Below are 60,948 nucleotides of genomic sequence, written 5' to 3' on the forward strand. Positions count from 1 at the left end.
TTATGAGACTGCCTGGGTAACACAAGATGGAACAGAGTTCACCTACCATAAACTCTCTTAGAACCACAGGAGGCAAAGGTCTGTCAGTTTCTGGGCTGTTTAGGTGGCCTGGAAAGGCCCAGGGTGGCCTTGGACAGCCCGCACTTCAAAGGACGAGAAGAGGCTTCAGATCTTTTCTCGGTCTCGGTGTTTATTAATTGTTTATCTAAAAGATTTTCTCTTGGCCCGACAGAGGTCTGCACAGCAGCCAGCCATGAGCACACTGAGAGCCCCCGGGGCGGTCACCTATCTTTATACTCGAAATTACGTATACAATATTTATCATTTTTCCCCAATACCTTTTACCCTTATTAACCAGTGCACTTTTAGTAATAACCAATCCCAAAGTGCCAACATCACCACAAAAGATGGAGGCCAAGAAGAAGAAGAAGAAGAAGAAGGACAGGACACGCCCCAATTCCTCCATCTTACTTCTCTAGACCCCCCTGTACAGAAATCCTAAACCCTGTGTCTCACACTCTAACTAACTTATCCCTTCACCATTCACCCCAGTGAAATCCTCCCAGTCCTCATACAGGTGTAATCTCCTGTGTAGGATCAAAGTCCAGCCACCAGACACTTCTGGCAACATTCCAGGACTCCCGAGCCCCCCAAGGGTGGTCTCGGTCACTCTGCACATCAGTCCTGAGGCGCTGAGATCCCACAAAGGTCAAGCCCAAGCCCAGACTGTGGAAAAGGTGAGAATTTGGAGAGGACACAGCTGTCTGGGCATCAGCTGGGGTGGCTGAAGCAGGCAGTGGCCTTTGGGAGCAGAAGAGGAGATGCATCATCCCAGTGGTGCACCCTGTTGCTGTAGGAGCTAGTAAGGAATTACAATTTCCACCCTAGATTATATACAATGGGTGCGTCCACCCTTATCTGGCAAGGAGAAGATGTGTTCTTTCAAAAGTGATACATTCAATAGGCACCCAAGAAGACCTCTGTTTTTAATGTTTAAATTCTTTTTAAAAAGAAGTGTGATTCCTGATTTCATACATGGCTCTAAGAATTTAGAAGGTTTGGAGTTTTATTTCTTGTATTTCATATGCAAACAGGAGTTGGAACAGGCTTAAAATTTTCTGTTTGCTTAAGCCTAAGAGTCTTTTAAACCATGTCCCCTGACAGTGTTATTTCCACTGCCTTTAATAATTTTAATCAGGCTGATTATCCTATTCTTTAGATTTGAAGGGGAGGTAATTCTCAGTGATCTCTGAGTTTCAGTGCCACTAAGACTAAACAGTTATTAATATTAATCCAAACAAGCCCTAAAGCCCCTTCAAACTAAGCTTAAAACCACAGCAAATAGACAAATTAGCAGGAACATTGGAATTAAATGGCTATTTTGGTTAGAATGTCAAACTGAGAGGACAGGAAATAAATCTTCATAAATCCTTAAACGGGAAGTTAAAAGAGTTATGTAGGTAGTTACAAATCATATGAGCAAATTTTTGCCTGCAGCAGTAAAATCAAATTTCAGTTGGATATACATTTTAGTAGTGAAGCAAATTACTGTTTATGTCTAGATCACAATCTCAAGGCTAGCAAAGGCTTCCTCCCTACATTTCTGTTGCATGAACACTAATCTGTTTCCTTCTGCCTCCCCACAGAAATTATAGACTCCAAGTCAATCTTTGAGAGAAATGTCTAGCAGTTTGCTCACCCAGATGTACGTGTATGTGTGGGTATATATATATATATATATATATATATATATATATATATATATATATATATATATATATATATATATATATATATATATATCACAGCTTAATTTCTCTGAAACTTGTCACAAAATGGAACACAAAAATTTCAGTCTGAAGTTGGGCCTGTAGAAACTAAAGAGATTAACCTTGCTCCCCATGCAAGGCTTTTGCAGGAATTTGTAGGCTCAGGACAGCACCAAGACAGATAGCTTTATTTCCCTTCCCAAGAAAACGTATTGTCCTAAATATCAGGCCTTCAGCCTGGTGTTTGCCCTCAGCTGTGCTCTCTACAGTATCTCTGCTGGAGGCTCCTGAAGTGTGAAATATACCTTGGATTTGTACAAGAATTGTACCATCCAGGCAGTTTCCTAAAAACTGCTGAGCCAGAAGTTACTCTAAAATAGTACATGTGATCACAATAAATGCAGTCAAAGCAATAGAAAGGAATTTGTGAAGCCATCTCTGAATCTTCCCCTCTGGAATAGGTGATCAGAGCATACATTTTCTATTACTAGCACCTGGTAGAACCTCTAAAAATCCATAATCCACAATTCCCTTGGCAACCACATTCACACATCCACTTTCTCTGGGCTACCTGTGCCAGCGTCTCACCAACCCCACTGCAAAACAATTTGTTCCATATGTCCAATCTAAACCTACCCTCTTTCACTTTAAAACTATCAGACCTTGTTCTGTCACTTCAGGCCCTGATAAAAAGCCTGTCTTTCTTATGTGCCCACTGTGTTGGCTGAAGATCCTCTCAGCCTGTCCACTTTTGCCCTTGCCTGTGCACCCTTAGATTACTTTGAGGAAATTATTATTCCCCTCCTAGCTACAACTGTTCTCCTGCGTAGATGTGACTGCGTGTATCCCATCCCTCTCACGCACCACCCCAAAAGTCAAACTCTGATTCATATCCTTTCCCAGGGGCTACTTTAAAAATTCCTGGCCATGATTGCCATGGGAAGACTGTTTGCCTTCAGGCCATGAAAAAAAGTTTTGTTACCCTGTGTATTTTTACATGGTCTGCCTGCCTGACTTTCAGAAATAATAGCAATCATTCACTTTGGGGCTGCTTCACAGGAAAATAGTTCGGCAAAAGTAAGTGCCAAGTGGAAAACAGATGCTAAAATTGGTTGGCTGGTTCCCCAGCCACCTATGGCTCCGTTAGAAGGTGCACATAGCTGGTGTGGTCATCCTTGCAGCACTGGGGCTCTGTATCAGTCCAGCGTAGCCAGCTGCTTCCCTATTTTCTACACTTGTCAAATCAGAGTGCAAATTTGTCTTTCTCAGGGCTAAATAGACAGTGTCCTGAGTTACTGATGGCTGAGATCTCTTTCTCCAGTTTTCTGTAAAGGGATGAGTTGTAAAGATCCAAGCAAGATTGGCTCATTTTAAATGAGCCACTCTCCACACGTACACACTTCAACGGGCAACCATGAACTTTAGAGGGATTTTTGGGCAGGCCTGGAACATTATTACTGTATGAAAATTATTTCATAAAAGTGAAATCACACTTGAAAGTACTCACGTCCTCCTTCTCCAGCTCTCACTCCATTCAGTTGAGTTTTGCGCACAGCAGGAAGTGATTCAGAAAATAATGGTTTTCTGCGGTAACGCGATCTGGAAAAGCATCAACTAAATTGTACCACATCAGTCAGTGCTCACTTACAACCTCCCCAAAGCAGATGCAGGCAGAGGCAAAGCACTCTGCTCTGGAGGAGTTCCTGGTACAAGACTTCGCAGGAAAGCAGTAGCATTGATCCCATCATCTGAAGCCATCTACTTTGGACAATTTTAGTTTTACCCTCTTTATTTAGTGAGGGAGAAAAGACACTCAGCTGACCTCTGAGTAAGCCAGGGAGAGGCTCTTTCTTACCCCTGCAGGAAGGATAAAGCTTTGCAGCATGAGAAACACTGCTTTACTTATGTCCTTCTGCATAAATCAAAAGAAAAATGTTATGCAAATACATCCTACACTACCACAGATATAACCAAAATATAACTTACTATTGGAAGATATAATTTTAGGTCTTGTACTCAGCATATATTAGAACATACAGTTCTGCATATTTTCATCATTTTCTTGATTCACAGATGAACAGCAAACTTCAGAAATGTTATTTTTAGGGGGAAGAGACGCAGACAGACAATTTCACATTGATCTGTAGAAGACAAAAATACATTCATGGCTTTTTAAATAATTATCTAAGTATTATATCTGCTCTAAGTCCACAGTTAAGAGTTAAGGGACAGAACTGCAGTTACCAGTGACTTCCCAGTAACTGAGGTGACTTACACTGCTTATGCAGGGAGAAGAACTTAACATTTCTTTGTGTTTAGGTATAAGGAAGGAAGGATGCAGGCTCTGGCAGTTCTTTGTACTCATCTACTGCTAAGATCTAGCCCAACAGCCAGCAGCTGGGGCAGACAAGGTAAAAAATCTTCAAGAGTGCCACACATGCAAGCACTGGGTGCCCAGACTGGGATACCAGGAGAAAATTACTTTTTCAGCTCATACAGGTCTTTCGTCTGTCCTTGCTTCTCAAGCTACTCTTGGCTGCAATCATAAAGATTATGTCATTGTAGATTTTCATGGAGTTGTCTTTTTCCTCCCAGCCCATTTTTTCATTAGCCTTGTTCGTTATCTACCATCTGTCTCTTCTTTTTCCTCCTGATCTGACTGTTGTGGTTATTACTAGAAAACTTCTTCATTCCATAACAGGCATTTGAACAATTGTCTGCATTATTTACTTTGGGAATTCCAGTAGTCCAAAAATAAAAGGATCAGATTCTGATACTGGCTAAGCTTATGTAAGCCTGGAATAACTCCACTGATTTGAGGAGAATTTGCCTGGATTTACATTGGTATGAGTAAGATCGAAACCTGGCCCAGAGTTTCTATTTCTTCAGTCACATTAGAATTCAACAATCAGGCAACCCTGGATGCTAATAGTTTGACTAAAACTGCAGACGGGGTTTTTCGGAGAGGCTGGCACTTTATGGTCTTTTCCAGCTATGGAATATCAGCTGCCTCTCCCAGGACACTTCTGTTGTGTGAAGAAATTTAAACTTTCAACTTAAATTCCTATTCAAAAGTTAAAGCTGCTACTGAAGTGTTGCTATAATTTTTTAATCAGCAGCCTACTAGTGGTTTGGGCTCCAAATCTCGTGTGTAACAGCTATACACTGGCTGTAGGTTTTGCTGAACTTGCTCTTTGAGGATCACTTGCAAACACCCAAGGGGTGTTTATATCCCAAGGGACACAAACTGGCTTTGCTGTAAATAAGAATTGGGCATTTCACATGTAGCGTTTATTTTGCTGTTTATTGTCAGCAATTCTCTGCAGCACACTGAATTAATCTTCTGCATGCAGTTTCTGGCTTCTGCTATTGAGACTTTTGTCCTGTGTTGGCTTTGCTTGTCTCAGGGCGTGCTACCCTGGCAGTGGCACCAGGGGTGCATCACCAGCCTTGCCTTGTGGTTCTTCATCACACACAATTTCCCTGAGGGCAGCAGCAATTTTCCTGCAGTGCTGGCTGTGGACATCAAGGGCTCTCACACTGCGGGGTCACTATGCACAGCAGGCTCTAACACTGCACAATTGAATGCCACGGAAGCCACTGGAGCACCATCAGACTGTAGGTCAGCAGAGTTTGGGTAGCAGCTCATTCATCCCATTGCATTATGTAAGGCATGGTGGCTGCCCATCATTGTAGCACTGGGTGATAGCCCCTGTAAGAAAATTATTTTTCTCCCTGCTGGTTTATTCAAAGCACTTTGAAATCAGTGGAAAGCCAATGACATCCTGCAATTTTTATTTTAGCTGACTGGCACAGCCATCTTCAGAGTTTAAATCAAGAAACTTACTGTAGCTGAAACTATCTAAACCGAGATCCATCAACATGGTAATATCATTTTTAGCTTGCTGCCTGAGGGCACATAACTGACATTTTGTCTATATAAAGTATTGGCGTTCCTCATATGTCAGAGTTTAAACCACAGAAAGAATCTTCTGGCAGATTCTAACAGAAGTTCCCAGAGGCAGCTGAAACAGTCTATTATCTGTGCGTGCCTGTGTTGACTAAAAGTTACACACAGGCTGCACTCCACTGTCCAGCAAGCAAGACACAATGCCAGCCTTATCCCTGCAGCACTTCAGAGCAGGAGCATCAGGGCTGCTTTCCCACATCCATCACAGGAGCAGCTGCCCTCTGCCAAGCCCAGCAGGAGCTGCACAGGGAGCATACCCTCACCAGAGCTCTGGAAGTTCACCACACCGCTCCAGCCACTTGACAAAAGGAGCTAGGATTGTATGGAGATGGGAGAACACCGTGACAGGTCACCTACCAAATTATTTTAAAATGTTAGGGACTGGTAGAAAATCCATGAAGCAGCTTGTGCTGGAAGTACCAAGTATGCTCCTAACATCTTACACTTGTTTTTTTTTTTTTTATTTTCCATTCAAAGACAGCCTAAGACCTGGGAGGAGTGGAATTTTTCATCTATACTGGTTTCTTAGGGCTGCTTGAATGAGCTCTTTTTAGAGTTTGGAGCTTGTTTTTCAAATCCTCACCTTCATACTTGTAAAGTTAGGATGTAAATAATAAAAGCCATGCTCGGCTCTCACCAGAGAGAGCAGTGTTTATCCTTGCGCTAGTTTTTATAGGAAGAGCTTGAACGTCTGTTTGCACTAGTAAGTTCTGTGATTTTAATTATGAGAAAACTAGTCAATGTAATGGCTCGTTTTGGCTCTTCCATTTAGAACCCCATGAGATTAAAATGAGCAGAAAGTGTCTGTTTAATTAAGCCTTTCTCCCCAAGTCAAAACAGCAATGTTTTAGAACAAATGGATCTCTGTTATTAAGACCAGGGTTTCATTAAGGTTTTTTGTGTACAACATTTTAAGTCATACCAGAGCTCTAGCTACTGTTCTTCTGGCATTAAAAACAAACAACAAAACAGTCTTACAGTTACCCTGAATTTAATTTAGATACATAATAAATTGTATTTGTGTTTTCAGTGAGGTTTAATGCCAAGAAAGATTTGCCACCACTTAGTCCCTGGCTCATGGTTGCAATCAGTCCCTACAGATAAAGCAGTTAAGAATGTGGAAAGCTTAGCTGTATTCACTGGGAGGAGACTAATGCTTGTTTGTGCTTTGCTCCATTTCTTTAACATTCATCAGATTCATACCTCTTAGTAGATATCTTGTTTCAAGTTTTAGGCAAACTTGGCGCTGAGAAATTCCTGTTTTACCAGGCAGTTTTCCATATTCTGGTCAAACACCACAGAACAGTGCGATAACTTTTTCTGTAGGTGTACACCCTCACGTGCAATAAAATACTTAGTTGAGATGCACAGCATTTTTCCCATTGTTCAGAGCTGTGGCTCTGTTTTCTGCCTGTTCCAGTATTACATAGCTGCTGCCCTTCCTCCGCAAACATTAAGTTCATCTTGAGGGTAGGCTCAAGTGGTTGACCTATAACAAAGTAAACACACGTAGCTCAATCAGATGAGCTCAACGCATGCTTGTGTGAGGTTGCTTGACAGTCTGGGGTCTGTGAAACAAAATGTGTAGCTGCAGCAGTGCAAGCTGCTCCAGAGGAGAATAGTTTACATGAAGGCAAAGCAGAATTTAGATTAATATCCTCCGGGGTACATTGATGTTGCAACCTAGTCAGGGATCACTCACCTCGCAGAGCTTCATTTCACAGCCCCCAGGGTGGTGAAAACCACACTGTCTGCTCGCTTGAGCACTCCTTCCTTGCCCATCTTTAGGAACTATCCTGGGCTATTTCCTGCTCTAGACATGTTCTCAGCAGCACCAAGGCTGGGCACATAAGAGAGGGAAGAAATGAAAGTTCTGGAGGCTGTCCACAGCCCCACCCACAATAAAGGGGAGGTCATCTCCCAGGGTCTAGTAGGAAACACTCAAGTGTAGTTCCACTTTTCTCTCCAAAGCCACTGACTCACGAGCAAAAACACAAATATAAAAAACTGTAGTAGAATGGATCCACAAGTCACACTAACAGTTCTGTGGCAAGGCTGGAAGTCCCCTGCCCAACCGAGCTTGGCCCTGTGCTCCAGTGCCACCTCACACCCATTCCAGCTGTACCAACCATGTGCCCCTTCTCAGACATTCCCTTCTCCCCCTCCCAGACACCCCAGGTCTGGCTGTGCTCATGCCAAGGGGACTGAAACACCATGGTATTTGCAGCCATGGTAGTGTTCTCCCCACTCCTGTGTCCTCTCCTTTTTCCCTTTCTAACTGTATTCACCTGCAGCATCTGTGCCATGTTGCAAAACTCAGTATACATTTTGGTGCTTTTAGCATATGAAAGTAAAAATTAAAAATTCCTGCACACACAATGGGACAGTTTGAAGAGAAAATTCAAATTCCGCCTGCATTTAATAGAGAGCCAAATTTTCAAGCACCAGCTTCCTCTGCAATTCCTTGGGTAGGAAACCAAGCACACATGTCACTGTCTGCAAGGCAGCACCATGTCTAAGCACATCAAGCTTAGATGCAGATAAGAATTTACTCCAAGATAGTTGCAAATGAAAGTGGAAATCTCTCATGACAAAACTAATTCCATTTTTTTGTACGGCATAAGCGATCACATCAGGCTTAAAATTTGTTCACAGTAATTCAACATCCCATATACTGAGTGATGACTGTACTTCTGGTAAACTTCAAAAGGAAAAGGTCAGTAACTTGTATGGAATAATTATTCCCTGCATGCAGAAAACAGCTGTTTTCACCATCTAGAGTCAGTACATGTCACTGGTCCCTTGTCTGCAGAAGGGTTCCTTCTGCATATAGAGTTGATCAAAATGCAGATGTGAACACCATTCATATCTAAATGGAGCTTCTTTTTACTTTTCATTTCTCTTTTCCTTCAAGAATTTCTCATCACAATGTAAAATTACTACGATGTGATTGTTGGTGGTATAATATTTCAAACCCACCAGAAGTTAAGATTCCAGCTCAAAAGCGAATCTAAGTTAACGCATTTTTGAAACAGAGATTTTCTGGCAGGAAACCTTGGGGTAAACCACGGGCTAATGGCCACAGCCAACAATCAAGGACTCCAGCTTCTCTAGCACACTCCTCAGGGCTAGCATTCAAGGTCTGACTGAAACGCCTAAAAGAGAACAAATCCTCTCTTCAAACACACAAAACATATTGTTAAGTTAAATACATAAAATAGACAATATCCTAATAGCAGCTATATTGTCTATCTCATCTGCTTCCTATGTCTTTGTGTAGTAAGAGAAGCCTGGCCCAGGATGAGAACTCCAGGGCTCATCCTGCAAAGGGGCAGAGGGTCCTGCTCCCACAGCAGTGGGGCAGAGCAGCCTCTCTCGTGCCCTTCAGGTGCTGTTTATTCCTGCTCTCAACAGCAGCAGTGGCATGCCGACAGTGTTACCAAAACTGTTTTGACTTGCTGCAGAAGGAATAAACAAACTCACTGGATTGGGAACCACACCTCTCAGCAAAATCCATCCTGCAACTCCTGTGGCATTACCAGGCTCCTCTCTGCACTCCTCTGCATTTTAGAGGGAGGGGGGGAACACGGGCACACATGTGTGAGCATGTGCATTATTCTGGAATTTAGGTTCAGAGCATTCAGCAATTCACATTGTCACTGGAAACATAACTGTTGAATTTCTAACAGCTTGGAATCAACTGAGAGTTAAAGGTCAGTTTGTATCAGGTTTTCTCTTTAATGAGTAAAACTTAAGTGCTCAAAAATATGTCTCATCCAAATGAATGTATTAAATCCAGCAGGTTTATTTCAGAGCAGCTATGCTTTGAAAGCTGTAAGCATGATAGTTACTGTCCTATCATAAGGAAAACAAAACCCAAGTGCTGTCCTGAGGGGTTTTCAGGATTTTATCACCTACACATAAGTCAAACATTCTTTTAAAGGACTTGCCTTAAAAATAGAAAAGTTATTTTAATCAAACTCCTGGACTGCATTATCTTGTCACCTGTGCCCAGCAATAGAACTCTTTTTTCCTTTAATAGCCATTTTTTCTTAAAACATCCTGATCACAAACGACCTTTGGTTTTTTAATTGAAACACAATGGAAAAACTTAGTCCTGCTCCTCCTCAGGTCAGTGGGAAACCTGCCCCTCCTTGCAGCACAGAGCATCTCAGCCTGTGCATGCACAGGCTCTGCTCTGCAAGGCCACTCATTTCACCCCCCAAACAGAGTTCATGGACAAGGGGGGGCTCTCAGCCCCTCTGAGGACCAGGGCCAAGAGATGCTTTCCAAATGATCCACAATAGAACGGCTCGGCATGCAGCAGCCAGCTGACAGACGAGAGTCCTGTGGGAACGGAGCTCTAGGCTCTGATTTACAGAGTGAAAGGGCAGCAGTATCTCTGGCATCTTTGGGCAGAGACTTTCAGGGATGAGGTAGCAGCTGCCCAGTCTGCATAAATTTATGAACGGGTGAGACAAGCAGGCTACTATCTGCTGGCCCTTCGGAGAATGAAAGGTGTGACCAGATTGCACAGAGAGAAAGAGCTCAGGTTCACACCCTGAAGGGCTGCATAGAGTCTGTGGAAAGCAAACTACCTCAAAGGATATACTGAAACCAAATGTAAGCAAAGATGCACAGTAGTGTTCAGTAGTGGCTGGTGGAGCCCTGGAAGCATGTGCAAAACAAATTATGGCAATTTTTTTCTATGCAATAAACCAGCATGAAAGGCATTACAGTTTAAAGTGTCTATAAACAAACTGTTGTCGGGGAAAGGTGCACAGGCAAAATAGCTTTTTGTTAATCCACCTTAGATTCTAGAGAATATCTCAACTAAATCTAAAGATACTTTGTGTAAATAGCTATGAGAACCCTTTACTTTTGTTTTGGAGTTTATTTTACTTGCTTTGATATTTATGTTTTACCATGGCACTTTTGTACAAAAATTACTAATGAAATCACCTCAGGCAATAGCTAGGAGGTGCAACACTTACTTGACTTGCAAAAATTATCAGATACTGAATATAATTTAAAAATATCTAATCAAAGAATTTACAATTGTATTGTAAGGAAGACACTTCAGCCAGCTTAATTTATTACAAGATACACAGACAAGATAAATACGGAATCTAGTATTTCAAATGGCAAGGCTGCAGGAAAGACAGTGCTGATACTTCTGAAAAGGTTAAAGTTAGAGCTCATCCCAGGAAAAAACAATGACATTGGTTTTTCAGTGGTTTTCATTGGTTTTTCAATGATTTCATTGGTTTTCTCAACCATTTACTCTTGCCCCTGCAACTATGCTTCTCTGGCAAAGTTTCTTAAGAAACACAACCTAAGAGAGAAGATGGGCAGAAGAGTGAAGATTCCCAAGCAATTGCTGGAAGTGTAATCAAGAGTAGGTTTCCAGATCATCTAGTCACTGATACAGCATAGAGGAAGAATAAGAATTTTAAAACAAAGCAGCTTATGAATAACACCTAGTACCACACCAAAACACAAAATATTCCTCTGAAAAGCATGAAGAGATGTAAAAGCAGAAGCCCAAAAGACACACAATAACCTGAAGTGTGACTCCCAAAGGAGAACCTGAAGGCATCAAGGGGATAAAGGGGCTCAGGTGAGCAAGGATCCTTGAGCAAGTCAAGGGGCTTCAAGATTTTCCACACTCAGGGCAACAAAAAATTACATTCCAACCCAGAGGAAGTCCTAGACCACAGAGAAATAAATGTAACTCACAACAAACAAGAGCCAGCTCGTCTGAACACTGTCCCAGGGTCCTTGTGCTGTCAGTCTAAAATGAGTCATTAGAGACTTAACAATTTTCTACATTTCAGGGACTTAATTACAGTCTTATTCTCTATGCAGAAGTCTAGGATTAGGTGTCTTCCCAAATAAAATACCACAAATACAGCTGCTTACAAAACATACCATGTTTTACACTAGGGTTTAATATTACCATTAATGACCACAGATGACAGTAAAACTTGCCTATTAACCAAACTTTCAGATAATTTCTAGAAACTAATCAGCCATTTCAGACAGATCATTATCTTTGCAGTCACTCTCCCTCTTCACAGATTGCAAGTCACAGAAAAACTCTTGCATGGAGGACTGCTCAAATTGTGTGTGCCAAGTTAACTCTAAATCTTTCAGGAAAAGAGATATAGCTGTGATGAAGCCAAGGGGGTGAACTACTCCCATGTGTTTCTCATTTCCTAGTCAGCACAATCTGCAGTAGAAACACAGAGAGCAGACTGAAAAATGCAGAGTTTGTTTCAGCTTTGGTGCTTGTACAGACACTTATTGGGAGTGCAGCTGCTGAAAAATGAAGGCATTTCTCTTCCCTTTGCCTGTCAGACAGGTGATGACATCCCAAGGAACCTTACCTGAGAGATTGCACACTCACAACACCACTGTTAGCATTTGTCTTCTCTGGTGTCATCAGCTTTGCAATAATTTATTAAACTTGGTGATCATTAAATGCTTTCTGCTACGCTCAGGGCCTTTGCCCTTGCCTTTTCCCATGCACCTGTGCTGCCTTTCCCCTGGAGCCAGGGAGCAAGCCAAGATCCACGTTTCTCCTTAGGCTGTATCTTCTTCTGTGAGGAGCTGCCTGCAAATTTCTGCCAAGAAAACCTGGCAGAACTGAGACCAGAAGAAGCACAACTAAGTCCCTCGGGCCTCTGTACTGTGGGGAGCTATGGAGGAAGGAATATCTGTGTCTATATGCGTGTGCAGGGTAGGCACAGAGCAAGGGCTGGACAAGAGGAGCATTTATCCCAGGGCACTGCTCAGAGGCAAACCCTTAGGCCAGAACCCCCTCAGAAATTAGGACAGCAAGTCATTCCCAGCAGTGGAAGTTTTGGGGAGGGCGCGGCTCTCTGAGCCAGAGGGCACTGAGTCAAGTGTGTGTGTTTCTGCAGGGATGCAAGTTTACAGCAGCCAGCCCAGAATGCAGAACCCATGCTGTGTGTGAAAAACAAGCCCCTGAGGACTCTGCCAACGTCTGTCCAAGGATGGGGAAACAGGTCCTCTCTAGCCTGCCCTCACCCAAGCCTGCTCAGCAGAGATGCCTCCTTCATGAGGCATCTCAGGTCACGTCTGGTTTCCTCCAACACCAGTGACGACACACAAAGCTGGTGCTCATCTCTCAGGCAGGCCAGATTGCTCCCTGCAGAGGCTGTACCCTTCATGAAATACTGAAAAGGCATCTGGTTTCTCACTTGGGCATCTAAACTGCCTGACAAAAATTAGGCAGAGGGGGATTAACTCACAGTACCTCTCCTAACGTCTTTGAGTGGGAATTTACCAAAATAAAGCAACATCAAAAGAGTGAGAGGGTTCAAGAGGATCAGTGTTAAGCATCTGTGTGTATTTACCCTAATTCCATTCCTCTGGTCCCTATCTCTCACCAAAAAACCAAAAAAAACACTAACAAAAAAAAAAAAAAAAAAAAACACAAAAAACCTCACTGCAGAGGAAACTCATTAAGGTCTATAGGCACCTTGTTACAAAGTGGGGAATGTGCTAAGGACTATTGGAATTTCCATAAAGGCAACAGAGATGAAATTTTGTGTTCAGGAGATTCAGTACCAAACAGTTATTTGAGTTTGGGGCTTTTTTCTGTGCCTTTTTGTTTTGGAGGAGCATGTAAATGTCACGGATTTGGCTTAGCTCTTTAATTGAAAGGTGGGGGAGGGCAACAGTGAGAGTGTTGGGGTTTTGTTTTTGTTCAGATTAGTGCTTTGTCTTACACTGCCAGCACAGAGGTAAGTGCTGGAGCTGTGAGCAGAGAGGAGTGGCACCTGCACCTTCCATTCCCATGGTCCAAGGAGCAGCAACAGCCCTGCTGGCACCTGGGCACGAGCCCTCCCTGTCTCTGATGGAGGCATCATTGAAGAACAAAGGCTGGCAGAGGAGGGGACAGCAGGTTTCAAACACAGAAGGGATGTTATTAGGCACAGAAGTGAGAAGCAGTGGATGGAAGGGGCACTCAGAGTGGGTGGCAGGGGCTGCTTGCAGCACATGGACAGAGTGAAACAGGGAAAGCTGCAGGATGGGAAAGTGAGAGCTGCTGTGGCCGTCCCAACACAGTCGAGTGTCAAGGAGCATTGAAAGAGCAAAACATCACTGAAATTTTGACAAGGTACTGGGACCAGAATTGGGCTTGTGTCCTGGGTTGTCAGGAAAAGAGGGCTCCTTCACTTCAGGAGCAGATGGTTTGGTACCCTGGGATTGTTTCTGAATTAAGGATTCTGTTGATGTTTTGGGATGAACTGGCTTGATGTCAAAAACTACCTTGATCAACTCTTCCCCAGATTTTCCTCATATGTTATACCCTTCTGAAACAAGACTCCCGCTCCTATAGCAAAAGATGATTCTGATGTTTTTTCCTGAACAAACAAAGCAAGTGTTCATTTCCACTTTACAAATTCAAGTCTGGCTTTGAAAATTCCAAGAAAAGAAATTAATGGATCTGAATTAACAGCCTTTAACAGCCCCCACCATAATATCACACGTTCTCCCTGAGGAGACCTGCCAGTTTTTCCCCAGGTCCTTTCTAAAGGTCCTAGAAGAAAAATGCAAAGGGAAACATAATTAAGGAAAGCTGTGGGGAAATTACCCTTTTACCGATTTCCAGCAAAATTAATTCCTTGGGATGTGACCTAATAATTATATAATCTTTATTCCTGCACTAGAGTGAACACATTCCTATAAAAATAAAGGATTTATCTTTGTTTCCATTTCTCATTTCCATTCCCCCAGGCAAACCATAAGTTCTGGAAAGCCCGATACAGACTCTCAGGTGAGATTCTTTATGGAAAGAGTGATGTTGGGAGAGGATCTGAAAACAGGCAGATGGGAAGAAAGGGGTTGACCTGACCAAAGGCAATAATAATTTTGCACAGGAAATAGTTTGTGTGCAAACTGGAGCCATCTCTCATCCAGCAGCACCATGCTGACTCTGGAAGCAACCAATCACTCAGGAAATTGTCACAATGAAGTCAAGGAAGTACTGCTGGAGTAAGAAGAGCAGACAGAGCTCCCAATATTGATTTTGTATTAACTTTTATGGGAGAAGATACCTCGAAAACTTTGAGGGAAATTTACCAACAGTTATCCAAGAAGCCTTGTAGCATCCTACCATCCCAAGACAGACAATATAATTTTGGGGTTTCTTGCAAATTTTAATGTTTCTGCCAGTTTTTTGGACTGACCACATCTTTCTGGTAAAAATGGCTAATCATACTTGGGATTCTTTCGTACCTTCTCGCATTTTCCACCTTCCACCATGACTCACCTCTACATTTCTCTATTTCAGTTTGCTGTCTCTTCACTTCCCCTGCACAGAAGCAGTGAAAATCTAACTTCAAACTGAGACACACAGAGATTCAGGAACCAATTCTGCAAGAAGCTTCAACGCGTCTAAGTATGTGTGCTAGCCATCCTTGGCTCAAAGTCAACCCTTCACCTCAGTGCTGAGCTGAGATCCTGACCCTGACCTTCAGACTGACTTCTCTGAAGCTCACACACATCACTGCAGCTCTGACTCTCACTGACTGTGGGGAGCTCAGGGGTGTGGGCAAGATCATGCAGGTGCAGTTCCCCCACACCTTTCCTTGCCATGGGAGAGAGGTCTATGTCAAATTCATGCAGAGATTTCATGAAAAACAAGGCAAGAGTGCTCTTACTGAGGGATTGTAAAAGTAGCCTGGAATAAATAAAATGTGCCAGTTTGCATTTTCATCCCAGACTAGAGCCCCGAGAAATTTTAAGGACTTTTTTTGCTAGATGCTGAAGATTTTCATATGGGTAAGTTCACAGCTTCATAAATCATTGTTATGCTTATTTTGCCCGTGAGCTATTTTCTCTGAATTTGTAACAAGACGTAAAGTTTCTGCTCTGTTATAGTGTAATCATAATTGTATCTTTCTGAACACAGAGACCAAATAAATGCTTCTAGTTTCAGCAGTAGCAAAGTTTTCCCAATATAAGCCAGTATGTTGAAGCAATACAAGCTCATAACTAGCACACAATATAATCAGTTTATTTTAAAAATGAAACAAACACTACCATAACTCCACATTTGCAAGGAGAAGAAAAAGTATCCGTTAATTGTCACTACATGGTGATTCACATATAAGCAAGAAGCTGAAGATTTATAGCCCAGTTGTTCTCATAACCAACCCTAGTGACAACGTCTCTCTGCTCATCCAAACAGAAACATCTGCCTAGCCACCAGAGCTTGGGATAACCACTGCTATCTGACATTCCAGTGGTTTACAAGGACAATGCACTCACAGCTGTAAAACTGCTACAAGCAAACAGCTAAATACTCTGCTGGATGCACCACAGCCATTCAGACTACTCAGATGTTTCCTTCTATCCTTAGTAACAAGCTAACATGGATCTTGATCCAAAAGGATCAAGCTTCTGCTCCTTATCTCATAACATTTGATGGGGTTTGGTGTATGGGTTTTTGAGGTTTTTTTTTTTTTTGGTTTTTTTTTTTGACATCTTTACCTGGCAGAACTTACAAGCTAAGGAATACTTCTAAAAGACCTTCCTTGTGCCTTGTGCCAGCACCTGACAGCAGAGCTCAAATACAGAAATACAGAAAAAGCCCTTGGGAGAGAGAATCCAAAGAGTAAAGCTCACCACTTTTGCAAAGTGTCACTGCTGGTTCCACTTCTCCCCCTGCATGGCTTGCTCCTCTTGGCTGCTTTCAGCACAGATTAGTAACCTTCAACCCTGACAAATATGTTGCCCTCATGCTTTTATGATCTCATAATCTCTCAGAAGGTGCCACATTCTGAGATTAAATACACCAGAATCCCAGTGGCAGCATAATAGAGATGCAGCTGTGATTAATGCCAATTAAAACAGTAGCAGCATGTGACAGCTGTTACAATTACTGTTAATTAGCAAGTTTTAAACCCTCTCTTATCAGGCTCCACTTCAAAAGCATGCGACTACAATAGGTCATGAGTTCATGATTCCTTAGTCCTTTGAATGACTTTCTGCTAGAGAACTACTACATGAAAGGCTTTACCAGCAAAGCTTTGCATGATCTGTTGGTATTTCCCTGGAAAATGGCTCGTAAAGAATAAAGGAACTTCAGCTATGGGGCGAATTTGGGCACAGGAGACTGCCCAGATGAACTCTTAACCACAGTTTGCTTACAGTGTTGCCCACAGCATGTTAAATTCCACCTATAAATATACAAGTTAAACAATCCAAGTAGGTCTCTACAATAAAGTTGCACAAATATCAGTAGAAAGAGAAGGTTGCTCTTAAACCCTACTTGCCACATCTCACAGCAAGTTTAGAAACTGGGTATCTTCTCCCCTTCTCCCACCACAGCAAGAAGTGAGCCCCTGCTTAGGACTTGTTTCCATTGCACTGGGAGGTCTGCCTGAAGCACGTGCAGACACACTGGCTGCACCTATCCCAGGAAAATAAACATTGCAGGGACGCTGCCAGGCCCAAACATTGATGCTATCACCCTGGTAGAACAGTCACTGGCATGCTGGGACCAGGAAACATCATCCCACATAGGTGCAGGAGTCGGCAGGGGCCAGGAGGCACACCCTGCAGCCACCCCCTGTGGCAGGAGTGAGGAGGATGTGGGCAAAAGGCAGCAGTTAGCCTCCAGGCCAAAGAACAGACCTTGGCACTGCTCACAATAATTCCAATAAACACTGCAATTAGGGATGGCTTTAACTATATTGCTTGAGCAGGCTATCTGGGCTCCAGCACAAGGTGGGCACGTCTCAGGCCCCAACAAACCTGCTCTAGCCAGGCAGCTGCCACGTTTCCACTCCAGTTGTTACCTAAATCAGTGTCTCACCCCTCGCCCACCAGTTAAGTCATGATAATACACGTCCCATGGGATGCAGGAAAGGCAGGTCCAGTGTTGGATGTCAGTGCAGACCAGAACAGCCACCCATGTCCCCAGAACGATGAATCCACTACAAGCCTTAATCATCTTAAATAAAAAAGAAAGGGAATTAATCCTCAAAGCTCTTTCAGGCAATGGCCAGAGGCTGCAGGGATCTCCTGCAGGCCTAGGGATGGCCAAGGACATTGACATCGCACAGGAGCAGCAGCTGTGGCCCACGGCACAGCTGCTTCCCCAGCCTGCAGCCCTTGGAGCCTGTTCCTGGCCCTTTGATGACTTCCCAGGGCACTTGCTTCAACAACAGCACGGTCTCCTCTGTTACCAATACCAAAGAAACCACCTCTTACTGCCTGAGCAGTCATACCGTGACTAGGAAATCATGTTTCATACTTCAAAGGTAACTTAGAAATTACAGTATGGAGCGCTTGACATCTTAAGAGATCTATACATCATGTTGACACATATAAACAAAAAATGAGACCATACTGCATAATGTCAAGCAGCTTTTTAGCTTGTTTTAAAAGAGGCAACATTTACAATGTAAAGACACACTTTATTTAGGTCTGAATGGGTCATTTTTCTCTTCCTGTTTTTTTTTTTTTCCTGACAGCAGACATTCTTTTTTATTTCTTCACCAAAAAGAGTTTTATCTCAAGCAGCTCCAAAACTTTCATGATCTGTATAGAAAAAATAATAAATTCTGAAGTTTCTGTAGTTTTTGTTAGCTTTTAATAGAACTATGGAAATCTTTCAGCAGCTACTTTACTTTCCATCAAGAAAGAGTGCACAGGGCTCTCAGTAACACTTCTTACCAAGAGATTTGTGCCGGCAGCACAGGGAGAGGCAGGTACATTATTTTGTGATTAAGAACTAGCAGGTTTGCTCTCCATTTATTTCAACCATCCTATTAGTGCAGCGAAGACATCTGCCTAACATTTCCTTTCACTCTGGTTCACGTGAGCTAAATAACACACAAGCTAAAAAATGGGCTTTCAGCAGCTTTTAATAGCAAGGAAAAATAAACTCCTGCAGTATTATAGATGGACAATCTCTGTCTTGGCTTCATTACCTTCTGTTATTTAAAGAAAATTAGTGGCTTTGCACTGACAAAACCCATGCAAAAGAATAATGTGTTGAGCTCATTTTGTCCAGTATGTGCAGTAAAGTTTCAGTTAATGATCTTCCACTTAAAATATTAGGACTCTGCGTCACCACAAACAGCGTAACCAAGACGTTCATTTCAGCGTGCCAGAGTCCCCAACATTTAATGGAGGCACCGCGTTGTATCCATCCCTGTGCTCCGCTCAGGGTGGGAGCCAGGAAAAGCTTTCTGTGCACAGAGCAGTGGGTGCACGCTGCGCTTCCATCCAGCGCCCCTCTCACAACCGCACATCGATAATTTTGTGGCAGAGGTAGCACAACCTGAAACAGTATCACTGACCCAAACCAAGCACTGCTTCTTGAAAGGCCTTCTCCGTCTCCCGTCCCCTCTGGGGAGCACACACAGAAACAGAGAAACAGATGCATTTATCAGACTCCTGTGTCCTTATTGTACAGATACCATATACCCTTTTCAATCTGTTTCTTCTCAACAGATTGTTCTCTCATTGTCCCACTTGCTGCCTGCAAAGAGGCTGTACTTCAGGAACTTTTATTCCAGGCACCTATCACTAGATTGTCTGTACTTAAAAAAGTTAAGATTACTTTTAAGTGAACATTTACATTTATGTATAATGCTGTTTAATATTTCTAAAGCAGATCACTTTGGGGAGTATTTTACTCTCCTATACTAAGAAGAAATCTCTTTCATGCAAATTACTCTTTCTTCAAGTGGCACAGCTAGAAAAAAAATATCCTGAAGTTAAAACAAAATCTAATTCTTTCAGACATTATTTCTGAGTCACAAATCTGTTGCCTCTGCAGATATGGGAACATGGTCCCAAGAACGGCTGACCACTTCATCACAAATGCCTCATTTAATGGAAGATAGTTGTGAAATTTCCCCTCAGCAGGCAGATGACTGCAGTGATGGAAAAGCCATGCTGCACAAAGGCCCTCACAAGAAATTTTGTGTTTGTCTCTTTGTCTTGTCACCCAACAGAAATTTAGAAGATGCCTTCTTCAGAAATATTTGTCCTGGCAGCCCATCCAGACAACATTCAGCAGACCCCTCCAAATTTCCAATGAACATCTCAAAAACCTTCACTAGTCCCCTGGAGGTCACAGAGATTTGTTCTCATTCCCATTCTACCTGGTGAGTTGATTGTGACCCCTTCTACTGTGCTACAGCCCCTGGCCTGAGATCTCCTTCACCACTAAGAGCTTGGAGGGTTATGTGCATTTCAGACTGATGGAGAGCAAACAAGTGTTTGTTGGCATGCCCACGCTTGGCTCTGGAGCCCGCACGCACGGTCCTCACCCCATTCCCTGGACAGGAGAGCAGGGAGGGTGCAAGCGGCGCGGATGGGCTGTGCACGAAGCCTAGGGCATGCACCAGGAGCTGGTCTCACTTGCCTTCTGCATCCTCTCCCTGCAGGGCCTGGGACTTAGGCGGGGGACTGGGAAGAGCGAAAGTCGCGTTCAGCAGGCGAGGCGGCGATTGGGAGAGCCGGGGTAGGCAGCCCTCGGGGCCGCTGACGGTGGCAGGGTCCGGACGGGGCTCGGCGCCCCTCTCCCCCTTTCCCCGCCCTGCCGGACCCTCCCTCGCCCTGGGATGCCGCTCTGGCCGCCGTCGCTGCTTCAGGCAGCCATCCATGCCCGCGGGGTCCGGGACGGGCGGCGGCCACCGAAGGGACGGCCTGGGGGCCGCTGCCCTTCCCGGGAGAGAGAGCCGAGCGGGTGCGCACACGTGTGAACGCACAGCCGTACCCACACACATCCGCACACCCGGGCTGGAGGGCGTACGGAACAAACCCGCAGCCAGGTGTCAGCTTTGGGGGCGGCCCGGCACGGCCCGGCCATGCCCGGCGCGGGTGCCTCCGTCCCGCAGCTCCGGTGCTCGGGACCGACCTGGTCTCCTGCGGGTTTCGCTTCTCCATCCCACACCCGAGAGCCTTCCCCCCACAACAATTAAATATCCAGAAGCAAAGACTGTTTTAAAAGAGAAGCCGCGCGAGGCGGAGACAGCGGTCTCCGGACGGCCCGCACAAACCCTGCGCTGCCCAGCCGCCCGCCGCGCTAATTCCGCAGCACCGGAGACATGAGGATCTCATACCTCCGGACAACTGCGTGAGTCATAAATACACGGCGCACGGCTGAAAGTCGACACTGTTTACAGCGACTTTGCCGCGGCCTTCGGCGAGTCCGACCGGCACCGCCACCCCCCGCGCCGGGGCCGGGCTGCGCGGAGGTTCCGCATCCCGCGCCCCGCGCTGCGGCTTCCGCGGGGGACTCGCGGCGGTGGCGGCACCTGCGGCCGGCGAGGGGCGAGGAGGGGGCGGCCTCCCCGCCGCCGCCAGCCGTCGGTCGGTCCGTCAGTCCGTCCGTCCGAGCGCGGCGAGCGGCGCTGGGGAGGGACGCGGTGTTGGGTTACCCCGGCCCGGCCCCGCCGCCGCCGCGGGGCCAGCGGGTGCCGCGGGGCTGCGCCGGCGGCCGCGCAGCCCACGGTATGTCGGGCCGGTGACTTCAGCCGGGAGATATTTGGAGGCTCCGCGGGGTCCGGTGCGGGGGGCCAGCGTGTGTTTGGGTCTGAAAGCGAATCAGCGGAGGGCGCGTCACTGCCAAAGGGCCCTATAAATCCATCTGCGGCGCCGAGTCGCCCTGGCAAAGCCCCCACGTTCGGCTCCGCGCTCGCTCCGTCCGCGGGTGCGGCGCCCCCCGCGCCTCGCCCAGCCCCGCGCCCCCACCCAGCCCCGCCGGCGCCCGGGGAGCCCGGCGCGCCCAGGCCCAGCCGGAGCGGGCGCTCCCACACCGGCCCAGCTTCCCGCCGCGCTCCCGCTTGGATCTAAGCTTTCGCCGCGACGGGACCCCGCTCGGGAGGAGGAAGCCTCGCTGCTGCTGCTGCTGCTGCTACCGGCTCTACAAATCCCAGTGCCGGCCTCTGATTCTTACAGCAGGCTGAGGGGCGGGTGGTTCGATTTTTATTTTTTTTAATCATTTTCCCCTTCCTTCCTCCGCTGGGGTGGGGTTTTTCTTGGTATTCTTTTTTTTTTTTCTTTTTTTTTTTTTTCTTTTTCTCCCGCCGTGGTGTGCGCGTCCGAGCGGTGCGCGGCTCCCGGCAGTGCTGGACGAGCTGGCGTTACAGGAGCGCTGATGTCTTCATCTGACTCCCCGCAGTTGTTGATGGAGTGTCTTTCTCAGATTTCCAGGCAGGGTCCCAAGCGCAGCACCCAGCGCCAGCTCCCGCTGCCAGGCGGCGCTCCCCGCGGCTCGGGCCGCTCCCGCCGCTGCTGAGCGCGGCCGCGGGGCCGGGGCGGGCAGAGAGCCCGGGGCGCCGCTCCTGCCGCGGGCACAGCACCTGCGGCGGCGGCGGGGGAGCCGCCGGGACTGCGCTGCCGGCTGCCCGCTGCCTGCATCCAGACCCGCGACCTCGCACCCCCTCCTCCTCCGTGCGAGTCCCCCTTCCCCCTCCTCTGAGCAAAGAGGGTGCCGGCGGTCGCACCCCGAGCTGCCCACATGAACCGTCCGGCCGGCTGGTCGACTCCGCGGCGTTAATGTCCATCTCGGGTCCGACGAGACCAGCTCAGAGGTGAGGGCGAGGACGGGAGCGCGGGGCAGGGCGGGGCGGGCGGGCGCTGTCCCGGGGGCGCCCCGCAGCTCCCCGGACACGGCGAGGTGCGAAGGCAGCGGCCGGCGGGGAAGCGCGCACCGAGCGGCAGCCGCGCCCTGAGCCCGCGGCCGGACCGGCACCTCCGCGGGTCCTCCCGGCCGGGCTGCGCCTCCCGCGCCCGACACCGCCCTGGGCCGGCCGAACCGGGCCGGGGGCAGCTGCAACCCCCGGCGGCGGGCAGAGGGCAGCGAGTACGTGCCGTGGCAGACTTGGGGCAGGGCGGCTGGAGAACGAGGAGAAGAAAAGGAAAAGGCACAAGGGAAGGGAAGGGGAGAAGGGAAAAGAAAGAGGATCGGCGAAAATAAAAAGAAAGAAAGAGAGAATGAAAGAAAGACTAGGGGAGGAGAAGAATACAAGGAGTGGGAAATGGGAAGAGGAAAATTAAAGGGAGATGAAAACAAAGAGGAAAATGAAAGTGGAAGGAAAAAAAGGAAATCTTGAAGTAAGGGGTAAGGGAAATAGGAAGAGAAGAGGAAGACAATAGGGAGAGAGGAAAGAATGGGGAAAGGGAGGTGTATAAGGAAAAAAGGTGGCAAGTGAAGATGAAAGGAAAATGAGAGAAAAAATTAAGAGCAAAGGGAGGACTGGATAGTGGAAGGGAAAGGGTGGGGGGAAGAAGAAAGAGAATAAGGAAGGGGATGAGGGGAAGGGGAAGAGAGGGAAAGGGAAAGGAAGCTTTGCTTGTAGCACATCAAGTCTGCGCAGACCAGCACCCCAGATGGGCCCAGTTCTACCCGGGCCAGCCTGAGAACAAGTGCCCTGGTGCTGCCCAGGTGCTGGACAAGCACAAGGTGACCTGCCTGCCAGTGAGCACAGGGCCATGGTCACACTCCTGTCAGACAGACTTGTGGGGCCTGCATGCCTGCCTTCCCCAGTGCAGCTTTCTCAGGCATAAAGGGACTGGAGGCCATCCTGTGCCTCCCTCTCCCACACCACTCACTGACTGGGGAGAGCCCACCCCACTCCTCCGGCTGCGAGGAGCAGTTGTTGTTCCATCCAGGCCTGGCCTGAATGACCCAGTGTGATCTGGGCTGTAAGACTGCTCAACTTTGTCTCAGGGCTGGGGCAGGACTGGGGAACAGAGCAGCTGGGAGCTAACCCTGCCTCTCCTTTCTGCCAGGGGCCCGTGTTGGAAGGAGATCTAAGATGAAGTTATGGGATGTTGTGGCTGTCTGCGTGGTGCTGCTCAACACGGTCTCCACCTTGCCCCTGCCCACCGGTAAGACGCCTTCCAAGGGGTCCCCTTCAGTGGTGGAGGGACCTGAAGATGATCTCTCCCCCATCAGCCTGCTGCCTCCCTATGCTGTGCACAGTGACTGTAAGAAACATTCCCCTTTGTAGCAACTGCTGTCTGTCTTGCTAAACTCGCTTCCCTTTGCTCAGGCATCAGGGTGAGGAGAGGATCCTCCCATTTTGTGCCCCTGTTTCTCCACATGCAGTGTCATTGGCTTTGGTCTTGCTTGAGCAGCTCCAAGCTTAGTCACTCTCCAAAGCTGGGGGTTGACGATTGCAGTTGCAATGCCCCCTGCCCACTCCAGCCCTGCCTTCCTGGCAGTCTTAGGATCCCTCTGGTTGAGGAACGTGGGGAGGTGGGTGGTACAAGCCTGTTGTATGCAGAGGAGCCGAGAGGAGGATCTGGCTCACACCCCTTGCAGCACAGAAACTCCTTCTGCAGCGCCTCAGCCTCCTCTCCCCACTCAGACCTGCCAATGCGATTATTCTCTGCCTGTAGTGGGCGCAAGTCCCGATGGAGGTTTGGCTCCGTGATGGGAGGCACTGTACACATCCTGGAGTACTGCTGAGCTTCATTAAATCCTCCTTGGATTCTGATCTCGAAATTAGTGTGTCCACATGGAAATTTACGGAAGAGTAGCTGTGGCAGGGTTAGGAGCCTGATGCAGAGCAATCCACATGAGCTAGCTCACAGTAAGACAGTTTACAATCCAAATGACAGATAATAATGCCTTGCTAATAATAGGTCCTGTGTCTACAATAGCAGGTACAGGATTTTCACAGTGGTATGTGAGCGCTATGTTAACTCTGGTGGCTTTCTAAAGAGAGAGGTAATATGACTCAGTAAGAAGCAGTGAATACTCACATGAATAGTGGAGACGTTCGCTTAGCAAAGGCGCAGACGCAGTTTGAAGGTTGCTTCTTTTGCCCTTGCTCATCCCCCTCTCTGTTTAGCTTGTTACAGGATACAGACAGTATCCAGTAATTGGGATTCATTTCTATCTCCTTTTCTGGAGGCATGTCCTTTCCCTGCGCCTGCACAGCTCCAGTCACAGGCAGCCACACTCTGGTTTCTCTGGGAGCAGCCAGGCTAACACAGCGAGGAGGCACCGAGCATTTGCTGTGACTTCACTTTGACGCCTCCCAAACACCCGTCTCTTCCATACACACACATTTATGCCCTTGCCTGTTTAGTCTTCTCTCTTCCCTTCTCTTGCTAGTGTTTCCCCCCTGCTGGAATCTTGCCTGGGCTCCCGCCTCCGCGTGTCCCAGCCTGGGCTCCTGCTGCTCACAGACTGGCAACCCTGACATCCTTTCAGCCCCTCCACTCAGGGAGATTGGCCAGAAGTGTTTCCTCAGAGGGCTACAGCCTGCCAGGATCATGGGGCTGTCACACATGGTGATCTTCTTCTCCATGGAAAGCCGTGTGGTGGATAAGTGCTGTCCTGCAAAAGGCAGTGATCAGCTTTTCAGGCCACCATGCTGCTCCCCTCTGCACAAGCTGGCTGAGGTGCTGGTGCAAGAAGAGCATTAGGGGGAAAGCATCATGAGTCAGTTTGTGGCTCTTGCATACACTTCAGGGTGGGAGAGCATTAATGCTCCATCTTTCCAGAGTGATTGTATTTGTACAATGCCTGCTTTTATCTTGAAACTGCCCTCTGGGAATATGGTCCGTGGTAAACTGATTCCTCTACAGCAGCTCAAGGGGATAGGCAGAAGTTGTGGTTCTCTCAGTTCCTAGCATGCAAAACTTCTCATCATTGCATCTTCTTTTTTTCCTTTCCTGTGGATTGGATAAACAAGAAGCAGGAAGAAAGACAACCTGTGTTTTACCTGAGCTGTGGCAGTATCAATATTATCTCTTTTTCCAGGGTACAGACATGGGCTTAGCCATGCAGAGCTGGGTGGAAGATTATTGCCCAGGATAGTCATTTGAGAAAGGGCTGATAGTTTGGTCTCGATTTTTTAACTCTGTGTGTCACTAACAAATGGGCCTGACTGCAAGAGCAAAGGAAGCAGTACTGTTCTTCACATCAGAAATTGAGGGAAACCCAGGGCGTTCCTGTGATCTTTGTAGGGCTGCAGTTAACACGACAATCGAGTGTGAAGGTTAGAAATTAATCTCTATGCAGCCAAGTCAGATGAGTGAGGGAAGACCTGCAGAAAGGTGACTGCAAGAGAGCAGTGAAATACTCTGGTGCACTTTTATGCTCTTTGTTGATTTAAAAGTGTGCAGTGTCTGGCAAACAGTCTGCAAACAGGCTATGAGGCTGATCCTTCCCAGGCACATCGCTGCCTTCCTGCTGCAATAGCACTTTGCTCAGGTCACCCCCATCAGTGCCTTTGACATCTTTGTTCTCTCCGCTTACAATCTGGTGCATGGCTTCAGCACAGCCATGCATTTGCTTCAGCACAGCAAAGACATAGAACTAAGCACACAAGAGCAATCAGTGTCTACACCATGTACATTTCCCTTTCCACTTGAAGGCTTCTCTTGCCATGAGGGCACAATGTGCCACAAGCACAGAGGTGTGCTTGCAGCTCCCATGTATTCCCATCTCTGTGGGTGCTGTTGGTCAGCTGCTTTGCTAAGGGCTTTGGCAGGGGACAGCTCACAAAGTGGTGGGAGCACCATCGTCCCTGTGTTGCCTTACATGCACAGGGCAGCGTGTGGGCTCTGGGTGCTGTGTGCGTTCAGAGAGGTGCATTGCTGTCCCCTAAAGCAATCCCTTTGTAGCCATTTGCTCCAAGGTCCATTACTCTTACTCCAGAGTAGTTGTGTCTCCCACACACCACCTGCATCAGGGCTTAGCAGGATTGTGAGATCAAGTCCAGCCCTAAGGGCAGGCCAAACAGCTTGCTGGGGAGCACATCTGTTTCCCGGGCCCTTGACACCTTTTTGTGTTCTTGTTTGATGGGATTGCTTTCTCTGCAAAGTACTCTGAGGTCACCTGATGTTGCCCCATGCCTTTCAGGTTGGCTTGAAACCTCCCTTCATTTCAGACTCCAGGCAGGGTTCTAACCTCCTGGGCTGATCAGGTGTAATGTGCTGACCTTTGCTGTTCAGGACAGTAATCAGAGATGGCAGAGGGTGCTAGCAATTGCTATCTTCTGCATTTTTAATTGGACTGGAGGCTGGAGTATCCTCTGCAAATGCAGTGCATTGGAGATGAATCCAGTATTTGTAGGTGTTTTAGCATCAATATTCATGGGATAGCTTATTTCACACCCACAAAAACCAGAATAGATGTAGTTTGTAACTGCTTCATTGTTTCCCTTATGCTACAATCCTCTGGAGGAAGAACACTATTAGCTTAAATACCAAATGCAAGTAGAACAAATATAAACCACATTATTATAAACTAAATACTAAGTCAGCAGCCTCAGAAGCATGACAGTGCAGAGGGAGCCAAACACTTGTTTGCATTATACACAGTCGCCAGTGAATACATCTTGTAACTGCTTGCTGTTGGATGAACATAATCAACATGTATGTGAGGACTGGAGGGTCCTAAAATCCATGGTATGATGGGTATTCTCTTGATCAAGTGAGAACCTTTACTAAGAGCTAGTGGTAAGCAGGTAGAATTAAATGAAACATCTCCCCATGCGATTTTCCCTCCTGGTAAGAGGAAAAGATAGATTTTGCATCATGGTGTCTGGGTTACTCTATAGCTACTGAATGGTCATTCACTGTGGGAGCTCCTTTGGTATATGCTGTGACACACCATGGTGTGTGTTTGTGTTATACCTCTGTTAAAAATTCTTCTTACTCCTTCGCAGTGTATTTAATGTTGAGCTACTGGTTTTAGATGCAACTTTATTAACTAATATGGAAAGTATCTAGAAAAAAACAGTGATATTGTAGGGTTCTTTGAGTCAAAACCAGTATTTAACTATATTTCCAGCTGAATGCATTTCCTTCCCTACAATATTTATTAGGCCAGCTGAATGCATTTCCTTCCCTACAATATTTATTAGGCCCATTCAATGTCACAAACTGCAGCCCTCATGTTCCAGCCCAGGCTTTCCTGCTCAGCACACCTACGGTGTGGCGTGTGTGCTTTACACGCAGACACCCAGGAGCTGCAGGGGTAACCTGCCCTGCACAGTAAACCCATCAGGGAGGCATCAGCCACCCCGAGCAGGTGCCACCCTGTGCCATCTGATCTGTGTGTGCCCAGCTCAGCCCGTGCATCCAGCACAGCCGGCATGTCTGTGTATGTCCTAAAGTTTGTTTGCACAGGGACACCCAGGTTATCTAGGCTTTCAGAAATCCCAAGCATTCAGATTGGTCCATTCATGGGCAAAATTCTAGGAGAATAAAGAAACCAGTCAGATGTGGTTAAATCCACAGGCATGTAGCCCTAAAAGCAAATTCCTCTGCAGTCTCAGGTATAAATGCTGAATATGCTCCAGTGAAGAGCACTCTGTGACTTAAGGAAAAAAAAGTTCTGAATTGCAGGATAATAAAGTTCTATTTCTCATTTTGAGTTATCCTTTGCTGAAAGTGTTAGTTTTTTGCTGCTTTTCAATTTAGGGACCTCAAAAGATTGCCAGTGAAACTGTGGGTGCTGTTGGATGTTTTGCAGGTGTTTATTGACAGATAACATACCTGCACATACTTCTCTTTGTTATCTTTCATAAGACTCTTCAGTATATTTTAGAAATACCCTTGTTCAGGATTTGCAGAGCTTCATAGCATTCCTTGAAAACCTGAAGAATTTGGTTGTGTTAAATATTCATTAGACTGTCACTGAATTCAGTGGAGGAGTCATTGTCCACCAGTAGAAGATCCTCTGACTGATAGGTTGTAATGTCTTTGTAAATTATGCTGTTCCTAGTTAGTACTGCAAAAAGCTGTTTTAAAATAATTAAAGTTACAAAAGCTTTGAGAAGCCATTTGGATTATTAAGTCCCACCATGCCACAATTGCAGGTGTTCAGAGGTGAATATTACGTGCAAATACCCAGCTTTCATCCCTCCCCCCACCACTATCTGGAGCTTGAAACATAAAACTTGTAGTACATAGGCCAAACCCTACATAACCACATTTGTTGTGGATTCCCATATTTCTGAGGCAGTAAGAAATAAGTGCAAATAAGTTAAAATAAACAAGCAATACAAAATACTGCAACGTAACCATGTCCAGGATCATCTGAGATCTAAATAGGCCACTGACACATTAGTGCTGGTAGAGTGGTTAGTACTGCAGAGTGGTCATTTTTTACAAAACCAGCTCAGTTTCTGATCAAGAAATATCCTTTGGTAAAGAGAACCACAGGAAAGATTTCAGTTGTTCTTGGAATTTCAATCATGATTGCAAAGAAAAGAAAGAAAATAGGATCAAAAACACAGCTGCAAATAAAATGTTGTGACAAAAATGTATGTTAGAATATGTTTTAAGACCAAGGACTTAAAATTAATTTTGTGAGGTATTTCATGTAGCAGCATTTTTTTTAAGGAATAAAGCCACTCGTATGACCTAGCAGAAGTTTAGGCTCTATTTTACATCACTTAGACTGAAACCTGCAGGTACATTTCTTTGAAGTCTTTGGAACTTGTGCACATACTTTTAAGATTATTGCACAGGAATATTCTTCAAAATAAGCAAACACATGTATTTATTTTCCTATGTTGTGGCTGGGCAGTGTTATAGCAGTATGCCAAAAATTCTCTGGTGGCCACACTTTTAGAGGCAAGCTGGTCATATCTCCTTTGAATAAACTGTGTACAAATAGCTGGACTATCTCTGCTTCCATCCAAAGCATTTGTGATTTCTTTGGCAAAATCAGCCATTACTTAGGATATTTCTGAAGGGATGTAGCACCCAGTGTAGCAGTTAGGAAGGACCTTGCTCTTTGAGCACACACCAGCTCTATCTGGCAAAGTGCCACCCCACACTTCCCAGCAGAGCCCTTCTGCAGTGGAGCACATGCACCTGCCCTAGAGCCAGGGACTGATTTCTGTAGCAATAACAATTTTCAACCAGCAATATTAAAACCTTCCATATTGTTCCTTTTGTAAACACATTGAAATGCAGGCAATTGAAAGGCAACAATGAAAGATCATGTGTTATTTATAGACCAGATCACATCTGATAGCAGCAGAGATTGCCACAAGAGAAACATCAGCCAAGATTTTGCCCAGACTGCTCTGCCAGTCTATGGCCACAGGGAATAAACTGGGTTAGGGTCCCTTTAGAGTCTGTTCTTCCTGCTTTGCTGCATGTTTTTGTTCCTTGGGGATGCTCTAAAACCCAAAGGGAGATGCAGCATAAGAGCACAGGCATTCTAGCAATAGCTGATGTTATTGATTTAAGTGTGCTCTTTCCCTTCAGTGAACTGTTATTAAAGAGGAGCTGGGTTAGCATTGTGGGCTTCTACTGATGTCATAAGAGAGCTGGGCTGGGTCATTTCTGCATCAGGGATGGTGAAGAAAGTATCACCAGTATTTCCTCCATTAAAACCTGCATGCTTGCCTATTAACTGGCTGCACGTGTTCATGCTAACAGAGGTTGCAGGTTTCGGGTCTCCCTCATATATACTCAGGATTTGAGGTTCTAGCTTAACAAAATATTGGGAGTAAACCTAGGTTTTACTGGGAAACTGGGTATTTACTCAGCATGGTATGGATGTGGCAGGGTACCAGATCTTATGGAGGAGTCAACAGGTATGTGTCTTGCCCAGGTTTGGTTCCTACTTGGTCCATGGCTTCAGGCAGGATACTGACACTTTTTCTATCTTCCCCTTTTACACTCTTGTGCTGTAAATTCTGATGCAGGGATGCTCTGAGGGTGCTCACATCCCTTAGGATAAGGTCCTAGCACAGGTGGGCTCCTGGCAGCATCTGCAGGAGATGCCACAAAATCTCAGGTGCAGCTGCTGAAATGCCAACTGCTGTGTGATGCTCAGAGCTGGTGAGCCAAAGCTCTGTGCCAGAGGCAAGATTGCATCCTCCTGTTGCTCCTCTGCTGCCTGACTGCTGGGTGAGGTGTTCCTCTGCCCACCCCAGAGAGGCAGCGGTGGGGGTGAGCAAATGAGGGTAGCCCAGCATTGGGCACTGTGAGCAACCTGGACCAGGTGAGGAACAATAAACTCCGTGAGCAGGTCAGCTCATGACTTCCCCCGCCTCACACAGTCCATCTGACCTGGATGCTTCTCCCTGTGCTCAGGGCCTTCCCACACTGGCAACTGCTGCAGTGGTCCCGTTGTCTCCCCACTTTCTGCCTCTGTTGAGAACCAGCATTTCTGCCTGCAAGAAGGCAAGCAGAGTACAGAAAGGGAGGCACTGCCGAGCATGGCAGAGTGAAAATACAAAGGACTCTGTACAAAGGACTCAAATCCACAGACAAATCTGTGGATTTGTCATTATGATCGGCATGTGGGAAGCTGCAGGGTTAGGTAGTGAGCTACAAACACAGAATTGACTGCTCCATCAGGAGCAAGAACACCAGGAAGGTCAATCCTGTGCCTTTTACCAGCATTGTCTCATTGTACCTGAGCAGTGTGAGTGGCCCTGGCATCACCCACGAGGTTATTTAGCACTTGCCTTGATGAGAGACAGGTGACACCGGGGAGAGGCTCCATTTCTGAGTCTGAGGGGAGCCACAGCATGGGCTGGGAGCGAGGTAATACAGAACTCTATTAAACATTTAAGGATGAGCTGACCCTGGTTTGTTTGATGCTCTATTTCCTAATGTATGCAACCAATGAGTTTCCATTTCACTCTTGGTCCCATGGATTTTTCATGAAAGCAAAGTCATGCCTCAGAGAGATGGTATTTTAATTGTTTAAATACCAAAAACGTTTCAGCATACTATTTTTAACGCCCGCCTTCACTTAGATATGTTCATATAATATTGTCTTTTTATACCAAATATTTCATTTTCAATAAAACAAATGTTTTATCCCCACCACAGTTGCTACTTTCTCAGTTTGTAAAGCAGAATGATCATCACATTAGTATTTTTAACATGAATAATGTTGCACTTCCACAAAAAAATTGCTTCAAATCTCTCCTAAAATACATCCCTGTGGTGTGAGATGGAGGCATTCTGTGTTCAGACAGGCCATGTCCCTCTATAATAAGCACCAGAAAACAATACTGCAAAGCAGCTAAATATTTTTTAAAAAATTAAATCATGATTATGAAGTCAAGTAATCTTTTTTTATTTGATTGATTTGGTTTGATTAGGAAGGTCCCAGATTAAATACCAGAACTGTTTTTGAAAAGGGGCCATTTAATCCTAATGCAGATCTGGATCTACATTTTCAAAATATTCCTTACCATTACAATGAGCTGGACTAAATCCCTAGAACTTTGAAATCATCCTTCAGGGTCTGATCCTGTTGTTTGAACTTCTCCAATTCTCAGGTGAAATAATTCAGTTAAGTGTTTGGTCTAATGTTTTTGTGTGATAGCTATACACTGTCACAAAAGCAGGCATTAAAACTGCAATCTAAAAGCAAAACCTAATTTTGTAATGTTTAATATACCTTTTGTGACTTCTGTTACATCACTTCAGCTCCGGGTTTGTGAAGTGCCAAATAATGTGGCAGTTTTATGAGGTTGAAAAAAAAAGGAAAACCCACCTATATAAATCATTCTTCTGCAATCTACAAGGTTTAACATTTTCTTGTATGCCATGAGAGAGAGCATGGTTAGAAGAGACTGTAGTTAGTCTTTTAAATCCATACCGAGGCATCAAAAGAAGAAACTGGATGTTTGTCTCAAAAACTGAAGATCCAAACCATCAGTTTGTAATCAGGTACAAGCTGAGGATTTCTTGCTTTATCATGCTAGGTTGCTGCCATTGCACATAGGGGACTATTCAGCTTTAAAATGAATCTGTTGATAGCAAAATCAAATTAATAGATTTTTAAAATGTAATTGTGATCACATTTGAACAGATAGAAATAAATTGTGCATTTTTACTTAATGGAGACTGTTTTTTGATAATGGGATGCATTCGGTGTGAGTTTCCATTTAGACCTGTTTCATGTAGAAGTCTATCAGAACACTTTATAATTTATCCTTCTAAGAAGCACAGGGACCAGATCCCAGCCTTGGTGTCACATGCTGTCTCTAATTAAATAAGAAGGCAAGGACAGGTTGTGGGGGTTGCAGTGGGGAGGATGCCCGCAGGAAGGCACATTTCCCCGCACTCCCAAAGCAGAACTGAGGGCTGGATTTCCCCGGGGCTGATGGGGAGTGCCGTGGCTGTTTGGCTGCAGGACCCTTCCCTCGTGTGTGCTGCCAGCTCTGCCTGTGCCCAGGGGACAGAGACTGTGCTTGGGGACAGGCCAGTCAAAGCTTCAGGTTCCAGAGAACGTCAGTGAGGCAAGAATTTCAGTTTTGCATTATAGAAGGATGTTCCAAACCTGGGAGTCTGGGTCAAAGCTATGATCTGACTGTGCCCTAAGTGTTTAGGAAACAAGCAAACAGCTTGCAAACAGCAAGCAGAGGAGGCAAATATTCTTGTGTTTGGTTTTAGGTTTTTTTTTTTTTTTGGTTTTTGGTTGCTTGGTTGGTTTGTTTTTTAAATTAGTATTTTAAGTGAGTCTCACTCTGTTGAAGGTGTTCACCAGCTGTGCCCCCAGCCTGATCACTCTGCTGGATTCCTATTTGCATGAGTCTTGTTATCTTTCTTTCTCTTTCTTTCTTTCTTTCTCTTTCTTTCTTTCTTTCTTTCTTTCTTTCTTTCTTTCTTTCTTTCTTTCTTTCTTTCTTTCTTTCTTTCTTTCTTTCTTTCTTTCTTTCTTTCTTTCTTTCTTTCTTTCTTTCTTTCTTTCTTTCTTTCTTTCTTTCTTTCTTTCTTTCTTTCTTTCTTTCTTTCTTTCTTTCTTTCTTTCTTTCTTTCTTTCTTCACTTTTTTATTAATTTTTCTGGTTATGTGAGAAAATCTTCACCAATCAAGAGCCCTTGCTCAGCTGGACAAGGATACAGAGAAGGTGCTCAGAGGCACAGTAGCACATGGACTGTCATCAATACCCAACAGTCTCGTGCTCTTTTTGCAGCCATAGGAAAAGGCTCTGCCTGTTCCTGCCTGGTGGCAGGGTAATGAAAGAGGAAAGGAGCTGCAGGAGAGTGAGCTGAGCACAGCAGGACACAGGTGGTGGGTGCAGCTCCCACAGGCCCTGCTGCCTGCCCAGGCTCCTGCTGCAGGGACACCAGGCAGGGATGGTGCATAAACACCTGCAGGTGCCTGCACACAGGCTGCCTCCAAGGGACTTCCTCAGGGAGCTGGGCAGTCAGAAACAGCTTTGAGAACTGTGACATAAAACCCAAACTAAACCTCATGACTTCACACCAGTCTATGGCACCATGGTTTAAGTGGTGGGGCTCAGCCCATCGCACCCAACCAGAGGGGTCTGTGAGCCTTTCTCACACCCTCTGAGCAAGACCCCATGCTCCCTAAGGGAGGATTTTACTTTTGTAGAACATGCATTCCTTTCCTTTGGGAAACACATGTTTTGAGGTGCATCACACAGGCAAGACAACCTTTGCAAACCTGTATTATGCTGCTCTGGCTGTCCTATCCTATCCTGTCCCATCCTGTCCTGTCCTAGATAGCTTTCAAAAAAAGGGGCAGACAGTGTCCAGGATCAGTTTTTAAATTCTAAATTCCTTCACACCCCAGAGCTTGAGACTGGGGACTACTCCTCAGAGATCTTTGCTGCTTTAATGCCATTATCCCATCATTTTCTGCTGGCACACTGCACAACATGACAGGCATCTGTCATGTGTTTGTTCTCTCAGCTTTTCCGGCAGAAGGCAAGTGTTGTCAGTAAACTAGTTTGTTTTGAAAAAATGTGTGCGTGTGTGTGTATAATTAATTGTGTTTGTGTGTGTGTATGTGTAAACGAAGCACACATACACACATATGCAAAATGTGTATCTGCTCCTTGCAGGGGTGTGAAATCCCCCCAGCAAACTCTGCTGCACAGTCAAGTCAGCACAGTCCGTGCAGTGTGAGAGAAGCTAAGATGCTGTGAGACCATAAACATTTTCTAAACAGAAGGGTAACAAAGTACCCCTCTACCAAAAACTTTATTCAGCTTACAAACCATGGCTGCTCACTAAGGCAGCCCCCGTGAGTGCTGATGCTCCCTGGCCACAGCTCTGCTCAGCACCCCCACTGCCCCCAGCAGAACTTAAAACACTGCACAGACCAAACAAGTGCACAGGGTGTGATGTCTGTGGTGTAGAGAGGTCTCAGCATCCCTGGAGCACATCTACCACGTGCCCATCAGGATGGGGACATCCCGCAGTCAGTCTTCTCCACCTTCCCTTCTGTCTGTTAGCCTTTTATGGAGTTTAGTCACAGAGGTTATTGCTTATCCATGTATGATGTCTGATGGAAGCTTCCTCAGCATTTACCTCTGGTTTCAACCCATTGTGCCTGGTGTCAGTGCTGGTGTTTCCACTGGATTGCTCTGGGTCCCATTTCAGCAGCTTTTCACAGAGTTTTGTTTCAGGCTCTAGGTCCTCACACCCATGCTTGTTGGAAAGCTGAATATCCCTACGGAGCCATGGCTGGCACCTCAGCACAGGGCTAGGACATGTCTCCCTCCACTCCTGGTTGTCAATCTTTCTTCCAGACCCCTGTGACCCATTCCCAGTGACTGCTTGTAGTCACACTGATGACTGATTTATTAAGCAGTAGAAAATTATCTAATTGCAGGGATTGGAGCTGTTGCCAAGACTGTTAAATTATGGAAGCAAACCTGGGATACCTTGGCACGGTGTTGAAGCTGCCAAAAGAGCATTGCTGCATTGCTCACAGCCAGTTTGAGGCTCCACAGGCAGAGGAGAGTGTTTGCTTACAGAAACTTGCAAGGTCTCAGTGAGTAGCCCAGAAATGCAGCTGCACTGTGTTGATCTGATGTATCTATATAGCCTGTACCAGCACATGAATTTTAGGTGGGCAGACAGTGACCAGGATGACCTGCACACTTTCTCAAGGGGAGCTCTGTGCCCACTGTTTCCACCAGTTTCCTTTTATCACCCACAGGCCTTTTGTCTCCTCCAGTGATGTAATCTCCAAATATTGGGGGCCACTGCAGGAGTCTTACTGGTAGATTTGGATACCTGCATGGGATAGTTTCCAGTTCCCTGGACTGAAGAGAAAGTCCACACTGGAGGCAGGAAATTGGAATTCATCTTACTAATAGTACTGGCATTCCTCCCAGTGAGTCTCCAAAATATATCCTGGTGTTGCAGTTGGGCATGAGCAGAGCAGGGATCCTCAGCTCCATTAGGCACTTGGAACACTTCTGGAACAGTTCGTGTTAGAGCCTTAATGACATTAGCAGGACCAGTCTTGCTGCCAGTGACCCCATTTTCTGGGTGCAGCTTGTCTGTGTGTGTAGGTAGGATTTCTCTAGTTGAATGCTGTTGAGTTGATTATTTGATCTACTTTTTGCCCTACTGCTCGCACCTTCTGCAGGGTTGACAGTGCATGTCTGTGTCACCAGCATTGCGTGGGGCTCTTTAGTTGCATTTAGTTTCCTCAACCTGAAATATCACAGGCCACTCGCAGTGCAGAAAGTTCTCAGTGGCATCACCTCCCTTGGTGCAGCTGGGGTAGGAATCACACATGAACCAGGACGGATCTCAGTGTGCACTTTTATCAGGAACACAGTCCACCACATGGGTCTGCCCTCCTCCTATCTACTACCCTCCAGGATATAGTTGCCCGAACAGTGCTACCCTGTAGCTGTCTGACTGGTATTTAGCCAAAGTACACTCCTGCCTATGGCACTCACAGGGATAGGTGGTATTTTTGCCTCTCAATTGCAAGCCATTTACAAGTGATGTGCCAAGCTGGATTGTCTCTTCAGTTAATCCATAGTTTTGTTTCTCCCTTCTTGGGAGAGGGAGCTCTCACTACCCTGTCAGCGTGCCAGGCTCGAGATAAGCATAAGGCTGAATGTTGCAAACAATAATATCTACATATAGGTTGGCTTTTGCTGTAGCTGTCTCTTGTCCCCTTCCTGATGGTTGATCACTGCACTAATTTTGTTAAGCCCTCGTATGTTTCCCTACAGTTGTGTTTCACTCTCCATAGCCAAGGTCTCGTTGCATCATACTGTTGGTAGAAAGGTTGTGCTAAAGAATACATGAAAGAGGTGTGGGCTGGGGTAGTCACAGTGGTATGAGAGGAGGGCAGTTGGAGTTTAGGAGGGAGAAGGGCAGTTCTAGAGCCATCTCCTCAGGGCTACATCCTTCTCTAATTTGGTTATAGACTAAGAAAACTAGTTTCTGTGTAGGAAATCTAGAAACTACTCAGTCTCAAGCAATAATTGCCTTCTGCCAGCTACTTTCCATCTGTATCTATGTCAAGGACAAATTTGTACTTCAGCAATGGGGGTTATGTGAGCTCCATGTGGGTCATCTTTTTTAACTGAGTCTAGAAAGATGTCTAGCCCTTGTTGCTTTAAAGGAACATAGCCCACTTATTGCCTGGACCTGGTTCTTGCTCGGTCAGGCAGTACTTGTACAGAGTAGGCAGACCAGCCTGTTCGGCAAAGGAGCTGGTTGGTGCATCCAGTGGACACATCCATCCAAGCAACTCCCCTCACAGTGTGTATTTGTTACCTGCTGCAGAGATAGAAGAATGCAAGAAAAGTGTATTTACCACTGATGTTGCAGAGATATGGAGCTGGGTCCTGCCTTGTTCAGGTTCCACCTAACTGTATAGATAGCAGCCATCCATCCTTTGTGTCTTAGAACATGAACACTGCTCTCTGGGATTGTTGTTTTTAGCATGGATAAAACAAAGTGTAATTCACTTTTTTTCAGTTCCAGACTCTACATCTTATAGCACCCTGTTTGCCTTGTATCACCCTCATTACGTGGAGGTACAAGGTTTCCAGCCTCCATTACTCTTTTACCAGTCTAAACTATTTTGCTGGATACATCCAACAGAAAACACATACCTCTGATCCCTTACTATTGATGGACGGAGGCCTCTAGGATGTGGCTACTTCAGGCAGCAGTCCCCATTCCTGATCATGAGCAGATGCTCTCTGTTCCAGCAGGTTTTTGCACTGGCAGAGTTGGGGTCCTGCTACCCCCATCTCCTCTGTATTTGGTGCTTCTACTGAGGATATGAGGTACACTTTTGCTAGGTAGTGGGGGCAGCCTCATGCCTTCCTGCCTCCTGTTAACAGAGTCAGTGCTACCCTGTTTGAGCTGGGTGCCTGTGCTCAGGTCGCCCATTGGGATTCCTGTCTTGCTGAGCTTATTAGGGAAATGTGAGTAAATGGAAGTAATGGAATGGAGTAAGTGGAAATGCTGAGCCTTTGCCTGAGGAGCCATTCCAATCTCAGCGCCTCTCTGAGTGGGAGCCTTTGTGTAGGTACCAGCTCCTGACCAGGTGCACTGCACTGGATATTGCCTCTCCCAATGTTCGGTGTTCCTGCAGTATTTGTAGGAGTATTGGAGATGGATATGCCCTTATATGCAAGACCAGTGTGACACGGTCTGTTGTGTGTTGGGTTTTAGGAGTTTGACATAGTCTGTTGCGTGTTGGGTTTTAGGAGTTAAGTACAGAAAGGAGCATTCTCTTAGGACTTACTTGAAAGGAAGAAGTCTCAATTTTTGGGGCAATAACTCTGAAAAAAAGATCTCGATATTGCAATATAGTTTAAGATGTGGTCATTAATAATGCAAGGTAAGGGCATCCACACACAGAGTCCTGGCAGCCTGGCCCTCCCTTAGTTCTCTGAATTCACTAAAGCAGGTAATTTTGAGGGATTTAGTCCATGGGAAGATTAAGGATCTCAATGCTTTTTTTTTTTCCCAAATCATGATGAAATGGCAAAATTTATAAGCATTTCAGAATACATTTAACTTCACCCTTCCTGAAGAGGTTCATTCTGCTAGTATCGAAACATTTAATTGACTTCATAGTACAATTTACTTGAATAATTCATAAATGAGATACCAAGTGATAAATTAAATAGAATAAAAATTAAATTTTCATAAAAGGAAAATGTATTCATAACATTTCCCTTAAAAATTAACATAATACTACTATTCTGACCTATTTTTACTCAGTGTGATCAGCATCTTGTGATACAAAACACTTACATGAGAAATTATTCAAAAGCTATGAAAATAATTATCCCCTAGAAGCAGTAAAAACCCAGGCATTCATCCAGGAATAATATCTCAGTCTGGTACCCCAGGAAATCCTCCTTCTGTCATGCCCAAAAACCTTATTGACAGGTGGCTTTGGCAATACTAACTGCTGCTGGTGTGAAAAGAAAATAATTAACAACTATAATGGAAAAATTGCTTTAAAGAAACCTCTTCCTGTTGCTACTTTGCTGGGAAGAGTCTGTATAACCTCTCTACTGGTGGCTTCATCCACCTCTTAACTAATATTCATACTATGATATGTTTTTCCTTCCCTCTATTTCCACAGGGCTCATTCAGTGTTAAAAGATGTGCTGAAACGCTACCAAGCATCAGCAGACACACACAGAAATACAAATACGTCTCATTTATCTTTCCCCAAATGAGTTTCTGTGATGACCTAAACCATTCCAAATTCTCCTTGATTTCTGAGGGTCTGGGCATGTGTTCTGAAGTCATGGGCAGAAAAGCTTGCATGTGCGTAATATTTTTTAGTTGTGAATGGACAAACTTTGTGATAACTGATGTGTGACAAAGCCTTTTCTCTCTTTCCCAAACAGCTAATATGCCAGAGGATTATCCAGATCAATTTGATGAAGTAGTGGACTTTATTCAAGCCACTATTAAAAGACTGAGGAGGTCACCAGATAAACAGACTCCGATTTTTTCTAGGCGGGAGAGAAACCGTCAAAATGCAGCCACAAACATAGAGAATTCCAACAAAAAAGGAAGGAGGAATCAAAAGGGCAAAAATCGAGGATGTGTCTTAACAGAAATACATTTAAATGTGACCGACTTGGATTTGGGATATGAAACCAAAGAAGAGCTAATTTTCCGGTATTGCAGTGGATCTTGTGATGCAGCTGAGACCACCTATGACAAAATTTTAAAAAACTTAACCAGAAAGAAAAAACTGGTCACTGACAAAGTGAGGCAAGCCTGTTGCAGACCCACAGCCTTTGATGACGACCTGTCCTTTTTGGATGATAACCTGGTTTACCACATACTGAAAAAACATTCCGCAAAAAGGTGTGGATGCGTCTGACGGCTGCATGTCGAGGCGGCACAGTTTTCCATTCCTGCTATGCTGCAAAGAGAGGGACCAAGGTTCCCAGGGAAGTGTCTGCTCCAGGTGGAGGAAAAAGGACCAAGAACACAGACTAAGGAGCCGTGAGAGCCTGGGGATAAGGAGGCATGCGGCAGAGTAGAAGGATGGAGACTTCTGGCGTCCTATGGGGATTTAGATAAAAGCTCAGGTGGAGATGACGATGGATGGATGATGTGCACGCTACCTTTCCTGTTTGACTCAATCCACCATCAGTGAGACTCAGTCCATGAGGAACGTGCTTAAAAACACAACCCTGCCATACCACGCTGTGTTGTAGTTATGCCATGATATACCAGTTATACCAAGAAGCTTAGCTAAGAAGTAGCTTAGGAGTCCCTTACTAATCCCCTGTGCCCCCAGCTCTACTGAAAGACACATTGTGCTGCTGCTCACTGGAGGGCAGTTCCTGAGTGCTTAGGACAACTCCTAAGCTATAAGATTACCCCTGTAAGTAAGATGATATTGGGCAAATATCAAAATGACCAGGCTCAAGTTCTTATGAAGCAAAACAGTTCCGCTTACTGGCTAAGTTTGGTTATTTCCATCTTTTGTTTCTTCAAATTGAGTGCAGGATTTTGTTCTTCTGATACCTGTGAAAACAAGTTGAGTTTTTAAGCACTTCTTCCTAGTATAGTAAGATAAATAACAAGCCCAGCCTACACAAAATGCGTTTCTTTAGGTTTACAAAGGACTAACGTCACTTGCATAACTACATTTCTATTTGGTCATTGTGATTGAGAGAGACTACTTGATGCAATGCATCCCTTCAGAGACATAAGTATACAGAAGATATTTATTGAGATTAAGTTATTGTTATTTATTACAGTTCAGTAATGAGTCTCCTTATTTATTAAAGTGTCTTTCAAAGGTGCCAAAGTAGATGGCACTTGGGGATATAGAGAGACAAAGACGTTGGGAACAACGGTCCATGCTTTTGATTGAAGGTGTTAACTTGAATGCAAAAAATCACTTACTTTACCTTTTTTTCTTTTAAACAAAATCTTGATTATGCTCACAAAAGGTAGTGCTGAAGCCTGCAGCCCTTATTCCTGTCACTAAGCCTTTTGAAAATTACTGCAGTCGTGCATGTGCAGGAGCAGCAATGGCTCTGGACGAGTGAGGGCCGCAGGACTTGGCTCAACATTAGCAATTTGTTAGAAAAACTAATTTTAGTCATATTTTAAATGTAGCCACATTTTTTTCTCACACTTTATGCCAACTGACCTCATATAACTATTGACAAATGGAAAATAATCACATTTAGCCTTATAATTTCTAGTTATATTTATTTAAGCTTTTCCTTCCATACTTCCGTATAGAAGAGGTTAAATCCCTCTTACTAGTTGTTAGCCCTGGATTTAATATAGCCTGCAAGTAAACAGTTGTGTTAAATAACCAGAGTGTTTTGTATAATTTGCTGAAACATTACAGGATCATACCCATGCAGCAGAACAGTCCAAGTTTCCTTAGGAGGAGGGAGGTTGTACAGCAAAGGTGTTTGTACGTGACCGCTAACACAAGCTCTCATTCTGGAGACATTTTTCCCAAAAGAGCAGGAGTGCAGGTCACTAGACATGCCTGACAACCAGTGAAGCATCAACTCCCACAAAAGCAACATGAAAAAAAATCCTTATTGAAAACCATGGTCCAGCCTTTTATCTCAAGCATGTAATGGCTCTCCATACTCATTTTGCCCTGGGCCCCTTGGGGCGCCACTGAAGAAGGGTCTAGAGGTCAAGAAGGTCCAGACCAGGCATAGAAAGGTGTTCCAGGTGCCATGGCATGTAACCCATCCCAGCTTCCGCCGCTTTCCTGGGTGGATAGTCCTGGAGAGCCAGCCGCAGGGCCTGTTCTCACACTGCCACGGGGACACTGCCAGCCCCTCCGCGCTGCTCAGGGGCGGTGGCACCCCCACGGTGGCACGAGGTGGCACCGAGCGCCTGCCGGGCACCGAGGCTCAGCTGCGCTGCCGGAGCTGATCGGCGACAGCGCTCAGGGCTGAGCCTTCTCCTGCCCCAGCTGGTGAAAACTTGCCCCAAAGCATTTTCTGTGCAGCTTGAAGGGGCTGCAACCAAAGCAAATCTCTATGTTCAAAATACAAAAGGGTAAAGTTTGTGATTTTTTTTTTAGGTTTTTGGTTCGTTTTTTTTTTTTAGTTTTTAGACCTTACTGAAGACAGGAGTGTGCTTCTCTGGATTTTTTTACTTCACCTGCAATTATATGTCTCAGTCATTTGTGTTAATCAACCAAAGTTCTCTACAGACTTTATTTTTGTACAATATTCATTTTATAACTTTTTACAAAATAAAATTCATTTCTATTGTTACAAGGTTGTTGTTTGTGCTTCCCCACCATACAGTTTCCAAGTTACAGTGTTGTCCAGTTTCCCAATCTGCATGAGACAATGCTGTGGGGCCAGAAAATCCTCCATGGAGTGAAGCCCTCCTTTCCTGTCTCGCCAACACCTTTAATGTGGATCAGAGGTGTCTGTAGCTTCTTAGTGAAACATAACTGAGTCACTGCAATGACTGACTTGAAAATGCTTGGTGAACAGTGACAGTAGTCTACACAGGGGCAGGCTTCAAGCCTGGGGTTACTGAAGCTGCGCCTTGTCCATGTCACCTTGGCCACTCATGGCCACAATTCCTGCACTCAGAGGAGATTGCATTTTGCTTTTCTAATCCAGGTGTCACACCAGTTGGACTAAATTCCGTCTACTTTGTCCTTTTTTTTTTCATCTTCAAACAGGAAAATAAAACTCAAGGAATTTTCTTTTCCGCCATGATTATGGAACAGATGAGGACAGGTTTTGTGGCTGTGGCCAGCAACATTTTCTCAACTGTTTCGTGTTAAGCTTTGCAGTTCCCATCGCAGGGCCCATAAACACACGCAGACTCACAGGTTTCACCGCCGCACTCCGTTCTGCTGCAGAGAGGAAGAGGGAGCGTCTGACGGCGAGCCAGAGTGCGGGAGATCAAACACTGCTAATGCACAGCATATGGATGCCTTGGTTTCATTTGTGCTGGCGGGGACCTTGCACGCAGCCCTGCCCCAGCTGCTGGAGCGCACAGCAGAGCTCGCAGGCCCGGCTTTGGAAGCGCACACCACCAAAGGCATTCCTCCTCACATGCCACTGCCTCCACCTCTTGCAGCACAAGCCCATCCATCACATGCAAAAGCTGGACACATTCAGCGTTTGGCGTGGGAATGACCTGCAGTTCCACATTCAGAGGAGATTGTGCACTTTCCCAAGAGTTGGAGGGAGTGTCTATGTCAGACACAGCTGTGAGGTGCTCCGAAGCTTAATATCTGTTCTAACAGCCCTTCTGTCTGCTGTTACAGGGATGGGGAAGCAGAAGGTCAATGCAGATGCCTTTCTTGGTCCTATCAGGCTCTGAGTGAGCCAGCTGGCTGGAGCAGTGTTGCTTGCACGGAGCTGTTTCATCCTCCATCCCCAGCCTTCCTGGTGAAGACAATTTGGAGAGAACTAAAGAGGCTCTGCTGCTGCAAGAGCCAGGCTTACCACTGCTAGGCTGGCATCTGCAGGCTCCTTTCCTGGTTAAAGTGAGGCTTGAAGTAGTTTGCTGACATGCTGACACCCTGTATGTGTTAAAGCAGTTTGAAACCTTCAGCTGGCTGGTTGTGTAGAAGATTTCAAGAAAGGACTTAGATTTTCATTTGTACCTAGGAAGAGCCAGTTCTGGGCTAGACATTATGCTACTGCTTGAGTAGCAGACACAGCACTATCCTGGATCACTTCTGGAAGATAAGCCATGTCCCAAGATAGATAAAAATTTTAAAAGGGAGAGGATGAGGCAAGCATCATAACCATTTACACTTACTGAAAATCAGGGTGTTAAAACTTTACTACCCAATATCTTGATTTTTTTTTTTTCCTTTTTCAATTTTGTGTTGAATTTTCTTGTATCGGTTAGCGTAGTGCTGCCAAACAAGAACGACTGGCTAGAGACTTAGGACAAACTATGGCTGTCTAAGGAAAAGGCAGGTATTTTGCAAGGAGGGCTTATTTACTGATGCAGCTTGGAAGTCTGTCCCTCAGTGAGACCCCTGCAGCAGAAGGGATTGCAGCCCTGTGCTTCCCACAAGCAGGACTTAGGAGAGAAGCTGTCATCACAGCAGGTCTTTCTGCCATCTCTCCATCCCACAGCAGCCTGGTGCTGCTGGACTCAGTACAAGGAGGATGAAGTAGGCAGAGCTGTGTCTGATTTTGGGTTGTTTCACCTCTACCCACAAAAGTGGAGAAAGACAAAGGCAGCCAGTGCCTCTGGAGAAGCACAGGAGGACACCAGAAGCAACCTCGTTCATTGCAATCTGGATGGCTAACTAAAAATACAGAGGAAAATATCAGGATGAGGAAAACAAATGGAGCTGACACATTGTATAAATAGGTCTCCAAATGTCATGCATGGCTGGAACAAAGATGTTTTGTTTCAAAGCAAGAGACAACTTGAAATGGCTCAGTAATACACATTGAGAAGTTTGCTTATTTGGAACAGAGCTCTTCTAATGAAAAGGTTAATTGTGTTGCAATGGAAAAGAAAAAAGGCAAAGCAGAGGCCAGGCCTGCACTCCTCACCCTGACAAAATTTCCCACTGGCTCAAAGTGAAGATTTTCTATCACAAACATCACAGGACTGAACTACTAACATTCCAATAAATTATACAGCAGGTATATTCATGGTCAGTAGGTATATTCACGGGTCAGTAAGACCATATATTTCAGCAGCATAAATCCCACTGGCTTTCAGACAAGTTGCAGCAGAAGCCAGTGAGGGAAACATGGTGCTCAGCTCAGCCTGATGCAGGGAGGTTTCCTTTGTCAGGCACCGAGCTCCAGTACTCAAGGTCAACACTGAGAGGTCTTCATTTGCCATTGTTTCCTTCACTGCTGAAAATGCAGCATTTTATTCACTTTTCCACAAAATGTTCACTCACAAGTGAAGTAAAAACAACGGGCTTTTGAAGGTTGAAAAGGGCTGCTGTAATTATCCAAAGAGCTGACGTTTTGTCCGCAACTTCTCCATCTTTTTGACTGCAATCTGAGCTCTATCACATGTGCAGGTTTCCTCCCTCTGCCCCAAACCTTTGTTTTACTGTCCCGTGGTACACTTGATAATGAAAACTTCCTTCTCTGTCACCTTAGGAAAGGCACAAATATGGTCCAGACTCGCACATATTATCCCCACGTGGTCCTGGCAGGACTAAAGCCATGAACATCCTCACCAGCACTACTCCATCGGCTGTTGTGGGGTTACTCCAGCTTCACAGGAGTCTGAATAAGTATATCAAAGCTGGATACTTTCTTAGCAATATTCACATACAAATAGAAAAACTGTATCCTTGTACAATCCCCCTACTCCTTCCATTTCTATTTCATAGAATCATAGAATGGTTTGGGTTGGAAGTGACCTTGAAAGTGACCTCATTTCAACCCTCCTGCCACAGGCAAGGACCCACTAGACCAGGTTGCTCAGAACCCCACGCAATCTGTCCCTGAGCACTCACTGGGATGGGACATCCCCAGCTCCTCTGGGCAATCTGTTGCAGTGCCTCACCACCCCCACAGTTAAGCATTTCTTCCTAATATCAAACCTAATATCAAACCATATTTCAGTTTGAAGTCCTTCAGCCTTTTCCTATCACTACATGCAATTATAAAAAGTCCCTCTCCAGCTTCTCTGTAAGTCTTTATTTGCAGGAAGACTGCTATAAGATTTCTCCAAAGCCTTCTCTTCTCCAGGCTGAACAATCCCAGTGGTCCCAGCCTGTCCTCAAAGGAGAGGTGCTCCAGCCCCCCTATCATCTTCATGTATTTTGAGATTTCCAGACCTTTACCACATTTCACTCTGCTCCAATCATGTTGCTAACTCCTCGGGTTTTTCCCCACTGGCACTCACCCACAGTTTTCTCTTCCTGGACAGCCTCATGATTCATACATTAATCTCTGGCTTCACACATGCTGTAAACATGTCCCATAATTCTTATTTCAGGTTAATATCATTTTCCTCTGATCCAAACAGGGTCAACAGGCACTTCTTGTTAACATTCAGTATTATTTTGAACAGAAGTTTCTATCTGAAGATGAATTTTTTTTCTTTAAAAACTCACAGCTTAGAGATCAGTTTTGAATTACTATATTTTGAAAGATACAGAGACTCCTTTCCATTCTTTTGCACAGGACTAGGCAGGTTCTCTGAGGGTGAAAGTGACTGTACAATCAAGGTAGGATGAAGATCTCTCAGCACCCCATTTCTTGCGGTGGGTCTCAGCTGGGAGAGAAAGGAGCAGAATAAAAAAGCAAACTCGGAGTGCTATTTTCCCTAAGAATCCCATCCCAGACCCAACAGTTCACAGTTCAGAACATTCTGAGCCCTATGTTTTATTGGTGTCCAACAATCCTGGGCAGGTCTGTCTTGCTGAGAACCTGCCCAATGTGAATTAGAGCTCCCCTGCACTCTGGGGCAGCTGAATTCTGTGCAATGCGATCAAGAGTTCCTCTCCTGCCACTGGAACTCCATTTCATCAGTTATCTACCCACTTTGGTGTCCCACTGAGTTGCCTTCATGGTCCACATGGATCTGTCCAACCTGAGGAACCCTCACATCTCATCTCTGTGTCTTTTCTCTATCTTCCATCTGGACCACAGGGAATAAAATGCTGCCTCCAGGACACTGTGCAGGAGCAAACCCTGGATTTCCACAGAGGCACATCAATATTTTCTCTTCTGTTTTCCATTCTGTTTCAAAAATTCCTTTCAGGTGCTAAGTGAGGAACTCATTAGAAACATGACTCCAGAGGCAACACGTTACATCTATTTGGGAATCCCCTTTATTTAACACAGAACTTTTTGCCAACTATCAGGTCTGAACCTGACTAACCCCAATTGTGTTCACTCCAACTGCGAGCCTGACTAACTCCAATGTTACCTATACAAGGTATCATGTGCCAGCCAAATTAAGGTGTTTTTTATACTGAGGTGAAAGCAGCGTGAACAGTGACCAGGTGCTGCTGCACACAAGGGGCTCAGAGAGAAGTGACACATGCCACCCACCCCCACACTGAGACAATCAATGGAACAGGATTTCTGCTATGCCAGGAAACAAGAGGGTAAATGCAAAAATGTATCCAAAAAGGAAAGTTTCTATGGCTCGCACATGGACAGGGTGCCTACCAAAATGAAAAAATGAAGCCAGTCCAAGGGGCTGTTTGGGAGGAGCTGAAGAAAACCCTGCAGCAGACTTTTTTGTGTTTATCTAGGACATCAAATTCTGCTTACAGCACATGTTTTCCTGTCAAGGATATCTGGTTTCATTTCAGCTACAAATGTGAATCTCATTTTAAAAGCCAGAGCAAGTCAGCGATAATAAGACATTTTTGCAAGGAGTACAGAAACCTCCCTTTCTGATTCTGACAACTGGCAAAACAAAATTTGGAATACTTAAAAACGTTCTCCAGAATCAACAGTTCTTTTGGAACTTTTCCTGCTAATATATTAGGAAAGTCTTGGTGGCACCCTAGGCTGATTTCTTTGTGTCAGCAACAAGTGACCAGTACAGGACAATGCAGGTAAATCTCAGTAGCAGACTGTGTTTGTATTTGACTGTGACTGTATTTGACTATTGTGAGTGTGTCTCATGTGCTAGTAGGAACCAGTGAAGCATCTCTCTTCAATGTCATCTCTTTAGGATAGTTACTCTGGGAAGATTGTTTTAAATACCTTTGCATTTTTGTCTGTTCTTTTAGAGTAGATGTGATATTGGCCAGATTTAATGTAAAAGGATCTCACAGATTTTTCTTACGTGACATTGGTAACATGGTGTGACATTCCCCTACATAACATGCCCTGTAGCAGAAGATGAAATATTGCACAGCCTAAAATTGTTTCATCATCCTCTGAAGGATAAATGAAAAACATGAGCATCCAGAGTCAAGGCCACAACAGTGTTATTGTATTTAGGTCAAGGAAGCCAATTAAAAGTTAATATACTGGTTTAACCTGTCTCATGATAAAGCAATATCTCCCCTATATTCTTTGATAACTCCAAACTCAGAAGTGTACTTTAAATTCACTCTGCGTGAAGACTCTAAAACAATAATGATAAAGCCTTGCTTTAAAAAAAGGGCAATCCCACACGGATTTATTCATGTTTATGCACCTCTTCCAGTGTTATAACTCAGTAAATAGGACAGCCATTAAATGTATAGTTTTATGGCTGAGTCTGCTCTCTGGCGCTCATTAAATCATGTGTTTTATTGTCAGCCCTTCTCAGACTGTCAAGAGTTGTTCCTTATATGCTTTCTGTAACACACATTCCCCTAGTCCCACTCATCATTTGGTACTATTGCCTTTTCTTTAGCCTGTTGATGGCATTTATAGCTGTTTTTTTCTTTTTTTTTTTTTTTTTTTCCCAAGAAATAGCATATTTTTACAGCAGAGCCTCCTTTTCACTTTTTAGTGCTTTGGCTCAATAATTTCTCACACACTAGAAATTGTCCAGCTGATGTCTTGATCTTTATATCCATCCCCATCCAAGAAACATAAGCAGCAGTGAAAATTCAGTGTGGTGATTCTGCCTTCCTTTGAGAGGTCCCATGGAAAATCTCTTTCCTGCCCTGCTCAGTAACACGAACTCAGAAGCTGCATCTGCTGTGGTCCATGGCGCTGAGCTCTGCCACCCTCCCTGGGCTCAGACCGGTAACCAAGGGCAACCAATGCAGAGCAGAAATACAAACATTTGCCCACATTCACACCCGACAGAGCGCCACAGTGGCATGGCACTGCCAACCGGTGCTGTGCAAATGTGTGGTGGCCTCCACTGTGCACAGGATTTGCTGATGCTGTGGGGCTCTGTCCATACAGATACTAGAATAGAATAGAAGAGTGTTTCCTGTTCGAAGGGACATAAAAGGATCATGTAGCTCAACTGACTGACCACTTCAGGGCAGACAAAGTTAAAGCAGGTCCTCTGAATCATATCCAAGGAGCAGCACATAAGGATCAAGGAGAGTGATGCTGCTTCAGTGGTTACCAACATCATTTATACTTACACGGTTTCACATGGATAACTGTTTATAAAGAGGAAAAAAGCAAATACTCTGCTTCTTGGGCTTTTATGCATTTCCACACACAAATATTTTAAGAAGAACAGTAAAGATTGGCTGCTTTTCCTAGGCTTTTTCAAACTCAGCAGTTTCTCCACCAGAAGAAGTCAGCTCAGCAAAACGGAAACCTTTTGTGATAACTCATCCGTTCAGCCGACGCTTCCTATGGCAAGCCACAAAGGGAGCTCAGCTCACCTCTTCAGGGACCCCACACAGCTCATCAGGCGGTCCAACAAAGTGCTCTGGCATTGCAGGGACAAAATATCCCACCAGGCTTTGAAAGAAATCCTTAGCTACCAACTCCTGGCACTTCATTTCCAGCACTGGTCTGCAAGGATGTCTGTCCATCCTGACAAATCCTATGATCAGCCAGACAATGGGATGGGAATCAGGGTAAACGCACACACTTTATGGGGCATGGGGAAACTAAAAGCCAATAAAAGCTACTCCTTTCTGAAAACTCACCACCACAAAACCCTCCCCATGAAGGCAATGGAAGATAGCAACAATCCTCACATCATTATCTTTAGAGGAAAAAAAATCCCTGGAAGAAGTAGTCCTAAGACTGCATTAAGTCACACAATTTTAATCTCATGTCTCATGTGTTTTCTAAGTGTTCCCCAAAGGCTCTTGCTGCCTGTGGGCTGCCTGTGTTGCCAAAAGCGGTCAGCAAACAGGATGAAGAGAATGCAGGGAGAAAGCAGAAAGGTGCTTGGAGTTGGGAGGCTGGGCTGCAGCACCCCTATTTCCATCCAGCTGAAGAAAGCCTTCTGTTTGAGATCTCACAGAGAGCAGAGCATGTGTGTTTCCTGACCTCGGCAGGGTCTGGCTGAGAGGAGCCATTTCAGTTGCTGGAGCAGTTCACATCAGCTTTGCAGATTTGCCAGCGCTCCCTGCAAGATGGCCAGGAACATGTGTACACATGGTATCTGGCAACAATAATTCAGCAAAAATGAAAAATGCTTCTCATTCATTGCAAACAAATGGGTACAGTGCAATCCCAGGCAAACTTTCCCAAAGCAGGCAGCTTTCTGGGTTAAAAAAAAAGCAGAGTAAGAAAAGAGTTTGGGGGCCTGCAGGGCCCTGACAGGAAATGCGTGGGAACGGTTACTTCAAAGAGTAGAGTAGATATATAGGAAAAGAACAAGTGTCCAAATGCAGCCTTTGCTTTCTGGTCTGGGAAAGCAGAGCTCTTGCCAGGTACAGCATGGGCAGTCACAGTTGTACTGCCAGGGCTGCAAACTTGGCCACCATCAGTGCCCTGACCATTGCTCATCACCAAGCTATCCCAAAAATAGCTGCTTCTGGCACTTTTAAGCCCTGTGACTCTGCAGGCCTGGGCACCTTCTGAAAAATAAACAAGGCTTCATTTCCTGCCAGGTTTCTTCCTTGCAGAGGCTTTGCATGCCAGAGCTTGTGATACCAGCACTCAAGACCACTGGAAGTGAAAAACTCATGGCAAAACCCTAGGAGACAGTTCCAAAGCTCATCCTAACAGGCATGTTCCAGGTGAAGGCATCAGTGCCTTCATCCCAGCGAGAGACAACTCAGATCAGGGCAACACAGTCACACAAAATTTGAGGAAACCAGCCTGTTCCTGCATGTTCACCTTTATATCCTCCTCAATCTTTGCTGACATAAAACTGGCAACTATTCAGAAAAAGGCTCCATAACTACTTGGAGAAATGTGTGGCATGTATATCACTACTGAACATGGAAAACAGTACCTAACTGCAGTACCTAACATAGGTGAGAAAATAAATCACTTGTAAGAAGAACACAACAGGAAAATAAATTTGGATTGCATCTGGTGAGAAAGCTAAGGCACATTACTATGCATAGATAAAATTTAATTCTCACCTTACTTTTGGCATACCTGCATTTATTTTCACATGTCAGCAATGTATACAGTACAGCATTCATTGATTGTCTCAGTAATGGGACCTCAACACAAAAATAACTAATTTCATAGCCAGCAGTTAAAATACTTAGACCAATAGCTCATATGATGTCTCTAATTCAATCATAAACTGATAGATTCATTATAGAATTTGTATTATCATTGGTTTAAAAGCTAAAAAAGGTCTTTCCTGAAGATGTACAGGGAATAACAGCTGGCAGCAATGTCAACTGGGACTCTGGACAGGAGACCTCTGGTTGAGAATTGCTTTGCTTCCCCTCATAAAACCTCTGTTGTGTTTATTTCACTTAAGTTTAATCACTGGTTATGATTTCATGGCTGCTGAATTCATGGTGCCTCTTGGCCAAGCCCTAGCATAGTGACTCAATAAACATGAGTGACATCATTAATCCAATACAGTAGCTATTCAGATGTATGCTGTGGTCTCCTTACATAATCACCTAATTTTAGCTACTGAGAGAGCTGCATACAGTACCACAGTGTATTATGAACTCTGAATAACTGTCTACTATCCAGATGCTTTTTCCAAAGTTATTTTATTTTCCTGGTTTAAAATCTCTAAGTGCTATTTTATTTTCCTTGCACAAATCTCTAGGTGCTATTTTCCCTTAAACAAACCCCTCTTCAAAATGAGTTCAAGCTTCTGCTGCTCCTGATCACCTTAACACCTCGTTAGCTGGTCATTGTGGTTGTAATGTGCTCATGACACTACTATATGGCCAGGTCCTTGGGACTTCATAATGACTGTCAACATGAGCAGCTCTAGAAAACAGTAAGTTGACACAAGCCTTAATTCAAGCTCCAGACACACACACACTTAACTAAAAGCACTTGGTTTGCTAAAAGTAGCTGTTTCTTGTCGTTTTACAAAACATGCATGAAAATCCTTCTTAAACCAGAGATATTTTGGGCCAAGGGCTTGTTTTTGCTACAGGCTACAACAGGAGCATATTGAAGTCCTATTCCCTGCAATCATTTCACAGTAAACATGCATATTTGATACTATTTATTGGTCCAAATTCCAGATACAAGTAAAATGTGATAGCTTAGACAGGCTAGCAGCAGGATTGGAAATCCCAAGGATGGAGGCTTCACTTCAGAAGACCAAGAAACAGAGGTCTCCTTGCAGGAATCCCAGGCATAATGTGCACCCAGGCAGTGTGTGTGCCTTCCAGACATGTTGGGTATTGTGCGTTGCAGGTGCAGGCTCCACTGATCCCACCACATACAAACCCAATGGTTTTATTTCATCCAGTTTACGTTTATTCAACCTTTTTTTCTGATATTTTTACACAACTATGCTCAAGCAATGAGAATTGTATCTTCAAAATCCTCCCTATTGCTGCAATGTTTGTCATCTAAATGACTTAAAACACTAAATATCAAAACCTGTAATTCATAATTGCTCAGACATTCCTCTGCCTGTAGGAACCTTTTAAAAGAGTTGATAGATTACTTTGCACTTACATAAAATAAAATAAGACTCTCAGCAGTGCTTATAACAAGACGCTCTTATGGAGTGTTCAGAAGGAGATGCTGACTCAAGGTTACAATTCCTAGACCACAGTTCTGCTAATCCCCACCACCCTGGGACCAGACACTTGACTTTCCCTCTCAGCACACACCACTGCTGCCTGGAGCTGTTCTCCAGCCAGCAGCTGGATTGCTGGCAGCTGGCTGCTGTCCCTTGTGTAACCAACTAGCTCACCTCAGAGATATGCTTGTATTGTGCTGGTGCCGACTCGCTTCTGCCACTTTGCAGCACTATGATCTGCAGACAGAACTCTGGGCTGGCTTTCTGTCCAGTTAAAACTAGTGTCTTTGTGGCAATTTCTGGAAAAACAAGCAGGCTAAAACTTGCTGGCAACATCCTCTGCTGGCTCAAGTCACAGCAGCTCCTTAGTGCTCATTTCCATTGGCAGAGGTGCTGGCTCCTGAATTCCATTTCGCTCTGTGCTACTGGTGCAATATTTTTGATTGTGGAGTCCAACAAATCGTGTTAATCTTGGAAGCTGAATGTTAAGCTGCAGAGGGCAATAGCTGAGCACAGCTCCTCCCCACCACCCTCAACAGTGATGCCATGTCTAATGATACCACGGTCATTAACAACAAAAATTATCCATGTGGTAAATATTGACTGTAAAAATCCCTGGTAAAATAAAAGAATGCATTTCATCACTAGATTAAACCAAATCCCTACTGTGCAAAATTGCCGAGTGAAGCAAATGGGAATGCTGATCTTGCCTTGGGACAAGGAAGAGCCCAGCTGTCCCACTGGAGTCCTGCTTGTTGGTTTAGGCATTTATAAACAGCAAAAGCGAAACAGCAAGGTTTGATTCTGCCCAGGACTGTTGGAGTGCAGCCCCTGCATTCATTCTGGCAGGCAGAGGGCCCTATGTTTGAGATTCCAAACATTTTTGATTTTAAAAACCCCTGGCTCCCAAGCAGTGTAGTGTGATTCAGTAATAAACATAATCACCGCCGAGACTGGGCTGTGGAGACCCAGTGCAGCACCCTTGCTTCCCAAAGGAAGTGCAAAATTCCTCGGCTGAGCACACGGAGCGGCGCACCAGGAGTGAGTCAAGGAGCAGAGTAGAGGCAGACAAACACAAAACATGAGCTAAGAGGAATTCCCTGGTTCAGAAAGCTGGCTTACAGACTTTGCTGCAGCAGAGATACGTTGTTAAAGAGCACCAGAGGGACACTGAAGTAGTAGAACTATATTCCTACATCTGCCACTAACTTGCCTTTGTTTAGGTCTTCCCATCTTGTATTTCTATTCTTCAATCCTCCTGCAGTAGTTGTTTTTCCCATTTAGATACTTAAAGCAAATGATACCATCTCTGATCATAAGTTTGAGAAGAACTTAACAGGCTAAAAGTCTGAACTTGAAAGAGTTCTTGTAGCAAAGCAAGTGATACCATCTCTGAACATAAGCTTGAGAAGAACTAAACGGGCTAAAAGTCTGAACCTGAAATAGTTCTTGTAGCAAAGCAAGAATTCAACTAAATTACTTCCCTCCCTGCTCAAAGAAAAGCAACTTCTCTTACAGATCTGTTTAAACTCTGTTGCATGCCAGAGTAGGACACTATTCTGACAGTAAAACAAGTGGTTAAAAGACACATAAAAATATATATACCACCATGGTACCTATATAATTTCCAGAACTATTTGTTTTTGTGCAAACATGAGCTAGTAGAAATCAACAAAGGAATCATACAAATTGGCATTTCTCAGAGCCTGAACAAACAAACAAATTATCACCTTGTGAACAGCAAAATCCACCATTGTGGTTGGGAATGTGATAGTTATCTTTATTGAAAGCTTCTTTTTCTGTCATCTTTCTTATTACAGGAGGATTTTGCAACATTTTTTGATTATTTAATGGAGTCTTTGAAAGTTGATGCAATTTTCCAAAGATCATGGGTGTGATGCATGGGTGTGCATCATATTCATCCCCCATCGTCATCCTACAGCTCACCTGGAGTGTCCATCTGTCAGTCCCATACTCCTGGAAAGGTTTCCTAAGGCTGTGTCAGTGCAATGGCATCCCACAAGCCTGAATTTCACAGCAGAGGGTAATTAAAACTGGATGCCCCAGCATTAGGGAAAATCTCATCAAGAAGAAAATTTTCAGCACCATATAAATAATCTTTTGGGGTTTTTTGTTTGTTTGTTTGTTTGTTGGTTGGTTGGTTGGCTGTTGTTTTGTCTTGTTTTGTGTTTTGTGTTTTGTTTTGTTTAGTTCTGTTCTGTTTTAAGGGTTCTGTTAACTGTTTTAACTGTTCTGTTCTGCAAAGGGTTAATATCAGCATTTTGCCTAAGCATATTCCAACTGGCCTGAGGTTCACATCTCTCAGACTGAGACTTAGTGCACTCTTCCACTTGTTCCTATAAGCTGTACCTTTCATTAATTACATGCCCAGCTTCAGTTCCTCTGGCCCTCTACATTTCATACAAGACACTGCCTTAATTAAGGTGAATATCCCCCTAGACAACTGCTTGTCCCCATAAATAAAAGAAACAATATGTATACACACCCATTTGTCACATTAAAGACAACTTGATCTCAGGTACTTTAGCAGGTGACATGCAAGAGGATTAGAGTTTGAACCATTGGGTTAAGTCATATAATTTTTTGTCAGTGTAACACTTCCTTTCAGAGTAATTTTCTAGACAATCCTTAATGTTCAAGGATTATTTGTCTCATGGCAGTCTCTGCAGGAGGAAGAGGAAGAGCCTCCTGTGAATCAGGAGCCTGCTGCACTCATATAGTGCAAACACCAAATTTTACAAGGATCACAGACCTGGAAATCAAGCATGGGCTGTTTTGTAAATTAAAAATGCAGGAACTATTTTTCACTTTACTGCATATGGACAATTATAATGGGCTAGTGTGCTGGTTTTGGCTGGAGTCAATTTTCTTGACAGTGACTAGTATGAGGCTGTGTTTTGGATTTGTGCTGAACACAGTGTTGATAATGTAATAAATAAAATAAAAGAGGTTTTTTTGTTGAGCAGACGTTACTCAGAGCCTTTTCTGCATGTCAGACTGCCACACTTGCAGAGAAGTTGGGAGTGGTTGGAGGACTGGGAGGAGAAACAGCCAGGACAGGTGACCCAAACTGACCAAAGGGATATTCCAGACCCTGTGACATCATGCTCAGGATATAAACTGGGGAGAAAAGGATAAGGAGGGGGATGTTTGGCATAATGACATTTGTCTTCCTAAGTAACCACTACAACTGATGGGGGCCTGCTGTCCTGGGGATGACTGAACACCTGCCTGCACATGGGAAGTGGTGAGTTAATTCCCTGTTTTGCTTTGTTGTGTGCACTGCTTTTGATTTCTCTATTAAAGTCTCTTTATCTCAACCCTTGAGTCCTCTTTCTTTTACTCCTCCTACTTTCTCCCCCTGGTGGGGGAGTGAGTGAGCTTGGGGCTTGGGGCTGCATGGGGCTTGGCTGCTACCTGGGCTTAAACCGTAACAGCTGGCAAGTCCAATATTAGGCTTATTTTTTTTCATTATCATATTGTCTTCAAACCTCTACACATGTTTTACATGGGGTGGGGAGGATGGGGAGGAGGAAGAGATCAAATCTCAAAATGTTTTAAGATTGATCTTTAAGGGGAAAAGAGAAGAACGTGCTCCCTAGTCCAACAATCACAAGAAACTCTAAAACAGAGAAACTGAAGCACATGCATTTGGGTAACAGCATGACTGGGAAAAGATCAGCAGAATTGTTTTCTGAAATGTGAAAATTTCCAACTAGATAGTGTCTCTTCCTGCAATTTCCCTTGAAATCCCTAGGAGTTTGAAGATGCAAATAACTGTAATTACAGGAGGAGAAAGAAAGCAGTTCTTTAAAGCTGATGGGAGACAAGAGTTTGCCTCTCAGACAGCTGAATTTGCAAGGCTGCAAACACAAAGAAGCACTTTTAACTTGCAGTACATATGACATCAGCACCCGGTGCTCACAGAAAGAGATGCCTCTGTACTGGATTTACCAGGCTGATTTTCAGAGGAAAGCCATCCCAACCACCTTTGTACTCCTCAGTGGCTGTGAGACAGAAGGTGCAATGTTCCCAGCCTGGGTGTCACTCTAGCTGCTCCGTCAGGAGCAATCCTTTTGGCAAAAGCTCCTCATGCATTTTTTTTGTCTGCCTTGTCAGAGGAAACTCAGACACACAAACTGCCATCCACTATCTCTGGTGTAGCTGAGAGTCATCCCACCAGAGAAGAAAAAACAATCTGCATTTTGAATAATCTTTTTCCAGATGTACTATCTTGCATTTGTCAGAGTGACTTGTTACTTCCTGCTTCTCTTTTTTCAATGGCATTTTCAGTATTCTTCTGTATCATCTGTTAATTTCATTAACACACTGTTTGATGATCTTGAAGGGGGTAACCTAAAATTATGTTACATAAAACCGGATACAAACTCCCTTTTCCTGCACCATCCCACCACTTACCTCCCACTCATCTCTGTGCCCTATTACTTAGCATGACCTCTTTCCTCGCCTTCTGCAAGAGCTCACATTTTGTTCATACGGTATAAAATTTTCAGGTGAAAATTCCTGAGCTACTGGGCATTGGTTTCTTAGCCTGGAATTACTTCTGGGGTTTTTTGACTGCTACTTGGTGAATTTAAAGACTGAATTAAATTTCTCTGAACTGTTGCAATAGCAACAGTTTTGCACCAGTTCTGTGATGCTCTAGTAAAATATGGGGACATGCCTACAGACACTTCTTTGTTACAAATTATAGTGGTAAAAAAATGTGGTAAAAGTAGGTACTTCATATTGTCCCAAAAATGTTATATTTTCTCACTATTAACTTTGTTAATTAGTATATAAATACATATGTATATATACATTGAAATTATTTTATGGAGATTTTTCCAGTAAAATCAAGGAGATTTTACTGGAAAAATCTTACCATAAAACCATAGACCTATTGATGATAACCCTGCCTGCAAGGGCTATTTTGAAAACACTGATCTCTCTATTGGGAACATTCCTGATATTTGCCTCTGCTTAGCCAGGTAATTTTAGATTAAGAGTCAGCTGCAAACCATATATAAACTTAATTACAGAAGGGATTCCTTGTTAATGTTCCAAGTCATAGTGTTGAAATTTATTAGCTAAGACATATACTGCATTAGAATAACGCAAAGTCTTTTGCTTGCATAACCACTGCAAACTTAGGGTTCACTGCATTAGGGATATGGCAAGTGGCAATGGACAGAAACAAGACAGAAAGAGGATAATCCTCAGCTGGCTGCACTTCCACTTGTGTAGTTTATGTGGGATGGAGAAGTGTGCCTGTATGTGGGAAGAGATGGGATGGAGTTGAGCTGTGGGCTGTGGTATGTGCCTGCAGAAGCACATGGCAGCACAAAGGAGCACAGGGCAGCACAGAGAGGCTGACCCTGGGGGAAGGAGGTGCCACATGCAGACTTTGGGTGATGGTAAACTATTTAGGCAGCTAAAGATATTACCTTGCTTATTTTTGCTTGGTAGTGCTTGTTGTTTTATTAGATGCAGTGTTTCACTGGGTTGAAAAATGTCCATGTTAGACATGGCAACAAAAAAAAGAGTGCAGAAATGGGAGTGCACAAAAAGAGTGCACAAAAGTCTTATATGTTCTTAATATTTTGAATCATATTCAGAGTGACCTAACTCCTGTCCAACAGCACTTTTGTAAATTACAAGCTCACTTGGACTTACTAAGAATCTTGAAAGTGGGAAATGGGAAAACCCTTTCCGTTGATAACCCGGAGCTGAAGATACACTTGTGTTTCCACAGATTCCAGTCCATGTTGGGTACCTGCAAGAATGATCCAACCAGCCTTCATTACTCCAGCTCTACCATCAGCTCGTGGGGAAGCTGAGGGAACAAGATGAACGGAGCTTGTACACTAGAAATGTTTTGTTTCATGATTCTTGTTTATATAAAACAAAAAATGGGGAGTTGTGGGAAGAGATGGGATGAAGTTGAGCTGTGGGCAATGGGATGCACCTACAGAAGCACATGGCAGCACAAAGGAGCACACGGCAGCACACAGGCACATGGCAGCACACAGAGGCACATGGCAGCACACAGGCACATGGCAGCACAAAGGAGTACATGGGAGCACAGAGAGGCTGTCTCTGCAGGACCCTGGGGGAAGGAGGTGCCACACGGCAGACCCCTATGGGACATGAGCCAGCTGGAAGCTGACAGGCAGGTTTACAGGACGTGATCACCCCACAGAAGGACACTCAGAGGCACCTTGCTGAGGTGGCAACATGGGATAGGTCACATAGTGAGAGTTACCATGCAAGGAAATACTGCGCTTGAAGAAGTGTACAAAACCAGCTTGTTTCTCTGAATAAATGGTTCAGATTCCTGGCTGGTCTGGGCCCCTTACTGCAGTCATTACACCTATACAGAATGCTACAAAAATAAATACTTCAATTAAACAGATATGGCAGCAAGAGCAGCTCAGGCAAAGGTGCTGGCAACCCAAGACAGGTGTGGTGGTCTTCTCTGGAGGTTGTACAAAGCAAGTACTTCCAAAACAGTGTCACATTTCTGACCCTGTTACTTGCACTAGTGCAGTTATTTCATGTGTAACCCACACTGCAGTTGAATATTGTGAAAATTTTCAGTGTCGATCCTGCTCCCAGCAAGGTCAAAACTGAAAGTCTGGTCCAGTTTCTGCAGAGGCACCTATGAAGTTTTCTGTAAAAAGTTTTCACTGTCCAGCTTGTTTAAGCCTTGTATTGCAAATGTCACTAATCCTTGTTTTATAGGTCCTAATCCCATTAAATCCAGAAGCCCCACTGCAGAGCTGCTGCCTAGTCAATTCACTATCTAGTCCTTATGTATTATTCTTTGAGTTTTGTTCTTTGTGCTGAACTTCACAGTGAAGACTCAGGCAAAGAACTCATTGAGTACCTCGGCCTTCTCTGTATCAGTTGTTACCAGTTCACTCTTTTTGTTTACCAGCAGGGATACAATTTATTTGGCCTGTCTCTTCTGACTTATATCCTTACAGAATTCCTTCTTGCTATTCTTTGCATCCCTCTCCAAGCCCAGTTCCACCTGTGCCCTGGCTTTCCTCATGCTGTCCCTATACACCTGAACCATATCCCAGTACTATTCCCAAATCACCTGTCCCTCCTCCACTGGCTGTGCATTTTCTTCTTTCCTCTCAATTTGAGGAGCAGATCTTTGCTCAGCCATGCCATTTTCTTGCCTGCCTGGTAAGATTTTCTACACATCATGATGGTGAGCTCTTGTGCTCTAAGAAAAATGGCCTAAGAGTGCTGCCAGCTCGGGTCAGCCCCTGTGTCCTTAAGGACAGTTTCCCAAGGCATCTCATTCACCTACTCCTTAAACAGTAAAAGTTTTCTCTTCTAACCTTCAGAGTCCTGACCATTCTCCTTGCCAGGCCCATGCTCCATGAGATCACACATTTCACCAGGGCATGGTCACCACAGCCCAGGCTGCGTGCAGACTTAACCCCTAAAATGAGCTCATCCGCATCAGTGAGCACCAGGCCCTGCCACGCTTCTCCTCAGTTGGTCTGGCCAGTACCTGGACCCAAAGTTGTCCTCTGCACACTCCAGGAGTGTGCTGGATTGCTTACAGCTGGCTGTATTGCTCTGCCAGCAGATGTCTGGGTGGCTGTACCCCCCATCAGGATGAGAGGTGGTGAGGACAATGTGCCCTGCAGCCAAACCAAGAAGGCTCCTCTGGATCAGCGGCCTGTATGTGACTTCCACCACCAGGTATCATTTCTTCGTCCTGTCAACCTGTCCGTGGCTGTTTCCCAGATACAGCTCTTCACAACCTATCCCTTCCTTGATATAGAGGGCAACATCCCTGCTCCTCCTTGCCAGCCTATCTCTTCTGAAAAGCTTGTACCCTTAATTACAATGCTCCATTTATGTAACTTGTCCCACCATTTTCAGTGATAACAATTGAGCTACAGTTTGCCAATTGAAAATGGTTTTCAGTTCCTCTTACTCGTTATGCATGCTGTGTGCATGGGGGTAGAGGCCTTCATCTGGGCTGTTGACCTCTTAAGCCTTTGGCAGGAGTCCTCCTCCTTCCTTTTCCTTTGGGAAAATTTACAGGTATTTTGCTGCTGTTCCTTAAAGTCCTATTGTTTCCTGATTCCTCACTGACACTTGCTAGAGCATCATTTTGCCCACTAAATCTAGTTTAAATCTTGGCTGTAAATCTTGTGAACTTGGTCCCCAGACCACCCTTACCCTGCTTGGTGAGGTACTCCACAGCTGGTGCCAACATGCCCAGACTCTCCAAGGCACATTCCAGACCACAGCCTCAAAGCCCTAAGCACAGCATTGTCCTGCAGCCAGTCGTTCACCCCATCCACTTGTTTCACACTGCCAGAGTGCCTTTGCCTTACCAGGAAGGAACGCTACCTGTGCCTCCAATCCTTTCAACTTCTTTCTGAGGGACATGAAGTCCCTTCCAATATTTTGGAAT

The 60,948-nt window shown here is 44.9% G+C and overlaps 1 protein-coding gene across 2 annotated transcripts; it reads left to right on the plus strand.

The window, feature by feature from the left end:
- The first annotated feature begins 23,558 nt into the window (after nucleotides 1-23,558).
- GDNF (glial cell derived neurotrophic factor) lies at nucleotides 23,559-42,666 on the plus strand. Of its 2 annotated transcripts, none has more exons than XM_058044602.1 (2): nucleotides 23,559-23,730; nucleotides 39,353-42,666. In XM_058044602.1, exons 1-2 carry the CDS (start codon nucleotides 23,559-23,561, stop codon nucleotides 39,835-39,837), a joined length of 657 nt encoding a protein of 218 aa, XP_057900585.1. In that variant the 3' UTR covers nucleotides 39,838-42,666. The 2 variants fall into 2 exon arrangements, with proteins under 2 accessions (XP_057900585.1, XP_057900586.1); XM_058044603.1 differs by having other exon boundaries at nucleotides 23,559-23,631.
- Nucleotides 42,667-60,948: the final 18,282 nt, after the last annotated feature.

The sequence above is a fragment of the Melospiza georgiana genome, chromosome Z, assembly GCF_028018845.1.
Source record: "Melospiza georgiana isolate bMelGeo1 chromosome Z, bMelGeo1.pri, whole genome shotgun sequence".
Classification (NCBI taxonomy): domain Eukaryota; kingdom Metazoa; phylum Chordata; class Aves; order Passeriformes; family Passerellidae; genus Melospiza; species Melospiza georgiana.

Bases quoted from the DNA above. Each gene is read 5' to 3' on its own strand.
- GDNF (XM_058044602.1), top strand. From the start codon at position 23,559: ATGAAGTTATGGGATGTTGTGGCTGTCTGCGTGGTGCTGCTCAACACG. The intron at 23,731-39,352 runs GTAAGAAACATT...TTTCCCAAACAG, and splicing joins CTATGCTGTGCACAGTGACT to CTAATATGCCAGAGGATTAT.